The following is a 72,089-nucleotide window of genomic DNA, read 5'->3' as shown; positions in this document are numbered from 1 at the left end:
TAGGTAAATACTTGAGGGTATTTTTGCAAGTTATGGGGTGTGGTCGAAACCAACTCTAGGTATGCGAGGGATTATGCTATATGGTTCCAACTTGTATTTGTATAATTTATTGATCTAAAATTATAAGTGTATATAATGTCAGCGTATGCGGCCATTAAATACCTTATTTTACACTGTAGCTAATTACTGTAGAAGATTACTGTAGCACAAATCATCTAAACTATTTTTTGCACCATAATTTTGGTTGCAAGTAATAGCTGTGAATACATACCTTAAATATGCACGATATAAGTTAATTTGAATTATATTAGAATTAAATAGTATAAATTTGAAGAGAGAAGTTGGAATACTGTAGTTTCTCTAACTTTCCTTCTCGTGTTAGAGGAGCCGGTTCCAATAAGTTCATAGTGCTGCTCCGTAGGTGAAGCATATAATTATCATTTGCTTGCAGACACTATAAATTTCGAAAGTACGAAGAGCCACATGCTTCCGTAGGTGAAGCATATTATTTCGACCATTATTTGCAACTTCATGATCGCCATATATAGCTACCTAGGTTTCTCTTACACTCGAGACACCTATAGGTATATAGCTCCGATCTTTTGGCTAGCTAGGTAGCTGCGACGAGAGCGGAGAGGATACAGAGTGGTCGTCATAGTGCCGGCGAATGATACTCGACCAGCGACTTAGACAAAACTAGACATGGGATGCGTAAGGAATGCCTTTGATGGATATTCACGTGCCTGTTGGGTCGTTCCAAAGAACCATTGCCGAAGGACGAGCGTCGCTCTAGTCCACGGGGCATCAGCAGCACCTTCGGAAAAGAAAGTTCGCACGAGTATTAACTTGTGGAACTCGCACAAGTACCCCGCGGCGTGCGGCACAAGGAAAGGAAACGAACATGCATGGCCCGGTCGGTCTAGCTGTGACGGTGTACCTGAGGGCGACCGCCGTACCAACGTCGCCGACATCTACGTGTGGAGCCTCTGGCTAGCCGTACCAACGTCGCTGGAAAGTATATATGTATGCTTCGGATTGTGTACATCATCTTGTCTTTGTTGATCCTGAGCAATCAAAGAGAAGACTATATATATAGAAATTTCGTGTGTGGGGTAATGCCACTATGATCGACTAACCACAAGTACATGAAGGATAGTTTTATGCAGAAAAAATACTTAAAATAGGAACAATAATATAACATTTTAAGGTGTGGTTTATATAGTAAAAAAAGGATCAAAGTTATCCATTCTATATGCGGAAATGCACATTTGATCTTAGGTGTATATGTTCGCTACAAAAAAAATTTGAAAATATTCCAAACAAAAATTTAGCGTGTATATATCGACATTCTATATGCGCATGCCAAGTTTCGTGGAATACCAATATTTTTTGTGTCCTCTGTAAACAAAAGACAAGGAAATGCCTTGTGTGCACCAAATATTATGTTTTTTACACATAACCACAGAAAATATTGGTTTTTCTTGAAACTATTTTGCGAACACATAAAACATCAAGATGGTTGTCCCGTATTTTTACAGAAATTTTAACATTTTATAATACGTTCAAAATTAATTTAAAACAGCAAAAACGGCCTGTTTGAAATATGACATAATATAAACCAGAGTGCCAGCCACTAGCCACTTTGGCCCAGACTCCGGTGGCGGAGCTTGAAAAATATTCATGGGCGGGCCAAAGCTACAAAACACACTTTTTTTTTTGAAACCCAAGACTGTGAGGCTTATTACTCCAAATTAAATAAAGTTATGTACAAAAGCCCAAAGCCAAAGAAAAACAACCTATGTACGGGGGGATAAAGGCTCTAAGGCAGAGACCTAATCCAGTCAATCAACCTATCCTTATATTTCCCCTTGATCCTATATTGCAGCAAAGAGATGTCATGGATAAACTTCCCTTCCACCTAGTGAAAGAGCAGGCCTCAGTACTAAAGATCCTTCCATTTCTGAGCAACCAGATATTTCAACATGCCAGGATGAGCACTTCCATGAAAAAAGGCTTAGCAAAACTCTTCTTAGCTCCTGTCAGAACCTGCTGCATATCCTCAAAACACACATTTTGTACACTGGATCATCTCTTGACAGTATTATTTGCTGGCACTGCATCTTGGATTTTATTTGTGCAGTGAATTCTTGCATGAACCTTAGAAACAACACGCCATATAGCTCCAACGCGGGACTTGACAAAGCCCTACGTGGTAGAGCCACCCCTACCTCCTGTGAGAAACATATATCTTCTCTTTCTTAATAGATGATCATATTTTGTTGATCTCACAGCGAGCCACGTCACCTCTATTTCTCCCCACGTTGCTCTCTATCGTGTAGCTGGTCGGGTCGATCTGTCTGTCTCCCGTATTTTCTACGCATGGGCCTGGATGTCCCTACTTGGGCTGCACGAGAGCAACCGGTTGAGTCGCTCGCCCTTCCTCCCATCAAGAGAAAAAATCCGCCGTTCCTCTTCGCCGATGCTCTCCGCCGCCGCTTGACATGCCCCTCTTCGTCACAAATATAATGCTCCTGAAACTGTCCCATCATGATCAACATTCATGGGTATTAGAGCTCCCAGAGTTGAAGCCGGCGCTACCAGTAGTTATTCTTTTTGCCACATCTATGTAGCGATTCATTTTCTTGCTTGGGTGTATTTTGCTGAACTTGATGATAGCCTGATGGTGGCACTTCCATGGGTTGGTCCCCAGTTAAAAACATTCTGGTAAATATAAATATGTGTTCCGGCAGCCTTCTTCTGTGCTTGCTTTTGGATTCAGACTATTACTGATTTTATTCAGCTCCCAGAAATCTGTTCATTTATCAGTCCTATAATCTTCTTTTTTTGCGGGGGAACTTTTCCTGTCCTGTAATCCGTGCACATTTTCTATCTGAAATACACGAGCTGGAAATTATGCCTCAATTCTTTTTTTTCGAGGTTGACGGGAGGGAAAATCCCACCGCTTGTTGCACTCCACGAAAGTAGCCTGGTAGGCTCAAGTTCTTACAACCAGATTAGAGAATTTACAGGGGATTACAAAGGAGTAGAAGACAAAAAGAACAACAGAGGCAAACTAGAAGCAAGGGAACACAAAAAGGGAGAGGGAGGTTAGCATCACAAGCCAACCGAACCCCCCGGGAGGTTAGCACCTCAAGTGACAAGCACCACGACCTAGCAGGGTGAGCGACGGGCGGCGACGAAGGACCTGCAGAACCAAGACTAATAACAGTCGAAGGGCGTCGGATAGCCGAGACTGGGGCGACGACACCGGTGTGCCGACCCCGTGGCCGAAGGGCGATACAGAGTCGAGTCACGCCACAAGAACGAACCGGAGCAGAGTCATAACCAGCAAGCCACCTCGAGGACCTCAAGCCGGCCGCCAAGGAGGATCTCTGGTGAGAACCTCAACGCCGGAGGCAAGCAGCCCAACAAAACAGGTAGCTGAATACGCGGAGACCAGACATGAGCACGCCAAGAAGCGTCACTGGCACGGTCGAAGGGCGTCGGATAGCCGAGACGGTGCGACGACAATGGTGTGCCATCGGCGAAGCCGAAGGGCAATGTGCCGCTGAGACCAAGCGCAGACGGAGGGCGTCGGATAGCCGAGTCTGGGAGGATGTCACCGGTGTGCCACCCCCGTGGTCGAAGAGCAACGCAAGCCAAGGCCAGCCCAGGACGTCCAGGCAGCAAAGTCTGGGCCACCATGACAACAACCTAGCCCCGGAAGGATACGAGCCAAGGATCGGCGAGAAGACGAGAGGCATAGCTATCCGACACGTGCAAAGCTCCAGGGCGGTGCCTCCAAGGAGGAGAACGACGCAGAGAGCATCGCCACCGCCAGATCCGACGAGGCTATGATCGGAGATTTCTCTCGGAGCTTGACACGAAGTGTCGAGACAGGCTAACCTCCTCCACTCAGTGGAAACCACGACCGGAGGGTGGACACGGGCCACCGGAGCAGGGAGCCGCCGAAGAGCTGAGCGGTCCAACCTGGACTGGCAGCTGGCCGGTCTAGCCCTCGCGGAACGCTCCGAGGCCAGATCTGTCGGGCGAGATCTGCCCCCACGTGGAGCAGCACCAGCAGGGAAGGGGAGCAGCCGTCATCCACACCGCCAGGGGCATGGGCGTCGGACAGGCCGGCGACGGCGCGAGCAGCCGCCGCAGGGAGGAGGCCAGCGCTGCACGGAAGCAGCGCACGGAGGCGGAAGGACGAGACCGAGGCAGGGGAGGCCGAGCAGCTCCACGCCGGCACGGGCGAACTCCACACCGGCACGCGGACGAGCACCACGCCGGTGCGGGGGCACGCCGCGCCAAAGCCGCATCGGAGCAGCAGCTCACCAGCCGGGGGAGAGGCCCGCGAGAACGCCCTGCGCGGAGAGGTTGCAGGGGAGAGGCCGCCCCACCGCTGCCGACGCCGTGCAGGCTTTTGCCCGGCGGCGGCGGGGGAGGAGTGGTGTTGGGTGGCGGCAGCGCTGTTCGCCTAGGGTTATGCCTCAATTCGTTTCCACATTCTGAACTTGTGATCCCGAGTTTTATTATCATGCAAATCTAATATGTGAGAAATGAGAATACCACCCCAGGTAGCCGTCCGATCTTCATCCGGCGGCTGATCGGTGTCAATGCCTCTATGCCAATCAGCTCTTTGTGTGGCTGCAAACTGAATCGAGAGCTACTACAGGGAGCGGGAGCTGGGCGTCGGCAGCTCGCCGTGTTCCCTCGCGGAGTCACGGTGGCGCTCGGAATCATTGCACTTTAAGCAAAGTCGTGCAGAAATTACTACTCCAAGAGTACGTAGATAGTTCTCCATCAGTAGTACCTACTTCTCTTCGACTCGGAATCTGTTTCTCTTCCAAAATCCAAAGCATACGAACCGAGTCGGCCTCTGGCGCGGCGTGTTTTGCGTGTTTCATGCACCGACTCGGAACGGTAGATAGCTCTCGACCAGTACTATATATATAAGTGCAGCCACCCACCGTGTACTCTCCACAAATCATCGAGCTAGATAATCAGTCCACCACATACGAAAGAACCAAATACGAGCCAGCCAACGACGCCAAGCTGATCCATCCAAGAAGCAAGAAGCAAATATGGGTTGCGGGATGAGCCGCCTTGCCAAGGCCACGATCGCACTGGTGATCATGGTCATGCTCTTCATGCCCGTCGCCATGGCGGCCGCCAGCTTCGACGCCACCCGGAGCCAGCACCTGCCGCTGCCGCGCGGGATGGTCCGCGGGCCGGAGAGTGTCGCCTTCGATGGCAAGGGCCAGGGCCCCTACAGCGGCGTCTCCGACGGCCGTGTCCTTAAGTGGAACGGCGACAAGCTCGGCTGGACCACGTACACGCACGGCCCCGGCTACGACAGCAAGATGTGCACGGCCACCAAGTTCCGCCCGGAGACCGCGATGGAGAGCCAATGCGGCCGCCCGCTCGGCCTTCGGTTCGACCAGAAGACGGGAGACCTATACATCGCTGACGCATACAAGGGCCTCATGAGGGTTGGCCCGGGCGGCGGGGAGGCAACGGTGCTGGTCAATAGCGTTGATGGCATACCTCTAAGTTTCACCAACGGAGTTGACGTCGACCAAACTACCGGTCAGGTCTACTTCACGGACAGCTCTATGAACTACAACAGAGCGCAGCACGAGATGGTGACGAGAACGGGGGACTCGACTGGCCGCCTCATGAGGTACGATCCGCGGACTTCAGATGTTACGGTGCTCCAATCAGACATGACCTACCCTAATGGCGTCGCCGTTAGCACCGACCGTACTCACCTTGTGGTTGCGTCAACCGGTCCTTGTAAACTACTAAGGCACTGGATCAAAGGCCCCAACACAGGAAGATCCGAGCCTTTTGCCGACCTCCCAGGTTACCCCGATAATGTGAGACCTAGCAACAAGGGAGGTTATTGGGTGGCTTTACACCGTGAGAAAAACGAGCTTCCTTTTGGCCGGGATAGTCATCTCGCTTGCTGTGAGGGTCGGCTCCAACGGGAAGATACTAGAAGAGATGAGAGGTCCCAAGAGTGTGAGACCGACGGAGATAATGGAGAGGAACAACGGCAAAATCTACATGGGTTCCGTGGAGCTGCCTTATGTCAGTGTAGTTAAACGCAAATAGAGATAGTTTGATTGAACATAGATTTTCGTTACTTATAGTTTATCTCTTCGTGTAATTTTCCAGTTTATTTTCTGCCAGAATACCCAATGTAATCGACACATATATATTATCAGCAAAATATTATATGTTATTTCTTTCATTTTTATGTCCAAAAAAACTAATTTATGTCAAGCTCCTACTCTCCTATGGATGAATCTTTCAAAAGCAAAGCAAGAAATTACTCTCTGTTGTGGGTTCTCTAACTTTACGAGCAAATTCAGCGTTGCAGTGTTAGTTATTCAACTAAGATAACATACACTGACAATTTACTCATACTCAAGTTTTCAGGCTCTAAAGTAAACATTGTTTACTCTTCCAGCATATTGATCCCAAGAGTGTGAGACCGACGGAGATAATGGAGAGGAACAACGGCAAAATCTACATGGGTTCCGTGGAGCTGCCTTATGTCAGTGTAGTTAAACGCAAATAGAGATAGTTTGATTGAACATAGATTTTCGTTACTTATAGTTTATCTCTTCGTGTAATTTTCCAGTTTATTTTCTGCCAGAATACCCAATGTAATCGACACATATATATTATCAGCAAAATATTATATGTTATTTCTTTCATTTTCATGTCCAAAAAAACTAATTTATGTCAAGCTCCTACTCTCCTATGTATGAATCTTTCAAAAGCAAAGCAAGAAATTACTCTCTGTTGTGGGTTCTCTAACTTTACGAGCAAATTCAGCGTTGCAGTGTTAGTTATTCAACTAAGATAACATACACTGACAATTTACTCATACTCAAGTTTTCAGGCTCTAAAGTAAACATTGTTTACTCTTCCAGCATATTGATGCATGAGACTATAGTTTGAGAGATTCAATGATGGTGAATAAGTGACTGGATACTTTATCGCTCGTGCGGCAATATATATAGAGATCTTTCTTGTGACAAATATAACGCTAAGTGTCTGATTTGCATTTTCTTTGTACAATCAGTTCTAGCGAAGTCCAAACTGATTTAGCTCCATAATATCCTGAGACTTAAAATGCCAGGTTAACTTAACTGAAGCGAGACGGACATCATCCGGTGCAGCTAGGAGCGCAAAATAAATGAAGAAACCAGGAACAACCACAACACCTACCAGCTGGCGACATGGTTCATTGCAAGACTCAACATACCCTACCACCATATATAACAAGCGATTCTCTAGCTAATTAGACCCAAAATTTATGAAGAAAAATTATCCACCTCAAAAACTCCCACATATGAAGAAAATATGTAAAACAGATGGGCGGTGGCGGAGCTTGAAAAATATTCATGGGCGGGCCAAAGCTACACAACACACATTTTTTTCCAGACGGCATATCCTTAGACGTTAGTCATTGCTCAGATCTTTTTAAATTTGGTTCTCATTGGTTGCTGAAGGATATTTGATTTCATGTGTCTTGGCTCTTTTTTTTTCAAGGCAAAATTAATTCTTCTCCAAGTAGCATTTTTCATCGCTGCCTATTGATTGGCTGTTGCAATTCGCAAAATTGAAAAACATATTCCCAATTCAGCGAATGATACTATAAATTGCTAATAAACAATTTGGGGGAAGAAAGAAGATTCCGTAGGCAAGGGAGTGGAGAAGATAAGGGGATCGATTCCATGCACGACAATCATAGCGTCGGCTGCCGGGTCCGTGCCCGGAACATGCGGCCGTGGCGCCATGCCTACGGGATGATGGTGCGGCGACCGTCTGGCCGAGCCTCGATTGCTTACGGCGGCGCAATGCAGCTGTCCTCCTATGCTTCACCACCTCCTCCCGATTCTCCCTCCATTTTGTGCAAATTCCTATATCTAGCGAGGCAACTCCATGGTTTTTATCGAGAGAGCCTGAGAGGAACGAACAAGGAACCGATGACAAGAAGCAATGTAAACTAGGCCAATGCGCGTTGATGGACTGGGCCATACATGCATAGGAGTTAATAATTTTTTTAGCAAAAACCATGGGCGCGTCATGGCCCAGTTAGACCCTAAAGGAGCTCCACCAGTGACAGACTCCTCGTTACACTGTGCATAGTTTCTCAATTTCCAAAATTAAGGTTATTGTTGCTTCATATTCATGATCTCTCGGCAATTAAGTTGAGCTATGGATTCTTAGATTGTAAACTGTACTACTCCATCGTCCTGAATTAGATGTCACATATTTATCTAGATTTGAATATGTTCACATAGTAAATCGTGTTTAGATATATGTGTATCTAGATAAATCTACGACAAATAATTTGAGCTCTTTTACGGTGATTGGCACGGAACTTAGGTTCCGTCTAATTAAATCTAGGTTCTGTCTAATCTATTTTTTCGTGACCGTTGATTAAATCGATGCTAAATTTTATGTAACTTCTATAATGCTACGACAGTTCTAAATGAACGTTTAGAAACTAACTTATCAAATTAGAATCAAAGAAAAAAACAAAAGCTCATCAACCAAATCAGAATAGACTCCTCTGTACACGACTCGTCTAGGCCTTCTTTACACCAGCGGTCGACGCCGGCGCCGCCGCCCCTCCCCACGTCGCGGGGATCGCTGGAGGTCACAGTCCCGTCCTCTCCGTCGCAGTTACCGTCCCCTCCCTCCATCGCAGGGGTCGAGTGGAGAGTCACGGCCCCGTCATCTCTGTCGCAGCCCCCTCCCCTCCATCACGGGGATCGCCGGCAGAATCACTGACCCGTCCCCTCCGTCGCTGGGGGATCGGCCGGAGTGTCGCTGGGATCGCCGGGAGCATCCAGCCCCTACCCCTACCCCCTACCTGACGAGCGCCGCCCGAGGTCACGGCGGACGCGTCTCTGCCTCCTCGTCCACCTCGCGCCCTTCGATCGCCTCGAGATGGTTCTTCATCTGCAAGATCCCAACCCGAATTTTCTCCTCCTTGGCCCAGTCTGGTGTAACGCCCCCGCTCTCCTCAACGGCGGGATCAGACCTCCAGCCTCAACAGTGGGATCCGAGTGGGCGGCCACCGCCATGCTCGCCTGCGGGATTGGACACCGTCGCCTCAACACTGAAGGTCAGACTAGTGTGTGAACTTTGTTAGAGTCAAATTCAGTTTTTTTGTACGTCCGTATGCAACATGGATGAGTCAAATTCAGTGTTTCGAGTTTCTATCTCCTAGTGCCTAATCAAGGTGCCCCTGTCAAAAGAAGTAGAATAGAGCTGTATTTCTACATCGCAAATCACAAATGCATCTGTATCACTGTATGCACCTGCTAGCTTATGGTGTTCCCAAATCATACTGCTCTGAAATATCGCATTCAGTTTCAGATATATCATTAACCTGCATACCAGCGAAAATATGTTATTTGCAGTATGCACACTACAATGGCCTTGGGCAGTAAATATATAGGCACACCCATGAAATGGGTCAACTGTGAAGACCAGACATACAGCGGATCTGCAGTTCAGATGTATGGCAAATGTAATCTTCCAAAATTGCAGATCATGATTTGTGACCTGATACGGTACCTTCTATTCTCTTCCGTGTCAAAAGGAAAACCATGATGCATCAGATAGTATCAACTGTAATTCATCCTAGTTTGATAATTGGAGGAGTAATAGATATGCAGGAGAGAACCGAACTACAATCATTTTGTCAAAAGAAAAATTGACATTAGCAATGGCAAGTACCTACAAACAAATAAATTTGATCGTCGAGCTATTGTGTCTCAGATTTTTAATACTCGGCGCTATTATGTGATCACTGAGCTATTATGTCTTACATATGGGTTAGCATTTCAAGTGTGATCATCGAGCTATTATGTCTCACATTTTTAATACTCCAGAGTTTTTTTTGAACTTTAATACTCAGAGTTTTTGGTGCGTCATAAAAGAAATAAATTTGCTGGAGCATGTTCTTGCTCACACAGATTTCAATTGTTGGATCCTACATCTTAGACAAATATGCTTATGACTATGCATGTATTCTACTTTAGATATGTTGCAATGAAGATTTTCATCTTATACAGGCCAGCGATGGTGGGAACCAGGGACTCGTCTTCCAGATTCCAGCAGCAGCTGGCGGTCGTGACGGCCGGTGCTCGGATGCCCCATCATCAGGTTTGGCTCAGCTCCCACCTGAAACCGTACTGTTCATGCTAGTAGTTTGACCTGCTTGTTGCTATTTCTGCAGAGCCAGTTTGGATTCAATGGTCATGTCAGCCCGCAGCATTACGCTGCTATGGCACATGGGGTTGATTCCTACGACTTGGCGGCTCGTCATCTGGTACAAGGTGGATCCACTCACTAGATGTTGTTTCATTAAGCAAGATGACACTCACGATCTCAACTCAAGTAGCTGCGGATAGTGATGCTTATTGCTTTCTTCATGTTTTTCTTAAATTTTTTCCTTCCCCTATATAAGGTGGGTCTTGATGTTGTACAAATGAAATTAATGTACAGTGTGTGAATATAACTTTGGCATTTGCAGTGTTGTTCTCCTACTTGTGACATTTGGTTTCAGCAACTAAAACACGAACAGATCATCCAGTTTTGAGAACAAGCCAAATGAACGAGACTTATAATACTATGTGATAACTGAACTTTCAGGTCGTCAGAACGAATATCAGTTCCCAACATCGTGGAAATACCATGTTACAGGAGCTTCTTTTAGATAGTAGCATTCTGGACCAAGCCATGTAAGAGGATTAGAAAGATCAGAGAAATAGCATATCCTCAAAGGCTACCTTGTAAGGTGCAAAATCTGGGACAGTGAGTCTTGATGAGTATGCAATCTAGTCAGAGTAGTAGCTAGCTGTGTTATGCTTGCTCTTGTCCGAATCCTGTCTGGCAAAGGAATTTTTGTCATGCAAGAAGCCTTGATGGATCTACTCATCAATGAAACCTGATGGTTCTACTCATAGAAGAAGCCTGATTTTCTTTGCTTTAGTACTTGGTTGTGTTACAAGCTAGGCATCTTATACATGCATACCAGCACTTCCAAATCACCAGAAAACATGAATAATACAAGAGCAAATGTCACAAAGCAAACATTTTGTTCACATGCGTATTCGTTCACGGCGACAACCTATCTTCATCCAAGCCCTTCTAGCCAACATCGAGGTAGCCCAAAGTGCCAACAATACCGTTCCACAAAACGTCGTATGGTTCGAACATATCCTGGACAAACGCATAGAAAGGTATTAAGATTATATAAAAATAAGCGTTTACAATGCAAGGTAGGTATATAAGTTGCCAGAAACAATTCAAAGAACCATACTTGCCTGTACTGCTTGGCCCGTGACAAATGTGGCAATGGATGCAGCTACAAAAATCAGGGTGGCGCATGCCCAGAATGGCCTATGCCTATTAAAAAAGTTGAGATGAGAAGTTGAGAACTAGCAGGCATATATCGATGTCTACAATTCCAAAGTAACTAGACTGACGACAAATCAGTGCCTCTGTGAAATCTAAAAAACTATTCTGGAGTAGTATGAAGCTACCAAAAGGTACATCCGCGTTATTAAAAGTGCAAGCTTAGCGATCTGTATGATCTTGCTACATGGAAAATGCAGTACTTAGATCATTAGTGTGCAGTACAAATTCATAGATTCATATGATTTGTGGGCAAGACAAACTTAGGACATGGGGGAAATAAACAGAGTGAGCGGCGAACTGTTCGGTACAACCAAAGGAGCTATTCAGGTTTCGGTATGTTATATGCAGCCGTAGTTTCAGTGGCGGACAGAAAAAGCAGCTTAGCAAACATCCTGTAAAATCATTAGCATGCCAATGGCGAGTGGTGAATTATTCCGTTTGTTTGCATTTTGAGAAATAGTATCTCACAGACCACGATTTCAAGCTTTCTGGTGCCATCACTTGATGCAAACTAATGGATGGCAAAGGTTTTTGAGCAGCTCCTCAATGCCTAACTAAATTGACAAAGTGCACACTGAAAAAAACTTGTCAGAGCAATGACTAATTTGGGAATTGGAATCAAGAAAAGAGGAAAGAGCTAGAGGAGGAGGGCAACCTTACCGGAGATGAGAAGTTGCGCCGCCGCCGCCCTCTCTTTACTCGCCTAGCTCCGGCGGCCAATAGCTACCCAGGTCCCCCGTCGCCGAACAACCCCGTACCCAACGAGATCAAGGTTCGAAGCGAACGCCGCCGCCGCCGCTCCTACCCTCGCCAGCCAGGTGCCCTCCGTCACCGCCCATGCTGGCCACGCCACCGTTAGGCCGGATTCCCTCTTGGGCCGTGCGCCGCCGCATCAGTTCCCGTCCGCGCTTGCCTGCAGCCGAGAACAACATATCATGCACAGCAACAACAAACAACACCAACGCGACTAGCTCATACGTACTTGGCCCCTGCCGTCCCACCGCTCACCCCGACAGCAACATGAAGATCGCCTGTGAGAGATCACCCCGATCTGAGAGCCAGAGAGGATGAATGGTGAGAGACGGGAGAGATATGCTTAATTTGCTTGTTCCTTTAAGATTTGTGCATTTGTGTCAATTACTGCTTTAAGATTCGTGCAGTCTTATCCGATGTTTCGACCACTCGAAAGAACGCTTGTTTTTTATAATGTTTGTTAAATATATTAAAAATTACGGTCCCACTGGTTTTGGTTCCGGTCCTACATTTCTGGTTCCGTCAGTTTGGTTCCGTCTATTTATCACCGTTAGATCAGGGTGAATGAACGGTTATTAAAACTTGTAAAATAATTTAGAATAGAGAGAGAGTATTATTTGTTTACAGGTACTATAAATTCTGAGAGTACGAAGCCACATGCTTTCATAGGTGAAGCATATAATTTCCACCCTTTATTTGCAACTCCATGATCGCTGTTTATATAGCTACCTAATATTTCTCTTCCACTAGAGATTCAAAGCTCATTTAGCTAGGTTAGCTACGGCGGGAGCGGAGAGGATACACAGTGACCGACATAGGGCCGGCGAATGGCATTATCTACTCGACTAGCGACCTAGACAAAGAAAACCTAGACATGGGATGCACAAGGAAAGCCTTCGATAGAGTTTCAAGTGCCTGTTGGCTCGTTCGAAAGAACTGTTGCCAAAAACGAGGGTCGTTTTAGTCTACAGGGCATCAACAACACGTTCAGGAAAACAACCTGGCACAAGTGTATCAACTTGTGGAACTCGCGCAAGGACGGAATGCTCTCGAACTCGTGGCGTGCGACGGAAGGGAAGCAATAACATGCGGAAAAAGAACCCGCATGAACCAAACAGTCAAGCTGTGACAGTGTAGCCGGGGGCGTCCGCCGTAGCAACGTCGCCGACATGTATCCGTGGAGCCGCTGGCTAGCTATCTGCGCGGCCTGATACTGAAAGCGTACCACGTAGTTCTTCCATCGTATTTTGCTTTTTCTATGCTACTATCTCCCCTTTTTATGAGTTTTTTTTCCATTTTCTTGGGCATATCACGGTCAGCAGGTCTTCAGGAGGAAAGGATTTCTAACCCTAAAATGAGAAGTAGAAGCAGAATATGCGTTCCTGAATTTTGGCCCGATTTCTGATAGAAGATCATGCACAACCGATAATACAGAGATGCCGTCGTGTATTATTAGTTTATTACCAAACGATCAGTCCGCGTAGAGAAAATCACAAAACAAACATTAAACTTATAAGTAAAAGCTAAATCGAACCCTCGGCTCTTAATCCCCAAAAATGGCACTTTAAATTTATCAACCTTGTTATATTTTAATTATTGTTTAGGGCACGAGAAATGTTAGGATTCAAATCAAGATTACGGTTTACTCTCGTTGTCACGTGAACCCCTTTGTGAGAATCTTGTTCCCTAATCTCCACTTTCGTCCGCACCCCATTAACCTATATCCTCCCTTCCCAACCTGCGGCCTACGTCCTCTTCCTCTACTTCCAGACTGCCATCCCCTCATCCCCTAGTCCCTTGTGATTCCCAGCCGCTGACGTGGACCCCGGCCATGCAAGGCCATCGCCCCCAAACACGGATTCCAACACATATGTGTGTGGCCACAAAGATGAGCAGGGGGCGATGTTGCCGACGAAGGAAGAGGAGGAGCGACGATGTTGTTTTCGAGCGCGACAATGTACCTTATCGATGTACGACAAATAGCCCGACATCGAAACGGGAGTGGATGCCCTACTACTTCCTTGCTCGACCTCCTCTTGTCTCTCGCACACACACATGATCAAAGACGCCATCATCGGCCATCCTCGACATGTCCATGCTCCCGAACGATGCCGTCGGCGCCTGCTTTGTTTTGTGGAACCTTACCGCCAAGAATGGGCTACCCCGCTTTGACATCGTAGTTGTCCACCTTCCTACGGCGCGGTGTGGGCCAATGAGCCCCAACATGTGTGTTGCAATAGAGCGACGTGCACCACATTACGGGATGTCCACCGGAGGCCGAGTCAAACCACACATAGAAGGAATGATTAGAGATGTGACACGTGGATCTGTTAGTTAGTTAGAGAGAAGTGAATTATTGTCTCGGATCTTTTACTAGCGAAAAGATATCAAAGGTTTAAAATAGAAAAAAATTAATAAATTTTGGGTGCAAATTTCGAGAATCGGAAGTTGGGGTTCAATCTAGCCTTTGCGTGGCGAATCTCCAATGGCGTCCTCTAAACGGACTAATCCTATCCGATTCAGAGGGTAGCATCCAATGGGCACTCCAAACTGACAAGTAACGTCTTTTATTTTTGGTTCTCGTCGATGCATTCCAAGACCAAATTTGTTCTGAGTTTGCGGTATGACGAACATCGATCTTGTCTGTTTGTTGGGCCTAAGGGCATCTCTGGCGGCCCGACGAACGGATCAAAAGTGTCTGTTTGTGCATGAACAGTCAAAATTTGAGTAAGACCCTAACCTACGATGCAAACTGACTAGCTTGTCCACGCCGACGCATTCGTGGCCCAAATTCGAGGAGGCAATGCGTCGGTGTGGACATCGAGCAAGTTTGCACGCTGTTCATCCTCTTTACCTGTATGGCCAGGAGGCTAGTGGCACTTAAGCCACTCCCGCTCCCTCCACCCAAAAACTCATATTTCGCTGGCACCAAGCCCTAGGGTACGATGGACACCACCACCATGGACGTCAAGCAAGCCACCCCAAGTAGCACCCCAAACATCCTAGAGCCCGCCCCAAAGCCATACCCAAAGCGGGCCGCCGCAGTATGGCCGTGCCGCGAAGGCCAAGTTGCCGAAGAAAACAAAGGAGAGGGTAGTAGAGACCAAGAAACGCAAGGGCAAACGGGTCGTTGTGCGGGTGAACAGAGCGCAGAATGCTTCCGAAGCAGCCGCCAGGGTGGCCACTTGTTGGGTCTCGTAGCAGAAAACGAAAAATTTCTAACTATAAGCAAACCCTAATGCGCCCGAGATCTATCCATGTAGTAACGCAGTAACGGATGCGATATCGGAAATGTACCTTCGTAGACCGATAGCGGTTAACATCGGCTAGAACGTGGACTATGTAGTCGAACATGTGATGTCGACCTCAAGGTCATGAAGCATTCCTCTCCCCGACGTCAGGTATCGCAGATGCAACACCTCGTAGTTTCGCACATGTACGGTGGTCAATGACACTCCCGGCTCCATTCCAGCGAAGTTGTTGAATTAGATCTTCTCGATCCGGATCACGGCAACGCTCCCGCATACCGGGTGGAGTTGTTCCCGCCATGCGCAGTTCTTCGGGGAACCGCGCGGAGTCGGAAACGTGATAAAGGAAATATCCTAATTTATTGTGTATTTAATTGATCCCAATTGGCCTCTATATATAGGGGCAAGGGGTACTAGGTTTCATAAGGGGGTAAGGTGGGACTTTAAAAGAAGGCAAAAGGGAGGGACACATGCGGCGGCCGGCCCCTGCCCACTCGCAGACATGGCCTGCCGGGGTGGGCTAGCCCACTTTGGCCCGGGCCGGCCACCCCCTCCCCCTTTTTTTTATTGGGCTCCTTCCGGGGAGACTAATAAAATAGGAATACCCATTTAATTAAAATAAAAATCATATTTTTATATAATTAAATATATTTAAATATATTGATTCATCTAATCAAATATTAAACATATCCTTAATTACCTATTAGTCGAAGACACCTCCCGAACTATTCTAAACCTCTTCCGGAACTCACCAAAATACTATTCCTGATGTTTCTCTCAACTCCGATGAATCGAACAACATATGTAGTTTCGTTGAACCTTGAAGTGTGTTACCCTACGGTTCGGGAATAACAAAACTATGATTGGCGACCAGTTCAGTGACCATATGTAAATATAAATAAGTAAATGCTCTCAGTGAGAGAAATCCCAATCCTCTATGAAGCAAAAGGACAAGCTGAAGTGTGTGTGTGCTTATATGAGACAAAAGTTTCCGAGGGCGGCATGGATTCACTAGCATCTAAGTTCTAGACAACATGGTAAATATCTTGTGAAGTTTTATTCAATTAGGGGCGGACTTAGTTTGGGGACAGTCCCTTCGCCTGTGTGACCAAATGTATGAGGCCTCTTTTGCGTTGGCCAATGATTCAAATATGGCAGCATGGAAGGCTGGATGGTGGCCTCAAACTTTGTCACGTGTGCCACAGTCGTTGCACACTACACTTAGTTTGTGGCCACTCCCTATGCCTACCGTGTGAGCTAATGTATGAGGTCTTGTGTGCTTCTTGACTTCTGCATTGGCGTGTGATTCAACAAAGGCACAACGAAAGACAAGGTGTTGCCCCAAACTTAGTCGTGTGTGCTGATACGTCTCCGACGTATCGATAATTTCTTATGTTCCATGCCACATTATTGATGATATCTACATGTTTTATGCATACTTTATGTCATATTTATGCATTTTCCGGCACTAACCTATTAACGAGATGCCGAAGTGCCAGTTGATGTTTTCTGCTGTTTTTTATTTCAGAAATCCTAGTAAGGAAATATTCTCGGAATTGGACGAAATCAACGCCCAGGGTCCTATTCTGCCACGAAGATTCAGAAGACCGAGGGATAGACGAAGTGGGGCCACGAGGCGGCCACACACTAGGGCGGCACGGCCTGGGCCGCGCCGGCCTGTTGTGTGGGGCCCTCGTGTGGCCCCCTGACCTGCCCTTCCGCCTACATATAGTCTTTGTTGCGAAACCCCCGATGCGAAGAGCCACGATACGGAAAACCTTCCGAGACGCCGCCGCCGCCAATCCCATCTCGGGGAATTCGGAGATCGCCTCCGGCACCCCGCCGGAGAGGGGAATCATCTCCCGGAGGACTCTTCACCGCCATGGTCGCCTCCGGAGTGATGAGTGAGTAGTTCACCCCTGGATTATGGGTCCATAGCAGTAGCTAGATGGTTGTCTTCTCCTCATTGTGCTTCATTGTTGGATCTTGTGAGCTGCCTAACATGATCAAGATCATCTATCCGTAATGCTATATGTTGTGTTTGTCGGGATCCGATGGATAGAGAATACTATGTTATGTTGATTATCAAGTCTATTACCTATGTGTTGTTTATGATCTTGCATGCTCTCCGTTATTAGTAGAGGCTCGGCCAAGTTTTTGCTCTTAACTCCAAGAGGGAGTATTTATGCTCGATAGTGGGTTCATGCCTCCATTAACATCTAGGACGAGTGACGAAAGTTCTAAGGTTGTGGATGTGCTGTTGCCACTAGGGATAAAACATTGATGCTATGTCCAAGGATGTAGTTGTTGATTACATTACGCACCATACTTAATGCAATTGTCTCGTTGCTTTACAACTTAATACCGGAAGGGGTTCGGATGATAACCCGAAGGTGGACTTTTTAGGCATAGATGCATGCTTGGATAGCGGTCTATGTACTTTGTCGTAATGCCCAATTAAATCTCACAATACTCATTATGATCATGTATGTGCATTGTCATGCCCTCTCTATTTGTCAATTGCCCGACCGTAATTTGTTCACCCAACATGCTATTTATCTTATGGGAGAGACACCTCTAGTGAACTGTGGACCCCGGTCCATTCTTTTACATCGAAATACAATCTACTCGCAATACTTGTTTCTACTGTTTTCTCGCAAACAATCATCATCCACACTATACATCTAATCCTTTGTTACAGCAAGCCGATGAGATTGACAACCTCACTCGTTTCGTTGGGGCAAAGTACTTTGGTTGTGTTGTGCAGGTTCCACGTTGGCGCCGGAATCCCTGGTGTTGCGCCGCACTACATCCCGCCGCCATCAACCTTCAACGTGCTTCTTGGCTCCTCCTGGTTCGATAAACCTTGGTTTCTTTCTGAGGGAAAACTTGCTGCTGTGCGCATCATACCTTCCTCTTGGGGTTCCCAACGAACGTGTGAGTTACTCGCCATCACCAGGCAGTGCTGTCGACCAGGAGAGCTAGTAGAGGACCAAATATAAGCTTTTCACCAGCAAACCCTAGCCATTCCATCGACAGGCTTCAAAGGGTAAGAACACTAAGAACACATCAAGAACAGCAAGAACAGGTGAACAGCAAGAGCTGCTCAGCCTATTCCAGTAAACACTGAAATTAATCAAGCATCACCAGCAAGCCAGGAGGAGCAGGGAAAGCAAATCAACCAAACCAGAAGCAAATCCACTACATCAGCACTTAATCTAGGAGCTGGAGTGAGGTATACCCAAATTCATGAGCAAACATCAGTTTTGCTCATAACACAAGCATGTGCATAACACATACACAAGCCAGAGGGTATGATTACCCTGTGTGCATCATCATTTGGTGTTAAACCATTTGATGCAGGCAAAATGGGGAATAAGCCAGAAGAAATTAATCCTAGGGAAGAATTGGTCAAGCCAAGTGTATCATCATTAAGGCAAACCAAAGAACCCAGCAAGGATTGATCCACAGCTAGCCTAGCCCAACTCACCTAGCACTAAATGGTTCACTAAACCATCAGACATTAGACAAATTATTGTCTATTTGATTTTCAACGAAAAAAGCTACTCGGCAATCCAACAAAAGGATCACCCAGAGAGCATCTAGTGAGCCACAGCAAGCCAACAAGGGTGGGAGCTACCTAAACAGCAAAGAAATGTTGTCAGGGTCACCTCAACCACAAAACCATCAAGCCAAGCACTTGTATCATCACCCAGATGGGTTCAAAGAGGAGCTCGGGTCCCCAACAACTGTTGGCATCCCTCTAGCTCAATCAAATTAATTATAAGAGTCATCACTGCAAGCAGTTCATCTCATTTATCCAATAAACAAGGACAAGCTATATAGATAAATGAAATACATAAGTCATCAGTAACTGGAACACTTGCACATGATCCAGTGGATCATCACAAGCATCAGCAGATGCTTGAGCAAGCACCAGCACACACCAGCACAAGCCTGTGCGACACACACACCACAGGTTGAGCAGCAGTGAGGCACAGTAACAACACAACAGCTTTCACAAGCAACTGATGATCACAAGATCATCAGAAGCTTGCTGGAGCATGGTACAGCATGCTAGAACCAACTCTAGCATCAATACAATGACTATATTAATTAAACAGTCACATTTCTTAATGAATTGCAAACACGTATAAGCTAATGAGCTAAATACAATTGTATCCAGAAGCACACCATCACTGGAGGGTGTTGTTTAGCCAACAACAATGCCCAATGGGCAGTTCCAGGAATTATAGCACAGAGAATAGCACATCAGGAGCACTGGCTCTTGCAAATTGCAAGGATGACACACATTCATCAAGCCAGGGGCAAGGAAATGCACACACAGGAGAGGCATGGTACACAGAGCAACAGCAGGAGCAAAGGAATTAAGCATAGCACCACAGTATGCTCATGAGCAAGAGCTCATGAGTTACAACAGCAAGTTATAGAGAAGAACAACACATCACAGCAGCTAGGATCCATGGCAGCAGCACACAAAGAACAGCATACGCATTGCAGTAGCAAAGCACAGTAGCTAGATTTCGTGGTGCATGTAGGCAGCAGCAGCTAGCACATCAAGGCAGCACCAGGGCAACCATGGCGCAGAGCACATCGGCGTAGTAGCAGTAGCACAATGCTGGCGTGCAGTTGACGTGGGAGTTAGAAATCTTTGTGGTGTAACTTTTCTTTGTTCCCCGGCAACGGCGCCAGAAAATATGCTTGATAATGCGTGAAGCACACGTCCGTTGGGAACCCCAAGAGGAAGGTGTGATGCGTACAGCAGTGATGCGTGTAGTTGACACGTCCGTTGGGAACCCCAAGAGGAAGGTGTGATGCGCACAGTAGCAAGTTTCCCTCAGTAAGAAACCAAGGTTTAATCGAACCAGTAGGAGTCAAGAAGCACGTTGAAGGTTGATGGCGGAGGAGTGTAGTGCGGCGCAACACCGTGGATTCCGGCGCCAACGTGGAACCCGCACAACACAATCACAAAACTTTGCCCCAACGTAACGGTGAGGTTGTCAATCTCACCGAGCTTGCTGTAAACAAAGGATTAGATGTATAGTGTGGATGATGATGATTGTTTGCGAAGAACAGTAAAGAACAATTGCAGCAGATTGTATTTCAGATGTAAAGAATATGACCGGGATCCACAGATCACTAGTGGTGTCTCTCCCATAAGATAGCAGATGTTGGGTGAACAAATTACAGTTGGGCAATTGACAAATAAAGAAGGCATAACAATGCACATACATATATCATGATGAGTACTATGAGATTTAATCAGTGGCATTACGACAAAGTACATAGACCGCTATCCAAAGATGCATCTATGCCTAAAAAGTCCACCTTCAAAGTTATCATCCGAACCCCCTCCAGCATTAAGTTGTAAACAACGTGACAATTGCATTAAGTATGGTGCGTAATGTAATCAACACAAATATCCTTAGACAAAGCATCGATGTTTTATCCCTAGTAGCAACAGCACATCCACAACCTTAGAACTTTCTGTCACTGTCCCAGATTTAATGGAGGCATGAACCCACTATCGAGCATAAATACTCCCTCTTGGAGTCACAAGTATCAACCTTCGATTAGAGGCTTCACTTGGCACAACAAAACACAAAACTAAGATAAGGAGAGGTTGCTACAGTAGTAAACAACTTCCAAGACACAAATATAAAACAAAGTACTGTAGCAAAATAACACATGGGTTATCTCCCAAGAAGTTCTTTTCTTTATAGCCATTAAGATAGGCTCAAGCAGCTTTAATGATGCACTCGCAAGAAATAGTATTCGAAGCAAAAGAGAGCATCAAGAGGCAAATCCAAAACAAGTTTAAGTCTAACATGCTTCCTATGCATAGGAATCTTGTACACAAATAAATTCATGAAGAACAAAGTGACAAGCATAAGAAGATAAAACAAGAATAACTTTAAAATTTTAAGCACATAGAGAGGTGTTTTAGCACCATGAAAATTTCTACAACCATGTTTTCCTCTCTCATAATAATTTTCAGTAGCTTCATAAACAAACTCAACAATATAACTATCACATGCAGCATACTTTTCATGATTTCCAAACACATAATTTTTATCAAGTTCAAGAATAGTGGAATTAAAACTTTCAAACTTACTTTTATTAATAATATAACAAGGTAGTTGATCAATCTCAATAGATATGGGACTCATAGAATAAGTCAAGAACTCTCCAATCCCATTTTCACTAGTAGTACAATTAATATTATCAAGTAACATAGGACCATCATCTAGAGCTTTATCATAGACATTCGCTAAACAAAATTCTTTAGTACCATGCATTTTGACATCAAGCACAAACAAAGCATTATCATAAGATTTATCAAAGTAGCATGGATTATCATAAATAACAGTAGCATAATCATTCTCACAAGTATTACTCATAGATACTATTTCAAGAGAATCCACAGGAACATAACATTCAACCTCTTCCGTAAGCATGGAGGACAATCAAATAGTGTAAGAGATAAAGAGTTACTCTCATTAGAAGGTTGGCATGGGTAGCTAATCCATTCTTCCTCCTTTTGTTCGTCGCTCTCCTCTTCTTTTTCATCCAATGAGCTTTCGGGTTCATCAATTTCCTCCTCTTTTTCATCCAATGAGCTTTCGGGTTCATCAATTTCTTCTTCCGCAGGTTCCCGCAAATTGTGAGTGCATTCTTGTGCATTAATGTGTCTCTCTTTATAATCAAGGATATAAGGATTCCTACCGTAGCATTCTATGCAAGAATTAAGGATAGTAGAGACATAATCTTTAAGGCCCTTACAAACAACACAAGTTTCATAATTCTCAACCATGAAGGATTCTATCTCGGAGGCTCCCATAAATAAGACAAATTGTTCTACCTCCTCGAACCCATAATGAATATAGCAATTCCGATTATAGTTCTTTATTAAAAATTCCTCACTAAAGCCACATTGAAATTTAAGATGTTTAGTATCCTGTTGAGAGCAACAGTTTATATCATGGCGTTCAAGCAAGATTTTAGCAATTGTATTCAATTTTTCTATCATAGCACTCATTATTTTACCAGCTCTTGATTCTCTATAACAATTATAACATTCTATAAGCTCCAAGTAGGTTGTTGGTTCTCCCATAACAGCAGTTTTTAATTTTTTGGTTTTTCAAATTTTTATGGATTTTTGGGTATATGAGACAAATAAAACAAGACAAAAATAAACTAAGCAAAAGTAAACTAAGCAAACTAATACTAGACAGAAATAAACTAAGCACAAATAAACTAGACAAAAGTAAACTAAGCAAAACAAAACAAAATAAAACAGAGAGAGATGTAGAGTGTACTCCCCAGGTGAACTTATGAGTAGAGCTATGCCTCCCCGGCAACGGCGCCTAGAAAATAGTCTTGATGACCCACAAGTATAGGGGATCGCAACAGTCTTCGAGGGAAGTAAAACCCAAGTTTATTGATTCGACACAAGGGGAGGTAACGAATACTTATAAGCCTTAACAATGGAGTTGTGAATTCAGCCGCACCTGGAAAAGCACTAGTAATAGGGGTGATGTGAAAGCAGCAAGTGGTATGAGAGCAATAGTAACAAGAATACGACGAGCAAGTAATAGTAATATGAAAGCAATGGCACCAGTAAAACAGCTTGACATGTAGAACGAGTATATGATGATGAAAGATGGACCGGGGTTCCCAGCTATCTACACTAGTGGCAACTCTCCAATAACAAGTGTTGGGTGAACAAATTACAGTCGGGCAATTGATAGGATTGAAATAGCATTAAGACAGAATATCAAGATCATTAATCATGTAGGCATGTTTTCCAATAATAGTCGTACGTGCTCGCAATGAGAAACTTGCACAACATCTTTTGTCCTACCAGCCGGTGGCAGCCGGGCCTCAAGGGAAACTACTCGGATATTAAGGTACTCCTTTTAATAGAGCACCGGAGCAAAGCATTAACACTCCGTGAAAACATGTGTCCCTCACATCACCGCCATCCCCTCCGGTTGTCCCGATTTCGTCACTTCGGGGCCTTTGGTTCCGGACGATGACATGTGCATACAACTTGTAGATACAATCTAAGCAATAATTATAGAGCTCAAATCTAAGATCATGCCACTCGGGCCCTAGTGACAAGCATTAAACACAACAAGATTGCAGCAACAATAACTTCATAAACTTTGTATATAGACAATCATAATGTAACAATCCATCGGATCCCGACAAACACAACACCGATTACATCGGATGAATCTCAATCATGTAAGGCAGCTCATGAGATCATTGTATTGAAGTACATGGGGGAGAGAATACCAACTAGCTACAGCTAGAACCCGTAGTCCATGGGGGAACTACTCACGGAGCATGATGGAGGCGATGGCGTTGATGGAGATGGCTTCCGGGGGCACTTCCCCGTCCCGGCAGGGTGCCGGGACAGAGAATTCTGTCCCCCGAATTGGAGTTTCGCGATGGCGGCGGCGCCCCTGGAGTCTTTTTGGAGTTTCATCAAGAGTTACGGTGTTTTTAGGTCGAAAGGGATTTTATAGGCGAAGAGGCGGCGCAGGGGGGCACTCGGGGGCGCCACACCACAGCCGGCGCGAGCCCGAGCCAGGCCGCGCCGCCCTATGGTGTGGTGGCCCTCCGGCCCCTCTCCGACTCTTCTTCGGTGTTCGGACGCTTCCGGGAAAAATAGGAGGTTTGGTCTTCGTTTCGTCGAATTCGAGAATATTGCCCGAACAGACCTTTACGGAACCAAAAACAGCGAGAAACGTGAACCGGCACTGTGGCATCTTGTTAATAGGTTAGTTCCGGAAAATGCATGAAATCATCATAAAGTGCAAGCAAAACATGTAAGTATTGTCATAAAACAAGCATGGAACGACATAAATTATGGATACGTCGGGGACGTATCAGTGAACTACTCACACATCGATCCGGAGGCGATCATGGCGATGAAGAGACCTCCGAGAGATGATTCCCCTCTCCGGCAGGGTGCCGGAGGCGATCACCTGAATCCCCCGAGATGGGATTGGCGGCGGCGGCGTCTCTGGAAGGTTTCCCGTATCGTGGCTCTCGGTACTGGGGGTTTCGCGACGAAGGCTTTAAGTAGGCGAAAGGGCAGTTCAAGGGGCGTCACGGGGGCCCCACACAACAGGGCCGCGCGGCCAGGGCTTAGGCCGCGCCGCCCTGGCGTGTCGTCGCCTCGTGGCCCCACTTCGTTTACTCCTCGGACTTCTGGAGGCTTCGTGCAAAAATAGGACCCTGGGCGTTGATTTCGTCCAATTCCGAGAATATTTCCTTACTAGGATTTCTGAAACCAAAAACAGCAGTAAAACAAAGAATCGGCTCTTCGGCATCTCGTCAATAGGTTAGTGCCGGAAAATGCGTAATAATGACATATAATGTGTATAAAACATGTGAGTATCATCATAAAAGTAGCATGGAACATAAGAAATTATAGATACGTTTGAGACGTATCAAGCATCCCTAAGCTTAGTTCCTACTCGCCCTCGAGTAGGTAAACGATAACAAAGATACTTTTCGAAGTGACATGCTATCATAATCTTGATCATACTATTGTAAGGCATATGAGATGAATGCAGCGATTCGAAGCAATGATGAAGATAATGAGTAAACAAATGAATCATATAGCAAAGACTTTTCATGAATAATGCTTTGAAGACAAGCATCAATAAGACTTGCATAAGAGTTACTCATAAAGCAATAAATTCAAAGTAAAGGTATTGAAGCAACACAAAGGAAGATAAAAGTTTCAGCAGTTGCTTTGAACTTTAACATATATATCTCATGGATAATTGTCAACACAAAGCAATATAACAAGTGCAATAAGTAGACATGTAAGAATCAATGCACACAGTTGATACAAGTGTTTGCTTCTGGGATAGAAAGAATAGGCAAACTGACTCAACAATAAAGTAGAAGATAGGCCCTTCGCGGAGGGAAGCATTGATTACTATATTTGTGCTAGAGCTTTTCATTTTGAAAACAAGAAACAATTTTGTCAACGGTAGTAATAAAGCATATGTGTTATGTATAATACATCTTATAAGTTGCAAGCCTCATGCATAGTATACTAATAGTGCTCGCACCTTGTCCTAATTAGCTTGGATTAACACGGATTATCATTGCATAGCATATGTTTCAACCAAGTGTCACAAAGGGGTACCTCTATGCCGCTCTGTACAAAGGTCTAAGGAGAAAGCTCGCATTGGATTTCTCGCTTTTGATTATTCTCAACTTAGACATCCATACCGGGACAACATAGACAATAGATAATGGACTCCTCTTTAATGCATAAGCATTCAACAATAGTTAATATTCTCATAAGAGATTGAGGATTAGTTGTCCACACTGAAACTTCCACCATGAACCATGGCTTTAGTTAGCGGCCAATGTTCTTCTCTAACAGTATGCATACTCAAACCATATGATCATGAAAATCGCTCTTACTTCAGACAAGATGAACATGCATAGCAACTCACATGATATTCAACAAAGGTAAAGTTGATGGCGTCCCCAGAAACATGGTTACCGCTCAACAAGCAACTTATTAAGAAATAAGACACATAAGTACATATTCTTCACCACAATGGTTTTAAGCTATTTTTCCCATGAGCTATATATTGCAAAGGTAAAGAATGGAAATTTTAAAGGTAGCACTCAAGTAATTTACTTTGGAATGGCGGAGAAATACCATGTGGTAGGTAGGTATGGTGGACACAAATGGCATGGTTATTGGCTCAAGGATTTGGATGCACGAGAAGAATTCCTCTCAATACAAGGCTAGGCTAGCAAGGTTGTTTGAAGTAAACTCAAGTATAAAAGGTGCAGCAAAGCTCACATATGAACATATTGTAACTATTATAAGACTTTACATTGTCTCCTTGTTGTTCAAACACATCAATCAGAAAATATCTAGACTCTAGAGATCAATCATGCAAACCAAATATTAACAAGCTCTATGTAGTTCTTCATTAATGGGTACAAGGTACATGATGTAAGAGCTTAAACAAGATCTATATGAGCACAACAATTACCAAGTATCACATTATTCAAGACATTAAACCATTTACCACATGCGGCATTTTTCGTTTCCAACCATATAGCAATGAATGAAATAGTCCAAATTCCGCAATGGACATTAAAGATGAAGCTAAGAACATATGTGTTCATACGAAACAACGGAGCGTGTCTCTCTCCCAAACAAAGAATGCTAGGATCCGATTTATTCAAACAAAACAAAAATAAAAACAAACAGACGCTCCAAGTAAAGCACATAAGATGTGACGGAATAAAAATATAGTTTCACTAGAGGAACCTGATAAGTTGTCGATGAAGAAGGGATGCCTTGGACATCCCCAAGCTTAGACGCTTGAGTCTTCTTAAAATATGCAGGGATGAACCACGGGGGCATCCCCAAGCTTTGACTTTTCACTCTTCTTGATCATATTGTATCATCCTCCTCTCTTGACCCTTGAAAACTTCCTCCACACCAAACTCGAAACAAACTCATTAGAGGGTCGGTGCATAATTCATATATTCAGCATAAACATTCTTAACACTTCCGGACATTGCTCAAAGCTACCGAAAGTTAATGGAACAAAGAAATCCATCAAACATAGCAAAACAGGCAATGCAAAATAAAAGGCGAGAATCTGTCAAAACGAACAGTTCGTAAATACGAATTTTAAAGTGGCACCAGACTTGCTCGGATGAAAATGCCCAAATTGAATGAAAGTTGAGTACATATCCGAGGATCACGCACGTAAATTGGAAGATTTTTTGATTTTTCTACGGGGACTACTGCTCAAATTCGTGACGAGCAAGAAATCTGTTCTCGCGCTGAGTAATCCAAATCTAGTATTGGCTTTACTATCAAAGACTTTACTTGGCACAACAATGCAATAAAATAAATATAAGGAGAGGTTGCTACGAGTAGTAACAACTTCCAAGACTCAAATATAAAATAAAGTGCAGAAGTAAAATAATGGGTTGTCTCCCATAAGCGCTTTTCTTTAACGCCTTTCAGCTAGGCGCAGAAAGTGTGTATCAAGTATTGTCGAGAGGTGAAGCATCAACATTACCTCGGGCATTACGCCTACCTTTCTTATTATTTTTCTTACCCTTTGATTTAGGGAATACATGTCAACCTCCTGGTGTAGAGGTGAATTTTAGGATGCCTTCTCCCACATCTAAGACTGCTCCCAATAGTTTTAGCAGGGATCTTCCGAGTGTGATTTGTCCTGTTCCTACACATTCAATAACAAGATAATCAGTGGATATTGTTCTTCCAAGAATGGTTGTATGCACACCCTCGGCTATTCCCTTAGGAATTATAACAGAGTTATCAATAAGATTTATTCCTTCTCCCCTTTCAACGAGTCCCCAAAGTGTCAAAGATTCATAAATACTCTTAGGCATAAGGCAAAATTCAGACATAATATCACAATTGGCATGAAAAGTTTCACCACCTATAACAACTTTAATAGTAGGGTCCCATGTTGAAGGTTCAGAGTTCACCAAAACTTGATCAAGACGGTTACGAACATAACTATAATTTTCTTTCAAACAAGATGCACTTGTCTCAAGGGTGTTTAATCTATTATAAATGCTAATAAGAGCTGAATCAAAGTTATTAGCTGAACTATGTGATGCAACCAATTTTTTATTGCATTAAAAGCTTGATCCCCATCGCAATGAAGGAAATCTCCTCCCACTACAGCATCCATGGCATATCTATAGCGAATCATAAGCCCAAAATAAAAGTTACTAAGGAGCAAACTTAGAGTCATTTGAGGTTCAGCTTTACGATAAGAATCAAAAATTCTGGACCAAGCATCTTTAAAACTCTCCTCATCCCCTTGTTTAAAAGTGAAGACTAATTCCTCGGGTGAAGAAGTAACAGAGTGCAGAGCTAGACATGATAACAGAAGTAAAAATGCAAGTAACTAATTTTTTTGTGTTTTTGATATAGAGAACAAGACAGTAAATAAAGTAAAACTAGCAACTAATTTTTTTGTGTTTTTGATATAAGAGCAAACAAAGCAGTAAATAAAGTAAAGCAAGACAAAAACAAAGTAGAGAGATTGGAAGTGGAGACTCCCCTTGCAGCGTGTCTTGATCTCCCCGGCAACGGCGCCAGAAATTTGCTTGCTGGCAGTTGACGTGGGAGTTAGAAATCTTTGTGGAGTAACTTTTCTTCGTTTCCCGGCAACGGCGCCAGAAATTTGCTTGATGCGTGTAGTTGACACGTCCGTTGGGAACCCTAAGATGAAGGTATGATGCGCACAGTAGCAAGTTTCCCTCAGTAAGAAACCAAGGTTTAATCGAACCAGTAGGAGTCAAGAAGCACGTTGAAGGTTGATGGCGGAGGAGTGTAGTGCGGCGCAACACCAGGGATTACGGCGCCAACGTGGAACCCGCACAACACAATCACAGAACTTTGCCCAACGTAACAGTGAGGTTGTCAATCTCACCGGCTTGCTGTAAACAAAGGATTAGATGTATAGTGTGGATGATGATGATTGTTTGCGAAGAACAGTAAAGAACAATTGCAGCAGATTGTATTTCAGATGTAAAGAATATGACCGGGGTCCACAGATCACTAGTGGTGTCTCTCCCATAGGATAGCAGATGTTGGGTGAACAAATTACAGTTGGGAAATTGACAAATAAAGAAGGCATAACAATGCACATACATATATCATGATGAGTACTATGAGATTTAATCGAGGCATTACGACAAAGTACATAGACCGCTATCCAAGCATGCATCTATGCCTAAAAAGTCTACCTTCGAGGTTATCATCCGAACCCCTTCCAAGTATTAAGTTGTAAACAATAGACAATTGCATTAAGTATGGTGCGTAATGTAATCAACACAAATATCCTTAGACAAAGCATCGATGTTTTATCCCTAGTAGCAACAAGCACATCCACAACCTTAGAACTTTCTCGTCATCGTCCCGCATTTAATGGAGGCATCAACCCACTATCGAGCATAAATACTCCCTCTTGGAGTCACAAGTATCAACTTGGCCGAGCCTCTACTAGCAACGGAGAGCATGCAAGAACATAAATAACATATATGATAGATTGATAATCAACTTGACATAGTATTCAATATTCATCGGATCCCAACAAACACAACATGAAGGATTACAAATAGATGATCTTGATCATGATAGGCAGCTCACAAGATCTAACATGATAGAACAATGAGGAGAAGACGACCATCTAGCTACTGCTATGGACCCATAGTTCAGGGGTGAACTACTCACACATCGATCCGGAGGCGATCATGGCGATGAAGGGACCTCCGGGAGATGATTCCCCTTTTCGGCAGGGTGCCGGAGGCGATCTCCTGAATCCCCCGAGATGGGATTGGCGGCGGCGTCTCTGGAAGGTTTTCCGTATCGTGGCTCTCGGTACTGGGGGTTTCGCGACGAAGGCTTTAAGTAGGCGGAAGGGCAGTTCAAGGGGCATCACGGGGGCCCCACACAACAGGGCCGCGCGGCCAGGGCCTGGGTCGCGCCGCCCTAGCGTGTCGTCGCCTCGTGGCCCCACTTCGTTTACTCATCGGACTTCTGGAAGCTTCGTGCAAAAATAGGACCCTGGGCGTTGATTTCGTCCAATTCCGAGAATATTTCCTTACTAGGATTTCTGAAACCAAAAACAGCATAAAACGAAGCAATCGGCTCTTCGGCATCTCGTCAATAGGTTAGTGCCGGAAAATGCGTAATAATGACATATAATGTGTATAAAACATGTGAGTATCGTCATAAAAGTAGCATGGAACATAAGAAATTATAGATACGTTTGAGACGTATCAAGCAGCAAGTTTTCCCTCAGTAAGAAACCAAGGTTATCGAACCAGTAAGAGTCAAGGGCCACGTGAAGGTTGTTGGTGACGGAGTGTAGTGCGGCGCAACACCAGGGATTCTGGCGCCAACGTGGAACCTGCACAACACAATCAAAATACTTTGCCCCAACGTAACGGTGAGGTTGTCAATCTCACCGGCTTGCTGTAAACAAAGGATTAAACGTATGGTGTGGAAAATGATGCTTGTTTGCGAAGAACGAGTAAAGAACACGAGTTTGCGTAGATTGTATTTCAGATGTAAAAGAATGGACCGGGGTCCACAGTTCACTAGTGGTGTCTCTCCGATAAGAAATAGCATGTTGGGTGAACAAATTACGAGTTGGGCAATTGACAAATAGAGAGGGCATAACAATGCACATACATATCATGATGACTACTATGAGATTTAATCAGGGCATTACGACAAAGTACATAGACCGCTATCCAGCATGCATATATGCCTAAAAAGTCCACCTTCGGGTTAGCATCCGCACCCCTTCCGATATTAAGTTGCAAACAACGAGACAATTGCATTAAGTATTGTGCGTAATGTAATCAACACAAATATCCTTAGACAAAGCATTGATGTTTTATCCCTAGTGGCAACAACACATCCACAACCTTAGAACTTTCACGTCACTCGTCCCAGATTAAATGGAGGCATGAACCCACTATCGAGCATAAATACTCCCTCTTGGAGTTACAAGTATCAACTTGGCCAGAGCCTCTACTAGCAACGGAGAGCATGCAAGAACAGAAACAACACATATATGATAGATTAACTTGACATAGTATTCCATATTCATCGGATCCCAACAAACACAACATGTAGCATTACAAATAGATGATCTTGATCATGATAGGCAGCTCACAAGATCTAACATGATAGCACAAGAGGAGAAGACAACCATCTAGCTACTGCTATGGACCCATAGTCCAAGGGTGAACTACTCACACATCAGTCCGGAGGCGATCATGGTGATGAAGAGTCCTCCGGGAGATGATTCCCCTCTCCGGCGAGGGTGCCGGAGGCGATCTCCTGAATCCCCCGAGATGGGATTGGCGGCGGCGGCGTCTCTGGAACTATTTCCGTATCGTGGCTCTCGGTAATAGGGTTTTCGCGACGGAGAGTATATGTGGCGGAAGGGCAGAGTCGGAGGGCTGACGAGGGGCCCACACCACAGGGCGGCGCGGGCCCCTCCCTGGCCGCGCCGGCCTATGGTTTGGCCACCTTGTGGCCCCACTTCGTATGCTCTTCGGTCTTATGGAAGCTCCGTGGAAAAATAAGACCCTGGGCGTTGATTTCGTCCAATTCCGAGAATATTTCCTTTGTAGGATTTCTGAAACCAAAAACAGCAGAAAACATCAACTGACTCTTCGGCATCTCGTCAATAGGTTAGTGCCGGAAAATACATATAAATGATGTAAAAGTGTGCATAAAACATGTGAGTATTGTCATAAAAGTAGCATGGAACATAAGAAATTATAGATACGTTTGAGACGTATCACACAACAAGGTGGATGCCATGGCATCCAGAGGAGGAGAGGAGGTAGAGAAGACAGGAGAGAAGGAGGCGAACGTACCTGGAGCAGAGCACCGCGGCGTGCCCATGGCGGCACGGCGGCACGGCGGCACGGGCCGACCACGGCAGCGCCAGGCCGCAGCCAGGCCAGGCGTCACCGGGCGTAAGCGCCCCAGCATCACCACGGCGAGGCACACGGCCGCGCCACGGCGCCAGGATCGTCGGCGGGCGACGAATCGCCGCGGATCACCACGGCCAGGCGAGCAGAGGAGTTGGGGGCGAAACGAAGAGGTGACGAGGAACAGATCGACGCGGTGGATCTGAAGCGCCGTCGAACGGCGGTTCAGATGCGTCCCATCTCACCGTCGGTGATGGCCGGAGTTGGCCGGAGAAAATCGGCGAAGACGGCGGCGACTCGGGAGTCGCCAGAGCTCATAGGAGTTAGGGTTAGCGCGTGCGCGAGAGGAAGGGGACGGGTGCGTCCGACCGAGCCGGACAGGCGGCTCGGGTTAGGGTTAACCGCTGGGCCACCCTGACAGGTGGGCCCAGGGACAATTTGGTAATTTCACAATTTCATTTAACCCTGAAACTTTGAAAATGCATAGAAAATAATAAATAGCTCTAAAAAATAATTAAAAATATAAAAACTACTCAGGATAAAATTCTCTATCATAATAAAATATGAAAAGGAATTTTTGGAGACAAACAAGATGTTGGAGATATGCCCAAGAGGCAATAATAAAGTGGTTATTATAATATCTTTATGTTTATGATAAATGTTTGCATACCATGCTATAATTGTATTAACCGAAACATTGATACATGTGTGTTGTGTGAACAACAAGGAGTCCCTAGTAAGCCTCTTGTATAACTAGCTTGTTGATTAATGGATGATCATGGTTTCGTGATCATGAACATTGGATGTTATTAATAACAAGGTTATGTCATTAGTTGAATGATATAATGGACACACACCCAAATGAGCGTAGCATAAGATCAAGTCATTAAGTTCAATTTGCTATAAGCTTTCGATACATAGTTGTCTTAATACTTCGACCATGAGATCATGTAAATCACTTGCATCGGAAGGGTACTTTAATTACATCAAACGCCATTGCGTAAATGGGTGGTTATAAAGATGGGATTAAGTATTCGGAAAGTGTGAGTTGAGGCATATGGATCAATAGTGGGATTTGTCCATCCTGATGACGGATAGATATACTCTGGGCCCTCTCGGTGGAATGTCGTCTGATTAGATTGCAAGCATATGATTGGATCATAAGAGATGACATACCGCAGTACGAGTAAAGAGTGCTTGTCAGTAACGAGGTTGAACAAGGTATGGAGATACCGATGATCAAATCTCGGACAAGTAGAATATCGTGTGACAAAGGGAATTGGCATCGTATGTAAATGGTTCAATCGATCACTAAAGTCATCGTTGAATATGTGGGAGCCATTATGGATCTCCAGATCCCGCTATTGGTTATTGCTCGGAGAGGAGTCTCGACCATGTACGCATAGTTCGCGAACCGTAGGGTGACGCGCTTAAGGTTCGATGTCGCATATAGTAGATTCGGAATATGAGTTGGAGTCCGAAGTTTTTGTTCGGAGTCTCGGATGGGATCCAGGACATCACGAGGAGGTCCGGAATTTGTCCGGAGAATAAGATTCATATATGGGAAGTCAATTTCCGGAACTCGGGAAAAAGTCCGGTGTTTTGACCGGAGCTTCTAGAAGGTTCTAGAGGGCCACCAGTGGGCCCACCACCCCGGGAGAGGCCACATAGGCGCCACATGGCATAGTGGGTCCTGCCCACCATGACATGTGGGCCCGAGCCGCCCCCTTAGAGATAAGATCTATCTCTAAATTAAATGGTTTAAATTTAGAGATAAGATCTATCTCCTAAAATAAAGTGTTTAAATTAGGAGATAAGGGGGAAGACTTGGGGGAGGAGTTGGCCCCTCCCCATGCGCCGGCCAAGGGGGTAGGTGGGCCCTAGGGGAAACCCTAGGCCGACCCCCCACCTATATAAAGAGGGGAGGGGGTGGTCGGCCAAGGCCCCCCATCCACAACCCTAGCCGCCCCCCTCTCTCTTCCACCTCCATACGCTGTGCAGGCTTAGGCGAAGCCCTGCAGCATCTCTTCTCCACCACCACCACCACGCCGTCGTGCTGCTGGGATTCCGTGGAGATCTACCACACCTCCGCTGCCCGCTGGAACGGGAGAGGAAGGAGCTTCATCGACACCGTACGCGCGACCGAAGTACGGAAGTGCTGCCGGATTGCGGCACGGGGACGATCGTCTACACCAACAACGAGATTAATCTCGTAGGCTTTGGAATCTTCGAGGGTTAGTCTCATCTCAATCTCGTTGCGTCGATCTTGTAGATTAGATCTTGGGTGTTCCATAGATTAGATCTGTTGGTTTTATTCGTCTTGCGGTAGGAAATTTTTTGTTTTCTATGCAACGAACCCCTTCACAAGATTGAGTCCAAATTTGATGATTAAAATAATCATTTAAATCACACCTTATATTTTCAATAATGAAAATAAGTCCATAAATGCTTTTGGACTGTAAAAACACCTTGACCACATTTCAAGGTAGTATTTTACCCTAAACAAAGTATCCCTAATTTGTTCTTAGTATTTACCTCTCACATAAAATGATAAAAACACCGGAAGGGGGGAACAACCCTAAAAGCTGAATCATGCATAATTTCTTCTTTAACCATTGCCCTTATCGGACAATGATGCTATTTTTCAGCAACAGAGGACAAGGGTCAGTCCACACCATCCAACTGCAACACTTTGCAGTGTTCAGGCAAGTTCATCACTTGCTCATGTCATTTGAGTATTTTTACCAAATTACTTACAAAGTACTATGTTTAGCACTATTGGATAAAAAGCAAAACCACTATTTTCATAACTATGAATATGACTAAGTGGTGGGCAATGGAACCATGGATTGTGTTGATATGGTGGAGGGTCCGTTGCAAGGGTTTATATCCATCTAGGATTAAACAACAAATGTCGTCCAATGATTCTTGTGCCGTAATACCCGTGTTAACCATAAGATCTGGAGTGGGACGGAACAGTCAATCGTATTTCCACCTCTTGTACATCAACGGACGCGTTTTACCGTAGACACTTGTACTCCTAGGGGGCAAGCGGTAGGCTGGGGAAGCCATAAGTTCCCCATGGCATAGTCCGTAGACACTTGTCGCCCGAAGAGCAAGCGGTAGGCTGGGGAAGCCATAAGTTCCCCACGGTATTGCGGTCTATGATGGGTTGCAGCTGCCGGCGAAGGAGTTTGGTTCGATCCCAGACTGTCGTCGTGGTCGGGGTCCATCCTTAATTGGTATAAGAGGACCGGCGAGGACCCAGGGTCGGGGTATGCAACAAAGGGCGGGTGTGCGAGGTAGCGGAGGAATATGATTGGCTATGACCTTATACCGGGCCTCACACCGAAGGAAGTGTGGACGGGAAAGCTGCCCGGTTGGCACCAAGGTTAAGATCTCTTATGGGTAAAGCAACACACCTCTACAGATTGTAATGAATCGTGACCTGTCACTCCCTGTTCCCGGATTTGGAACTGCGAACGCTGCCGGAAAGGAACTCCATGAAGTTCTAGTAAACCGGTGAAGGCTGACGGACATAGTTCTTCTGAATAAAAGCAACCTCTTGAAGAAATGATTATCAAAACCTGTATTGGTATTAGACTTTCTGGTCTGATATCGTAGCTAGTGCATTAAACACCTCTTTTCTATAATGAACTTGTTGAGTATGCTCGTACTCATACCACTCTTAAATCCCCTGCTTAGATTGTCTGAATCGACTGGAGGAGGACAACGACGACTACGAAGGAGCCGAAGTCATCGGCTATGAAGAACCAGACCTCTCAGGAGGTATCGAAGGAGTATACTACCTCATCGTCTACGGAACCGGGGAGGGTTCCGGAGGAGAGCAAGCATAGACCTATCAAGTAGTAGTAGTATCCGAGCAGTACAAACTCTTAGTACTTAACTGCTCGAGGAGAATAAAATATATAACTTAGTAAGACTCTTATATTGTAAGTTAAGTCGGGTTCGCCTCGAACCCAGGAGTATTCCTCTTAGGACCCAAGAGGAACTCCGAGATGATATGTAAATGTTGCTTGTAATAATAAATGAATGAGTTATGGACCTCCTATGTTCTGTTGTACTACTCTGACGGATGTAATATTTGCGGATTGGTACTTCGTGAATGTTATATCAACGACTGACATAGTACAACATGCAGTGGTATGCAGGGTCACCACACGTGTGAGCCAATGTATGAGACCTTATGTGCTTCTTAACTTCTGCATTGGCGTGTGATTTAACAAAGGCACAACGAAAGGCAAGATGCTGCCCCAAACTTAGTCGTGTGTGCCACATTACTTGCACACTAGACTTTATTTGAGGGTAATCCCTTGAGCTGCCATGTGAGCCAATGTATGAGGCCTCACAAATGTTTTCAGTGTCCATTTTCATCTATACTTGTGAGCAAACACACCTTTAATGTCATGTGTTCTTCTAGCAGCCTAAGAAGCTCATTCTTGGGTGACCTGCTGAGACCACCGACGAGGGACCGTCGAAGAAGCGAAGGGCTGCTAACGTCGGCCACTTCTAGGACGAGGGAGGGCCGGACCAGTTCCTGCACATCGTCTTCAGACCCACCTTCGACCGGCTCCCGATCCCTCAAGATTTCGTCAAGTGGTTCGGAGAAATCCCTTCCAACATCATCGTCCGCAGCAACACTGGCTGCAACTGGAGGACGAGTACGATGAGACAAGGCGATGACGCATACATCGATCAGGGGTGGGCGGGCTTCGCCATCGCCCATTAGCTCAAGGTAGGCCAGTTCCTCACCTTCAACAAGGTGCCCTCCTTCGAGTACAGTGTGGTCAATTTCGACCACACCTGCACCGAGGCGATGAGCAGGTGCCCATACTATGGCGATGCCACCAGGTGTGTTGTCTTCGAAAATAATGTCTAAAGCTTACCTGGTACTGTGTCGATGGTACCATGTCGTGTCTACTTGCTAACCGTGTCATGTCCTGAACTATGATTGTGTCTGGTGTGTCCTGAACTATGATCGTGTCTACTGTCGTCTATGATCACCGCTAGGTTTGCTTGTGCTTGCATTGTGTTCGTGCTTGAGCGGTTGATCACTGGTAACCTCACAATTGAAGGGAAGAGGTAACCAGAAGCGGATTTTAGGTTGCAGGGCAAATAACAGGAACGTCATTCAAGATTGCAACTAGATCTAAAAATCAACCTACCAAACGGACATAACCCAAATCTCTACGGGAAAAAGAAACTCTACACAAACTACCAAATAATACGACTTTTCTAGCCCGTGGCCCATCTCAAACAAGCACGGGTTTCTTTTCACCACGCCAGTTGTTAAAAAATTGCTGCAGGCTAGCAAACGGACCCTTGGTGCTCAAGTTCACCCAAGCTGATAGCGGTCCATTTTATATCCTCGCTACTACTAGTACAAACGAACCTAGCCGATTGCCGACTGAAACGCACCGCTTGGCCGTGCGCGGGTGTCCGCGTGTCCCCGCGCGCCTCAACTTCGACCAAGACCGCAACAGGTGCCGCGCCGCGGAGCTTCGAGGTGGCAGCACGGACAAGTCAAAGCAGCGCCTCACGTGATGTGGCCACCTAGCAGGCCGGGCGTCTCGTGAGTCGCGATTCCTGCTTCCTGGCCTCGTGGCCGCATGCCGCGCCGCCCTTTGCGTGCCCGCGGATAAAGCGCACGCCGCCGTACGCCCGCCCACCCTCGCCCCGCCGGCCGGTACCGGAACGTCGACGCCGCTCGATCCCCGGCGGCCCACGACGGCGACAGCGCCGGTTTCTTCCTTCCGATACCAGCTCCGGCCTCGAATTAGCAAACGCTCCACCCGTGCGGCCGTGCACGACGGGGAATTTTTTATCCGAACCTAACCGGATCTGGTCGACTAACAGCGTCGCAAATCTCTATACGCAGCTGACACAGCTGTGCGAGATGTAGAATCCTCCATCGGAATAAACAAGCATCTTGTCGATGCGCTGGCCACCCACCTGTGCGACCGGACGCCTAATTGCGTTTCCCTTTGCTTGGGCGTGGCTATTCTCGAGCCTACCACTGGACCTGCCAGCCACGAGAAAACTCAACGTGGACCTGGCTCTCTATATTGTTTGTTGAAAAAAGAAAAAAAAGGCAGGTTGTTTATAATTTGATTTATGTGTTTTTAAAACTGATATTGCTTTTACAGATGACAACGGTAAATGTGGCGAATGTAGAAAGAGTATTTTCTACGTATTTTCTACGATGAGTCCAGTAAAAAACAAGTTGAGAAATAATATAGGTGACAAGCTTTTGAACCATTGCTAGTGACATTTATGGAGCCAAAGGTGTTCTTAAAAGTAAGTAAAGATGACATATTTTAAACTTTCATGAAAATGTGAGGGCGTAAATCGATGAAATCCTAGTGATATATTTCTTTATTTTATACTATCCATCATGTAAGATTTTTTTAAAAGTTTTGAAATATTTGTATTGAAATCTAGCACATTTAGTATATATATAGTATATACATATGTAATGAATTCAATTTGACAATCTATTGGCTATATATATTAATTATTTAGCAAAAAAAATCACAATTGAAGGAGTGCAATCTTTTTTCGAGGCGTGTCCGTCTTATAATTTTTTTGTTTGTCCACCACTGGGTCGGCCCTGTTGTTTGAAGGTAATAAAATGCATTATTATTCTCTTTAAACAAGACATATTAATGTACTTTCTCCGTTTCTATACATCCACATATAAAAAAGTTAAGCAGATTTTTAGGCACAGAGAGAATAGCAAATGATTGTTGTGTAAACATGTTATCTACTCCCTCCAATCCGAAAATAATGTCGGAAGACATAGTATAATCATCTTTTACAGTAAACCCCTTCTAATTTTAAATCAATAAAAAGAAGAACAACCAAAACAACTTTGATCTCCTTGGAGCTAGTCGCCAGCGTCGGCTTTTCCTACCACCGCCCGTTGGCTCGCCCGCTCGCTGAAACGAAACCATGGCGCCGCCCGCCATGGTTCCGCAATGCTACTTTATATATTCAGTAAAATTTTCTCAAAAGTGGGCACGATTTTTGCAAATAAAAAATAACGCAGGATACATGATTACCCTCAATTTTGCAGATTTAACACAAAAGGTCATCCATCATAGTCGACAGAAACGGAGCCCACGCAGGATATTTTATTTCGCAGCTGGGCGCCATTCGTAAATAAACTCAGATTCTAGGGCAAATCCGTCATATCCAGCAGCACCTCTCCTTCCAGCGATCTCTCTTCTTCCCCTCGAAGACAAAAAGAGCCCCGAACGAGGAAAAAAAAAATACTAGAGGACTCCACGGCTGTGGTGGGCTTGTTCTACTAGCAGTCCGGCAGTTTCTTCTCCCCCACGCGAAGGCGGAATCGCTCGCACGTTCCCGAGGCGAGCCCCGAGCCGGAGCACGCTCCCATCGCGGTGGCGGCGCCGTCGGCAGTCGCCGACGATCGGCGGCGGCGGCGGAGATGTTGGAGGACCAGGTCGCCTTCCTGCTGCAGAAGTACCTCGGCAACTACGTCCGGGGGCTCAGCAAGGAGGCGCTCAAGATCAGCGTCTGGAGAGGTGAGCAGGCTGCTCCTCCCCCTTCCCTCCCTCTTCCCTTTACCCGCCCTCACGCACTCGTCGTTCAGTCCGATTGATTCCTCGCGTGTTCAGGGAAGCGCTCGCGGCTGATTTTGGTTCGTTTTTTTAGTTCGTCGCAGCGGCCTTGCTTGTTTGGGTATTTGTCTCAGTAACAAGTCGCTTTGGAACGGCTATTGGGAGGTTGAGTCTGAGCATACTTTGGTGCTTATGCTTCGGTTTGGGTGTCGCGATTCAGTTCGGCGTGATTAGGATTTAGGAGTAGGCGGCGTTCTGGGCACTGTCTGATGTTTTCTGTTACATTGTGTTTGTCGTGACTCGTGAGCGGTAGCAATGGGGATGGCACTGATAGCGAGTTTTGAGATATTTACTGTAGCTGTAGGTGGAAATTGTTTTTGGATGCTATCGGGCAGTCATTCTGTTCCCTCCGTGATAAAACAGACTTTTATGCTTCATTTGTTTTGGCGCGGCCGTAATTTGGTTGCTGAGAGCTGTTACATGCCAAAGCTGATTTGAGTATGTTATGATTTGATGGACGCGATGGCTGGGCATTGGTATGTATGCTGTGAATTGGTGTCTAATTACATGTCATGGTTGAGAGAGGAACCAGCAAAATTTCGTATTCGAAGTATTTGTACTGGTAGCTGCGTTGTTGAGTATTTGCGCTTTGTAAAGCTTGATTTGTGATAATTTATTGCCTGCATCAGCTCGAGGGCTAGTGTGCGTTGCTGCCTTGTTGGTACATAGTGTCAATATGCCACTGATGCTCCTGTGCAATATATACCCATGTTACCTGGTCATCAGTTAGTCAGTCAAAGAGAGGCCTTGAACTTCCAGTTTTGCTGAGAACATTGCGTGTGGCCGAACTATTGTACCGTTGAAACCCTGGATAAAATATTATACTTCCTCTGTTCACTAGTGTAAGACCTTTTGGCAAGCTAATTACGTTAGTGAACGGAGGGAGTACATGAGATGCTTCTGTGCAACAAAATAGTGTAGGAATTGTAATCTTCATATCGAACTTCTCTCTACACCATGAAACAAATTGCGTATGGAAGGTGGATTTTATTTGGAATCCGTGTTTGTTCTAAGCTAGGGTGCTATATTTGGACCATGCCTGTCCTGTTCCGTTGATCCTGAAATTTGATGAACACAGTGATGGGCTAAACTCATCTAGACTCTGGCTGAAAAAAAGGACAAATATGCTGTTATGGTGTGTCATCTATCAGTAGCAGAATCATTTTGTACACATCCGGCTTCTACCCTGGACCTTGCATTGCTGTCTGCTGACACTGACGAGGCCCTGGATCCATCCTTCAGCCCACCATGGTTATGCGCTATTTTCCTTTTCCACAAGCCCATGTCAAGATGATCTTTGGGAGGAGAGTGTGATATATGCCTTTCTTAGCCCCCACTAACGGCTCTTACTCTCTCAACCAACAAAATAGTGAGTCAAGAAGAAAAAACATGAGTTGTGTGTGGTTCACTTAACTCCTGTAGGTTTTTTTTTTTTTTAACATTGAACAGTAGGAAAGGCTTCTACTGCTTCTTCATTAAATAGAAAAAAACTGTTACATATTTAGAGTCTCTGGAGAGGCCATGGCCAACTTTCAAGAAAGCTAAACGCTATCTAATAATCCAGAAATAAAATTATGCAGGGACTCTTTGGTCCTATGAACCACAAGGGCGAAGTCAGCTTTGAATCTAGCCTTTCAAGACAAAACCTGAGGAGTTACACCATTAAAATGTAGGTTATTTCTTTCCTTCCATATACTTCAAGCTGCCACAGTGAAGACTTCCATAAACATAGGTTCGGACCAGGCACGTTTAACTCCTGTAGGTTGTAGTGCATAACGTCCGTGCGGTTGATCCTTCTCTATTGGCAGTTTTTCTGAAATAACAAAGTTGTGAGATGGAATATACAATATCAAGTCAAGTCACATAAAGGACTTAATGCCAACTAACAAACATATCTAGTGATGGTTGGCAGCAAATTTTTTTTTTTGAGAAAAACAAAAGCTATGCATCTCAATGAATTGATAGAAAAGAGAGTTATGTACAAGCCCAAGAAAGGGCTACACCTGAGATTACAACATGATGCCCCTAAGAACTAGGTACCATGGGGGGCAAGCCTGGAAGCCCCTTCGCTCCCGCTGTTGCAAAATCCCGGGCCTCCGCCCGGATAGTGAAAAACAATTGGTAGACGTCGGGCTACGCAGCGATAGAAATAAATGATGTTGTGGAATTCGGAATGGTCATCTCATGGGCAGCTTATGTGTGTGCTGGGCCCATGTTGAGATGATTGTAAGTGAATACACATTATACGCACACGCGCGTGCACATTTGTTTTCCTTCTGCTAGGTATGGTTCCCTGTTTTGTGAATGATATTGACTATCTGCAACTTACTGTTATTATGTTTTATGCAATATTATTTCAGGTGATGTAGAACTCACAAACATGCAGTTGAAGCCAGAGGCGCTCAATTCCTTGAAGTTACCTGTTAAAGTCAAAGCTGGTTTCCTTGGTTCAGTGAAGCTCAAGGTCTGTAGTAGTTGCTTTGGTAACAAAAATATTTTGCCTGAATCTACCATGTTGTGATTTTCTGTGACAAGGTTAAATATGCTAACGGATGAGTGCATCAATGATTATTAGGTCCCATGGAGCAGACTTGGCCAAGAGCCGGTCTTGGTTTATCTTGATCGGATTTTTATATTAGCTGAACCAGCAACAAATGTTGAAGGTTGCAGTGAGGATACTGTCCAAGAAGTCAAACGAAGTAGAGTTAGGGTGAGGAATTTCTGATGGTAGTTAAGTTATTTTGACAATTGTTTGTTGAACCGTGTATTGATGATATTTTGTTTATTGAAACAGGAAATGGAAATGAAATTATTGGAGAGCCAGCAACAACTGAACTCCGAACTGGTACATATTGATGCTTAACCTTCTTACAATTGTGTGTGTATTTGTGTGTTGTGATGATTATCTACTGAATGGCTTGGATAGTCGATCATGTTTTGCCTCCTGTTGAGTGGTTTGGGAACTTACCATCTTAGCTTGCTTATGCTCATTAATTTCTGACTTAAACCTTTCATCCCTGAAGAATTCGTCATGGCTTGGGTCTTTTATTGGCACTGTAATTGGAAATATCAAGTTGTCCATTGGCAACATTCATATCAGATACGAAGACATAGAGAGGTACTTAAATTTCTGTTCAGTCAATGTATCTTTCAGAGTGCATATAAGAATACCTTGTATTTTTTTCTGTAGCAATCCAGGCCACCCTTTCGCAGCAGGTTTGGTACTTTCAAAGCTGTCAGCAGTTACCGTGGATGACCATGGGAAGGAAACTTTCGCCACTGGTGGAGATTTGGAGCGAGTGAAGAAGGTATATTCTCCTAATTTCACGACGTTTTTGCTCCATCGTAATTTGATATAATATGCAATGGCTGCTAGTTACTTCTGGGAATGCAGACATCCCTTTTGCAACCCATGGATTATTCTTTTCTTAGATGGAAATGAGGACGGAAAGTCACTTCCTATGGCTTTTGGATCACAAAATATAATGCTACTGTGAGCAACACTAGTTGTATTTTTCTTTTTATATATCTCGAGATACTCTATGCACTTCCTCCATCCAAAAATTACTATGGAGTACGTACACCTTCCTCTGTTAGACTACTCATAGTGGGAATAAGAAAGGTAGTAACATCACACACCTCGAGAAGTTTTGGTGACATGGCAAGACAATAAATGAAGAAATACAGTGAGGTGTGGTAACTAGGTGTTGAAGACAAAGCAATTCATCTTCTCTTATTTTCTCATATTGTTTTTGTTTGTTGATTTCTTTACACTAATCAATCTGCATGTCTAGTATAATATGTTGATGTCAACAGAAAATACATCATTTTTAAGTTACGAAAAATCTTCCCTAAGATCATTTATTGAGCCTTCTTTCTTTTGCTTCTGACAATTGTATTTATTATTCTTGCATTTGATAGCTTATTATGATGGTTTTGCAGTCTGTTGAACTTGAGAGTCTGGCGCTTTATTTTGATTCTGATAGCAGTCCTTGGACCGTGGATAAACCTTGGGAAGATTTACTGCCTTCAGAATGGAGTCAGGTAGCTTACAGTTGTATTTGCAATAAATATTTATGGGGTTTGAGGGTATAAATCTGCATGTAGACAGTTGTCTATTTTACATAATCGAACTGAACTGCTACACGGTGAACCTGGATGGCCTGATACTGGACTACGCCGAGGCTTTGGAGGATGGGTCTTGTGCAATTTCATTGGTTTTGTCTAATAATTTTATATTCACTGGATAATTGTTTACCTTTTTTAGCTGAGAATTCTAGGGGTGGCCCAATAGTATTTTTTTATTTAAACAAGGAAATATATAAAGCAGAACTGTACAAGTGGGGCTATACAGAGTATAAATATTTACTGGTTCACCAAACCTTTTTTCAGGTTTTTGAGTTCAGAAAACAGGATATTTCTAGTACTGCTTCAAAAGCTCACACTTACATATTAAGACCTATATCTGGCAAAGCAAAATATACAAAGGTACACGTTGATGAAGCAAAGAGGAGTGGACAAGCGTTGCAAAATGCTGCTGTTGATTTGGATGACGTTACTTTATCTTTGTCAAAGGTTTTGTACTCTCAACCAGCCCCCGTTTTTGTTTAAGTAATGAAGCAGTAATGTTGATGGTAGTCTGTTTTCTTCAAATCAGGATGGTTACAGGGACATCTTGAAGATGGCTGATAATTTTTCTTCTTTTAATCAACGGCTGAGATATGCTCATTACCGGCCATCTTTACCAGTGAAGTCTGATCCAAAATCTTGGTGGAAGTATGCATACAAAGTAGTGACTCACGAAACGAAGAAGGCAAGGTATATAGATTCTACATGCCTTTCTGGGTGTCTGTTCCTCTTTGTGTGTGTATTATGTATTATTAGCGTGTATAGTTATTTAGTTTATCAGTTTGTAATTATGATATTGAACGTAGCTCAAGATAGTGTCTGTATTCTGGAGGCATGGCCGTTATGTTTGGGTTTACTCCACAGGGAGTCCTACATACCTTCTGACATTTGTTTTAATCATGATAAGACTAGCCCTCTGTCTGAGCTGATGAACCGGTCTTAATAAAATTGCGCTGCCATGCGCACAGCTGCAACATATATGTGAGAATAAAAGAAGTTGAGCACTAACGGTGCAATCAAGCCACACCAGTCATAGTCGTGCCAAATTGCCAATTTATTCTTTTAGAAAATCAGGCATCTCTCCCTGGCTCCATTTTATTCGAGTGAAAGTCTCGGCATGGCATTTGGTTTTAGGCATGACACCATTATGCTATTGTCCTTTGGAAAATTCATTGCATTTTTTCTGTTCCGTGAAGGACACCTATATGATGTAATGTTACGTGGAGTACTTTTTTGTGCACCTGATTTTCTCATTGAGTTCGTGTTGACATGTCATTAATGCAGTGGAACTCTATCTTGGGAACAACTACTGAGAAATGCAAGACTTCGGAAGGCATATGTATCTTTATACGCGTCCCTTCTGAAATCTGACATGAGCCGTCTGGTTGTTGAAGATAATGAGGAGATCAATAGCATGGATCGTGAACTAGATATGGAAGTTATTCTACAATGGAGGTAGTATTTTTGTTCTTTGCTCTTTGAGACATCATCTATGAAGTCTATCTTGTAGATAATTGGCTGAAATATAATAATTGATAATCTTATAACTGTGTTCCTTGATGATTACATTTCATAATAATGTGGAAGGAAGTATATCTGAATACTGATATGTTCCATTGGCTCTTCTCAGAATTACGTTATTCTGACATGTAAATATTATGTCATGCTATTACTATCTTGGATACAACTTCTGCGTAATATCAATGTTGTTGAGTGGGCTGATCATTCCTTCCGAAGTTTCTATTCTTTTTTAAATACATTATACGATAACCTTTTGAAATCTTGAGCAAGACTTCTAGGATTCTTCACGCTTCTGATGCACAGTGAATAGGCGGGCCGCAAGCATGCTGTGCAACTTTGTCCTTGATTGTTTGAGCCACTCATGAAAACAAACCATAGAATTCGCCGAATGAGCATTGCAGCAATATGGATGCTCTTTCTTTTTCCAATAAAATTGAACTACACTATCGCTCCCATTGTTTCATCTGCATGATCTCCTATGAGTTGTCCATTGCTTAAAATTTATCTTTTTTCCTTTGTGAAGGATGCTGGCCCACAAGTTTGTTGAACAGTCAGCAGAAACGTATCAGCGTGCTCAACAAAACAAGCAATCCTGGTGGTCATTTGGATGGTCTGTCTAATCTATACAAACTCACATTCTCTGTATTGCCAACGTGTATCATTTAATTCTTCTTGTGCATACAGGAGCGGCTCTTCAAAGGATGATGGAGACTCAAAGAGTTTTAGTGATGAAGATTGGGAAAGACTAAATAGGATAATTGGGTACAAAGAAAATACAGAGTATATTCCTGCTCAGCAAGATATGAAATTGATGCAGTTTTATTTTGAAATACGCATGAAGCATAATGCATCAAGGCTTATCATTGATGGTTCAGAGTGCCTTGCTGATCTTTCATGTGAAGATTTCAGCTGTAACTTGAAAATGTATCCAGAGGCAAAAGTTTTTGATCTGAAGCTTGGTTCCTACAAACTTCTATCTCCATATGGCCTGCTTGCTGAGGTTTTACCACCTTGTTCTTCTAATTTTACCTTTTAAACTTGCAAATTCATTAATGACTTAACAATACCATTATCCATATGACTTATTAGAGTGCAAGTGTTGTTGATTCTCTTGTTGGTGTCTTTTCGTACAAACCATTCAATGAGCAACTGGACTGGAGTTTCACAGCTAGGGCTTCTCCTTGTTATATAACTGTAAGTTATCCTTAATAGACCTCTGGTGTGCACATATTTGATTTACCCTTGTATGATTGTTGTTGCTGTTCTGGCAGTATTTGAAAGACTCCATTGACCAAATCGTTGCCTTCTTCAAGAGTAGCCCTACCATTAGCCAGACCCTTGCACTAGAGACTGCTGCTGCTGTACAGGTATATATTCATAATTCATTTGAAGCAAGATTTGTTTCTGTGGTAATATTATTGATTCTTCTGCATTTTTTCTTTGAGTAACATATCTTTTGATTTATGAAGATGACATTAGATGAAGTGAAACGCACCGCTCAACAGCAAATGACACGGGTCCTAAAAGATCAGTCCAGGTTGGTGTGAATTATTTTACTACTGAAAGAACTATATTGTGGTGAACACCTGAATGACAATGTAGTCAACTTGTAAGGGATTTATGGTTAGGCAAGGTCCCAGCATCCTTCTCTGTAGGTCTCTCAGAATCCTGTTTTTCATAGTTCCGCATTAATGGTTATACCAATAATGGTTGATGTGAGTCACGTGGCAAACAATATTTAGTAACCATAGTTTAGTACTTAAATTTGGAGCTATGGCCTATGGGAGCATATGCAATTGCAATAGAAGGGATAGTGTCTTACTACGATGCTTCAGCCTGAAGACAAGAATAATCAAGATGAGATTATTTTAAATTTGTCTGTACATCAGCTATAAGTCAATTTTGATTATCAAGACTTGAAATACATTTCAATTACCCCTCATATTCATATCATTCTTTTTCTTATATAATTTTTTTGCTTCAATGTTAAGAATTATTCTAAAAATCAGCCATACGTTCTTTCTTCTTTTGGTTGGTTTTTCTGAATGGCCATTGATGTACATATAATCTCTGTTAGGTTTTCACTGAATCTGGATATCGCTGCTCCTAAAATTACTGTTCCTACCAAGTTCCGTCCAGACGATATACATGAGACAAAGCTTTTGCTTGACCTTGGACATTTGATTCTTCGGACAGAGGTCTTGTTTACTCTCTAAGTAATACTTTCATATCTATGAGTGGTTGAGTTTATCTGTCACTGATGTTTCTTGTCACTTCAGGAGATTTGGGATTCATATACTTCAGAAGAGCAAAATATATATCTGAATTTCAATTTGGTGCTCAGTGATGTATCTGCATTTCTAGTTGATGGTGATTACCATTGGAATGATACATCTAAAGAAGTCAATTTGTTGCCAGTTATTGACAAGTGTGGAATTGCCTTGAAGCTTCAGCAGGTGCACACTAATTTTCTCTCCTTCCCCAGGAAAGAATAAACGAAAGTGGGAATGACTCATCCTACTGTTTTGCAGATCCAGGTAGAAAGTTCACTATATCCTTCCACAAGAATGGCAGTACGGGTGCCTTCCTTGGGATTTCATTTCTCTCCGGCACGCTATCATCGATTGATGGAGATTGTAAAGATTTTTCAAGACACTGATAGTGAGAGTAACAGTTCAAATCTTGCACATTTGTGGGATCAGGCTGACTTTGAAGGATGGTCTTCCCTTCTTACATGGAAGGTTTGCCTTTTATTCTATATAATTGTATACTCCTGTATCTCTTAAGAAATTAAAATAAAATACATTTGTAACTACTCCCTCTGTTCCATAATTCTTGTCGCTGATTTGGATGTATCTAGACACATTCTGTACATAGATACATCCAAATCAGTGACAATAATAATTATGGACAAGAGGGAGTAATTGATAGCTTTCTATATTTAATTGAGAATTATGACTGCATCTTCAGCGCACATTGTACTCCGATATCGGTAGGCCTGTGTTAACTTTCTTAACATCATAACTAAACTGCAAATGCTCGTTGACCAAGTTATTTTTGCTCAGAATTTCGACCCGGTGTAATCTCAAATTTAAATGATGGTGCCGAAGGGCAATTTTAGAGTAGATAGCAGAATGTACTAAACTGTCTGTTGTCCCGCTTATAATAAATATGATACTACTATCTCTAATAGTTCTTTACGACCTGTTATTAGGGTGTTGGAAACCGAGAAGCTGCTTGGCAGCGAAGATACTTGCGCCTAGTGGGGCCATTTATTTATTTATTTGAAAATCCAGAGTCTACAACATATAAGCAATGGTCCAGGTAATTCCCTTTCCGGTTCTTACTTATTATGCAAAATTCTAGATTTAGAGCTACCATTAAATTTGAGTCCTATAGCGCCAAGTGATGTGTTAGCTGAGATTCTTCAATATTAAGTACCTTGACTCTTAGATTTTCTTATATCACATGGCTTAATGTCTTCAATGTTTCATAAACAATGGAATAGCTCAATACATTTTTGTGTCTGCCTATGGTAGTAATAGTGATGTAAGCATGTCAAGGGCTTTTATTTTTGTTATGTGCCTGGATTTTTGTTTGAACTTTAATTTTTCATCTGTTTGTGCTGCGTTGCAGTTTAAGTGGGAAACAAATTCATCAGGTCCCTACTGAGCTAACGAATGGTGTACAGAATATTGTGGCACTGCACGACTCTGGTCAAGTCAACCCCAAGGTACGGTCTATTAGCTTATTATATCCAGTTATTTAGTTTTTTAAAGATTATAATTGGGCATATTACCTAATGATTTATACAATTGATACAATTAACTACTCGCAATGTAGAGTTGCCAATAGCCTCTCCTTGTAATCTCCGTTACATAATTGATGATTTCTATTTGATTTTGTTGTACAGATTCTGGAAGATACTGGTGCTTTGATATTGTTGTTTGATAGTGAGGAAACAAGAAAAGTATGGCAGAACCGCTTGCAGGGTGCTATATATCGTGCATCGGTACTTTTCCTTTTCTATGTATGTTTCAGTTTTTGTCTTCTAATGTTGCCCAGATAATAACCGGCATACTCCCAGGGTTCTGCCACAGTTTCAAACTTTCCTGAAGCTGCTTTCCCATCAGAGTCTCACTCCTTCAAAGGCAGTCTTCCAGATGTTGTCAACATAGAAAAATTGTTTGTTGCTGGTATTCTTGATGAACTAAAGATCTGTTTTTCATGTGGCTATGAGGTATGTCTTTCTTGCTGGTATGTCTTTTACGAATTTTCCTGTAATCGTGAATCTAATACTATTGATGTAACTTCTACTGTTTGTAGGGTAATCACAGACTAAAAAAAGTACTACTAGCTAAGGAGAGCAGCTTGTTTGAATTTCGGGCAGTTGGTGGTCAGGTACACCTATCTACATTTAGTCCTTGCTGTGTGATTCATTTTACTTACCCACTTTATGTGTGGAAACAAATAGGTTGAGCTTTCAATGAAGGGTGGCGACTTACTGATTGGAACTATTTTGCGATCACTGGAAATTGAAGATCAGTATTTTTACCCAGGTAGTCCTGAACCAAGGTACTTGGCGAGGTCCTTCATTAACAGTATGCAAACCGTCCCCACTCCTGCTCGAAAGAATATTTCAGGACCTAAAGGCACCCCACTGAAGAAAAGTGACAGTGAGGAAAGTTTTTTTGAAGCATCAGATGATTTTGATGAATTTGAAACACCCATGCTAAAAGAGAGGAGTATATCAGATTATTTTAGTGCCCAAGATTTTTTACCTAGTGGCCTCCCCTCTTTGCAACCCCCTGCATTTAGTCGTATTCCTGGTTTGCTACCAGACAGTGAAATTAAAACAGTTGGATTCACTTCGGAAGGTAGTGGTACTTCTGATAGTTTTGTGAAAGCTCAGATTGTTATATATGATCAGCAGTCTCTCCAGTATAACAACTTGGACACCAGGGTAAATATCTCAATATCTAAAGATCATTTATTACAAGGCTTCAGTTATTTATATAAACTGAGCCCTTTCCCCTAGAGCCTAGAACTGTACTCGTGATATTTGACTTTTTCCCTTTATTTACCAGGTAGTTGTAAGTGTTGCTACTCTAACCTTCTTTTGTCATCGGCCAACTGTCCTTGCAATCATGGAATTTATGAATGCTATCAACCTTGCAAGTGCGCCTGATAGCGACAAAGATAAAAACGCAGATGATAATACTAAGTCTGATAATGTGGTCGAGGAGCCTATATCTGATCTGGAATCAGAACCTAACATAAAAAGATTACTGTCTAAAGGTAAAAACAGAGTAGTTTTTCATCTCACATCAAGCATGGCAGAGGCACAAGTATTACTAATGAATGAAAAGGGTGATCTACTTGTTACTTTGTCACAGAATAACCTCTCAACTGATATCAAGGTATGATCATGTCTAGTGTATATGATAGTTTTTGACTTAGTTGACCTTGCTTATGTGACTATCTTTGGCATTACTTAAGGTGTTCACGTCGTCATTCAGTATAAAGGCTGCACTTGGAAACCTCAAAATAAGCGATGATAGTCTTCGTAGAAACCATCCTTACTTTTGGGTCTGTGACATGAGAAATCCGGGAGGATCTTTTGTGGAGGTACTACCATGTTACTTGCTATATTAATTGACTCATTGCTTGGCTAGTTGCAGGTCTTAACTTCTGTACTTCAGTTTTTTCAATTCTTGAATAATCATTCTTTCTGGCTTGAGGAAGTAAGGAAATTCTTTAAAACCTCGTGCAGATCGACTTTACTTCATACAGTATTGGCGACGAAGACTACCGTGGGTATGACTACAGTCTTATAGGGAAGCTATCTGAAGTTAGGATTGTTTATCTTAACCGTTTTGTTCAAGAGGTATGCTATTTACAGCCCATCTATTTAATCCTTTCTATCAATGGCTTAAGGGCTTTTTCTTTTCTCTTTTAAATTTGCAGATTACTGGCTATTTCCTAGGTCTCGTCCCTAAAAGTTCTGATGGTGTTGTAAAGCTAAAAGACAACGTGACCAACTCAGAGAAGTGGGTTAGCAAAACTGATATGGAAGGATCGCCTGCCCTCAAGTTGGATGTTTCATTCAGTAGACCTATAATTGTTATGCCTCGTGATACCAATAGTCATGAGTAAGGACGTCTCTCTGTATATGATTTTTTTATTCACCTATCTTTGTTGCATTTTACAGATACTTATTTATGGCTGCAGCTTCTTGGAGCTTGATGTCCTGTACATTACAATCCAAAATGAATTCCAATGGATAGGTGGCGACAAGAATGAGATGAGTGCTGTTCACATGGAAATTTTGACAGTTACAGTAAGTTTACTTCATGCACATGTTTTATTGGGCGACAACAGTAGAGGACAGACCTGCTGAAATATTTTATTTGTTTTCGAAAAAAGCATATGCAAAGAACAAGAGGAGCATGCGGAAGAAACAGGGATTTGCCTAGCCATTTAGAATCTTGATAGCAGAAATATTTACGTGTATACTAATTATGGGTCACTACATCAAATACATGAATTGTTCAATGTTTACTTGTGCCTTCAAGTTAAAAGGAAATAGAGGATAATAGAGAGGAATGGTGAAAATGAGAAACCACATGTTAAAGGTTATTCTGTCTTCTCTTTAGATCTATGTGGAATATCTTTCATAATTTTGGGTCAGATGCAGAGTATTAGGTGAACCACACTTCTTTGCACTTGATCTTATAATTGTTCTTATAGCTGTCTTTGCACAATTCTTTTGTAGGTAAAGGACATAAACTTAACTATTGGTATGGATATGGTGAGGGGTGAAACTATAATACAAGATGTGGAAGGTCTCTCCGTTGAGATTCGTAGATCATTACGTGATCTGATGCACCAGTTGCCAGTGGTGGAGGCAGCAATTAAGGTAGTTCACTTTCTCAGAATGATTATTTATGCAAAACCTGCCTCCTAGGAGGATGTAAACCAAACACTATCTTTTCAATGAAATGAAACCTTTGCGTTTTCTCGAAAAAAAAATTACGGTAAATTCCTTGGTCATAAGAAAATTGCATTTTGTTTTGTAATATGGGTACCGTTGTAACACTCATTTTTCATCTGGCTGTCTCAGGTGGACGTTTTGAAAGCAGCATTATCCAATCGAGAATATGAAGTTATATCTGAATGTGCATCATCAAACTTTGCTGAGGCACCACATGTTGTGCCTGCTCTGGATGGTCCTCCAGATGAAACTTCAACATCTGAATCTCATATTTCAGCATCTTCTATTTCTTCTGAAAGTATTCAGGACCTGTCCCAAGATACAGAAACGTGGATAGCAAACAAATTTTCGGTTTCAATAAATCTAGTCGAGCTCTCTCTGCATTCGGGATCAACAAGGGATTCTCCTCTTGCTAGCGTGCAGGTACTCTTTCTAAAGGAATATGCTTTGGAACTGTATTGATTGTTGCACATGTTTGCCGCTTATTTCCATGTTTCCCTTGCTTTTTTTTTTCGAGAAAACGCAATGACATTGATTGTTTCCCTTGCTTTGACTTGTCTTATAGGCATATTGAGTCCTGGTCCCATGTTTTCCTTGCTTTGATTTGTCTTATAACCATATTGAGTCCTGGTCCAAACGGATTTGTGTACTAAGTACCACCGGTTACAGTACTGCTGAAACTGCAATGTCCATTTGGTCTTCTAGTGAAACCTGTAGCAGTACTTCATTTGTAGTAGTAATGTGTTACCTTACCTGGCGCCAACATCAGTAGTCAATATTGGTTGCCTGCCGCAGTATGATTATTCAAGAGACAAACATTTACCAATATGTTCAGTTGTAGGAGTGATGTGTCACCTGACCTGACACCAGTGTGAGTGATCAATGTTAGTTGCTTGGTGCAGTATGTTTATTCAAGACAATCGAGTTGCATGTGAGAGTTTGATAAGAGTACAATTCTAAGTTCTAAATAAAAAAATATATTTAACCAACTTTGTTTTATTGAGGAAAGGATCATTAGCTGATACCAATCTGCCCAAAAGCCAAGAAGAAGGTTGCTAGATTTTAATTGCAATTTTCACAAATTGGAACCAGTCCTCACGAGTTACTAGTAGTGAGCACTCCGCAGAGACATGTGCAGACCGATCATATTCCAGTTTTCAAGCGAAGAAATACATTGGTTTTAGCTTTGCACAGTTCCCTGCCCTAACAGACAAGGATCAAACTTCATTTGGTACACTTGTATGAGTTTGCGTATTTAATTGGATTTGCAGACTTAAAGAAAATATTCAACATTTTCTACAACTTTTTATTAGCTCCTGCACCTCTACCAAAATGATAAATGCTTCCCAAATGGCAGCCTTGGAAGGAATAAAATGAAATCACACTCTAAATTCTAGAAGCAGGTATTCTTTGACATGACGTTAATCTGGACTGTATTTTAACATGATCTGAACTCAAATGTTACCAGATATTGCTACTTTGCTAGCTATATTTTTCCAAGAATCCTTTTGAAGACGTTGTATGTTTCTCTTTTTCGTTTCAGGCTGGCAGCACTCTGCTGGTGTTTTCCTCCTTTGCTGAGATCTTCTGTTAGTTAGCTTAGACGTAGAGTATTTTTTATTCTTTCATGATTTTTTGCATGTTTTTTGTGTGTGTGCTGGACAAAGCTGGTTCTGTCAGTGACTCTTTATGATGCACTTAGCTTCCTTTGGCTCAAGGTTTTAACATTCATATATTCGTGTGTTCCACACTGTTTTGGTATTTTTATTTGAAATGCTGGCAGGAGCACTGCCCATTCAGATAGAAGAATAGAATTGATCCTGTTGATAAGGGAAACCGAACCCAAAAACCTCACAAACACTGATAATTAAGGAAAACTGAGCAAAAACCCCAACAACAGGCGAGAAAACCTAGCTAAACTAGGCCTAAGCACCACCAAGAAAAAACAAACCTGCTGGCAAAGCTGATCCGGCACAATACACAAACAAGGAATACCGTAAACACCACAGACTGCATCATCATCCTCCATCGCACTCACGACCCGAGGACTTCTGACTTGTTTTGTATTTGCATCTTTTTTTTGTGTGTGTCTGAGAAGAATCCTGGACATTGCTGTAGACCGTATCAACTCATTTTGCAATACTCTTCCTCCATGTGTCTATAATCTTAAGACATCTCTACTACTCTATAATTGAAAAGGTTAAGATGCTGACCTGATCTGCATGTTCCTTGTATTCTCCAACATGATACCAAGACCCATGGTGTTGGCATATGAAAAACAAAAATTCTTGCATTTCTTGCTTCATTAAACTAGTGGGGATGACAATGTAATCTTCCGTTCTCAGGCGAGTGGTGCTTGGCTACTCTATAAATCAAACACACAGGAGGAGACTTTCCTTTTCGCTACACTCAAAGGCTTTTCTGTTTTCGATGACCGTGAAGGAACAAAAGATGAGTTACGGCTTGCCATTGGGAAATCATCAACAGTCAGAGACACATCATCTTCTGATGGCTATGATAATCCTAATGAACTTGATTCACGTGAACGAAGGATACAAAAGGATCTAGGCCTCGAGCCAATCCCCTCGATGCTCATTTTCGATGCCATATTACGAAAATCCTCGTCTTCTGTCTCCTTGTGCGTTCAGCGGCCGAAGTTTCTTGTGGCACTTGACTTCTTACTGGCAATAGTTGAGTTCTTTGTGCCATCCACTCGCAGTCTGTTATCCAATGATGAAGACAAGGACCTTCTGCACATGATATCTCCAGTTGTGTTCACTGATAAACTTTATTACCAGGAGAATTCAACATTTAGTCTTTCACCCCAGAAACCTCTGATTGTTGATAATGAAAAGTTTGACCACTTTATATATGACGGAAATGGTGGCAAATTATATTTGCGCGATAGAGAGGGGAAAATTCTTTCAAGCCCTAGTACTGAAAGTTTCATCCATGTGCTTGGTGGTAAGACATTGCAGTTCCGAAATGTCAATATAGTGGTAATGTTCTATTCTTCCAATCTTTGTTGTTTCTACTTTCTTCTTTGCAATATAAATTTTCTTTGCATTATAATGCAATATGTTGCTGCAGAATGGGGAGTATCTGGACTCGTGTATATCTCTTGGAAGTGATTGCTGGTATTCAGCATCAGAAGATGACCATGTCTACCTAGTAAGAGAAAATGTGCCCGAAAATGATGGTCTCCAGCCGACTCTTAATGGGGAAATTCCGGAAGACATTGTTGAAAATGAAAGTTCTGATACATCAACAGAATTCATTATTGAACTACAGGTATTGCTTTTCATGTCTAGCTATAGTTGATATAAACTTGGATTATGTGTTGTAGGCTTGAATCAGATACTTTTTAACTCTTGAATAAATACCACTATTTTTCTTTTCTATCATCTTCAAGACCCTTTCTGGTAATTCAGTACTGGTTCCAGATGCTTACTGTTGATAATCAGAAAGTGCAGCTCGAACCAGATAGTTGGAGTGTTGACTTAGTTTAGAGTTCAAACCAATAACGTGCCAGTTACTATCTTGCTTATTTTTTGTTTAAGGTCGAACCTCTATATCCCATTGGAGCACATAGTTTTTCTCTTGTTTTGCCATGGATTGCCAGGTGTTCAATGAGACCTGGCAAGCCCATTTTTGTCTGATTGAAGCAATCTCACATTCTTGGCATGGAAATTTCTCTTAAGCTGTAATACCGCTCTTCACAAACATGTTTATGTATGTGGATAACTTAAAAACTAATTTTGGATTCAAGTATAGTCATTGCTGAATCTGGAAGTTTTATAACCTCGTGTCTGGTGGTATGCAGTTTGTTACAACTAGGTGTGAATCTTGAAGCGTTCATACATAATTCTTTTTGTTGATTGTGTGCTTCCTTAAACTTCATTTTCTCAGGCTATTGGACCAGAGCTTACATTCTACAGCACATCAAGGAATGCTGGTGAAAATGTGGCACTATCAACGAAGGTCATTCATGCCCGTACAGATGCATTTTGCAGGTTAAGTATTCGAGTACCCCTAGGATGAATGTAGTTCTCTCAGTTTTTTATCGTAGAATTGATCTAAACTATTCAGAAAAAAAGACTAATGTTGTTTTAGTGCCCATGGGGGACCCGTCATTGCTCGCAGGGAGTGCATAATGCATTTCTAATATCTAAATGCAGGAAAGGAATAGTCATGGATACTAATGTGATATTATTTACAGCTGCAAACTTTCAGCATATTTTTTTTTTCGTGATGATGAGAACCAGTGAAACTAGTACACAGGCTTAATGCAGATGCTCTATTCCTTTTGGGGCACTGTTTAGTACGGATTAGTTGGATACTGAAAGTAATTCTGCCGCTGGGTACCCATCACCTGCATCCAAACCTATACTTACAAAACTAGTCATCTTCCTCCCGTTCAAAACTCTCTCTCTCTCTCTCTCTCTCTCTCTCTCTCTCTGTACACCGGTGATGCTGCATGTGCATGCAATCGCCCCGCAAGCCACCACAGGGCAGAGGTTTGGGTCCCTTGCTTCCGCAAGCAACCTTGTCATTGCCTGCAGCAGCTAAGCAAGCTCATATCCTAGTCTCCTGGGCATCAATGAGGTACTCATGAGCTTGACGGAATCATTTCCCCTAGCTCCTCCTTGCCCGTTGGTTTGCCCACATGGATTGGATAATACCCAATTGTTTTGGGTTTGGGCAATCTGAAATCTGATGGGTATGAGTAATTTTGGGTTTGGGTAACCAATCCTCTCCCCAATGGCAGCTTTAACTGATATCTTGTTTATACAATTCTCATCAAGTAGCAATGAATGTTCGTTCTCACAGCTGTTGCCTCCTTTCTTTTATAAATGGCATTTCAGTACACAGCTGCTAATTGTATACGACTGCCGGTTGGATGGAATGGATCACGCTGTTGCCCATAGCCAGATAATGCACTTCATACAAATATCATGTTCCCATCCTACCAGTAAATATTGGAAACGTAATTCCATAAATTTACCAAAGCTCACCCTTTTTATAGAGGATTTTTTGTTGTTCATGTTCCAACATATACCAGGGACATCAACCAATATTGCTGCCTTACTCCAAAACACACATCTATCTTAACTGTTTGTTATGTGGCAGGCTTATAATGAAGGGTGACAGCATGGATATGAGTGGAAACATACTTGGTTTAAAGATGGAGAGTAATGGCATCAGAGTTTTAGAACCCTTTGACATGTCCATGAAATACTCAAATGCATCTGGAAAGACAAATTTGCATCTGCTGGTTTCTGAAATATATATGAACTTTTCCTTCAGTATTCTGAGACTTGTTTTAGATGTTGAGGAAGAAATTTCAGCATTTCTCCAGATGTCGTCAAAGAAAATGTCACTGATGTGCTCTCAGTTTGATAAAGTTACAACTATGCATGGTATGTGAGAAGTTGATAATTTTGTTATTGGATGCTCCTACTTTCTAGTCCACTTGAATAAAGTCTTATGGAGTTTGTCTTTGTTTTTAGGGGATGCAAAGGATGAAGTTTATTCTTTTTGGCGACCACGTGCTCCATCTGGATATGCCATTTTTGGCGATTACCTCACCCCAATGTCTCTGATTACTCTTAATACTATTGCTTCTTATTCTTATATTTGTCTTTTGATGGGACAATTTTGTTGACATTGATCATTTATTTCGTTTTTTAGGAATGACCCCCCAACTAAAGGAGTCCTTGCTTTGAACACAAATGTTGCAAGAGTGAAAAGGCCTTTGTCATACAAACTAATCTGGCAATCTGGTCCTCCAACAAATGAACTCCATCGTGATGACAACGACTCAGAGAATAATGTCTCCAATGTTGACAAACTATGCTCTGTTTGGTTACCTGTAGCGCCTGCCGGCTATGTTGCCATGGGTTGTGTGGCTTCAGCTGGAACTGCTGAACCACCTTTATCTTCAGTTTTTTGTTTAACTTCATCCTTGATTTCTTCATGTGGTCTAAGGGATTGCATTGCACTGAGGTGAGTTGAAGATTATCTCTGTCTTTGTATTTGTTGTGTGGGTATAGAAGATGCTCATCACACAATATATTTTTGTAGGGCCAATGCTAATACGTCATTTTGGCGTGTTGATAATGCTTTTGGTACCTTTTTACCGGGAGACCCTGCAAATGTCAGTCTGCATGTAAATGCTTATGATCTTCGCCATATGTTGTTCAGTAGTGCGGATGCATCTTCCAAGAATAGTTCTGGAGGGAAAGATAGTCGTCGGAATGATGCCCCTCAGGTCGAGAGATCAGCGTTGACTTCAGGTCGGCTGTTTGAAGCGGTAGCAAGCTTCAAACTAGTTTGGTCGAATGATGGGATGTCTGCGCCAAAAAAGCTCTCAATATGGCGTCCAATGATGTCTGAAGGAATGTTTTACTTTGGGGACATCGCTCTTAGCGGGTATAATTGATTTGATCTACTATTTTGATCTTCTAATGAAACTTTTGTTGTGATATGCAACTTAAACTTAACTTCTGATTTAGGTATGAACCACCAAACTCAGCTGTTATCCTCCGTGATACTGGTGAAGATACCTTTCTAAGGGCCCCAGAACGTTATAAGCTTGTTGGTCAAATTAAGAAGCACAGGGGTAGAGATGGTATATCATTTTATTATCCTCAAGCTCCACCAGGTTTTGTTGCTTTAGGGTGTGTTGCATCTAAAGGTTCACCAACAAAAGAGGACTTCAGTATGCTAAGATGTATTAGAAGTGACATGGTGACGGGAGGTCAATTATCTGAGGAAAGTGTATGGGATTCATCTGGTGCTAGAACATCTGAAAATTTTAGTTTATGGACTGTTGATGAGGATGCTGGTACATTTCTTGTTAGAAGTGAATTCCGTAAACCTCCAAGAAGACTTGCGCTGAAGCTTGCTGGTCCACCAACATCTAGCAGCTCAGATAATATAATTATTGATGCTGAAATAAAAACATTCTCTGCTGTTTCCTTTGATGATTATGGAGGAATGGTGAGTCTCAACTGCATGCTATCAAATTTTGAGTAGCTTTGTTGAATGTTTTAGCTAGCTGTTCTTAACTGCGTGCAATGATCGGTGGCTCTGTGACTTTGTTGAATGTTTTAGCTAGCTGTTTGTATCATGTTGATCTCTCACCAATTGTATTTTACTCTTTGCTCTCATATTCATTATAAACTTTTGCTTGCAGATGGTGCCCTTATTCGGCATGTCCTTTGATGGTGTTGGGTTTAGTTATCATGGGGGTCCTCACCATCTAAATGCAACTGTGAGTTTGTCGTTTGTGGCCAGATCTTATAATGACAAGTGTAATTCGTGGGAGCCTTTCATTGAACCAACAGATGCATTTCTTAGGTAACTCCATGATTAAATCATGCAAGATGCACATATCTTGCTATTTACAACATACTTTGTTTTTACACTACTTTTTCAGAGGTTCAAGTTCAGGGGTAAACTGTAGAACTTATTTTGTTCCTAAGTTTTGTTATTCAATAATGGCTTCAGCCTGACTAGAAAAGGTTTGGCCTGACTTACCTTCCCATCAGGCCATATGTCATGTACCGATATATATAGTAGACACAGAATCACAAGACTAAACGTAGAACTACTATATTGTAAGATGGCCCACACAACCTGCAGGTGGCAAGGAAAGATAAAATTAGTTTCATTTTGGTTACATGAGTCCAATTAGTTTCGATTAGATTAGATTAAGTTGCATTATATCTTCAGTTCGAGTTGTTAGGGCCTCTGTCCCCTATAGAAGGGGGCGCCAAGCATTTAAATGAATTAAATGAGAAAAGAGTTTCCCCTTCTAGCTGCCGTACTGCAGGGGCGAGTGGGCCTCCCCTTCCTCTCTATTGAAAACCCTAGCTCATAACAAGAACTGATTTCTTCCATTGAAGTGTTCTTATTTTGTAATAATTTGGTACTTCATTTTTGTTACTGTTCTTAGGTACCAGCATGATCTGAATACACCAGGTTCTCCTAGCCAACTCCGTATCACCTCAACACGAGATCTGAATTTGAATGTGTCAGCTTCAAATACAAACATGTTATCACAAGCTTATCTTAGCTGGAGCAATATTACCCTTGGTGATGAATTATACAGGAAGGTAAACCGTTTATGTTTTCTTTTGAATATGTAGCTAATTCTCTTTTTTGTTATAAGAACTTAACTCATTTCTTTTGGCATCCATCTACTGAATAAGGGTTCTTTCATTCAATGACCAGGAAACATCTTCCCCTCCCGAGAGTTCAATTCTTGATGTGCATCAAAGAAGAAGTTATTATGTTATCCCACAAAACAAACTTGGTCAAGACATATATGTAAGAACAACTGAACATAGGAGTTCAGATATTACTCTACTGCCATCTGGAGATGATCGATCTATAAAAGTTCCAGCTTCAAGGGATCTACTGGATTCTCATTTGAAAGGGAAATCTATTAGGTCATATCTTCTGATGATCACTGCTATTATTGCAGATGCTGAGGCAAGTCTTCTCTTCTTTCAAGCATTTCTGTCACATTTTCATGTTTGCATGATGCTTGTCTGTTGGAAAATATGTAGTTGTAAACTCCCTATCTGCTTATTCTCTTCTCATTGCATTTTTCATTACCGTCTGAATATATGACGCTAATATTTCGTAACAAGAGGGAGAGCCCTACTAGAGTATATTGCTAATAAATGTACTGTAATGTTTAGTCTGTAGGAACCAAGGTACATCCAATTAAACTGAAAGCTGAAGCAAACACAAACAAAACTTGCAACCCACAACTAAAGCTCCAAACAAAATGAGAATTTGGTATGGTAGGTAGGTAGGTAGGTAGGAGAATGTCTATGCTGTACTCTCCTAATTAGCAATAGAATATTACACAAGAGTTATGACCCTCATGGGCCAATCCCAGACCAGATGGGCCACATGGGTCAAGTGCTCCTATGCACATGTGGTAGGCCTGTCGAAACACTGGTATGTACCTGAAAAAAATCGTCTTTGGAAGGCTAGAATCAAGCCTGGCCTCCCTGAAAATGTTCAGTATTGAGTGCCTCTTGTGCTTCTTTGTTCTTTATATACCTATTTTGTGATTAAAAGTATCTAACTTATTGAAATCATTCATTTCCTGTGTCCAATGATGAATTTTAAATAACTTATTTGCTAAATAAATTCACAAAAGAGACAAGTTTCTGCTCTAAACTTGTTTTTTTTCCTTCACAGATCCATGATGGTAAAGGATTAGCAACTGGTGAGTATATGACCGCAGTGCGACTCCATTCCGGAGGTAGTTCTGTATCTGGTATTCAGCAACAAAGTGCCCGTACTTGTGCTGCTCCTGGAGAAAGTTCTTCACAAATCACCAGTAACGTGATATGGAATGAAATGTTCTTTTTCAAAGTCGAATCCGAGGTATGTAAATTGAGCACTTACTTTGAGTATCCATGTCATTTGTTTCTCTTACTGTGGTAATTGGTCTAACATCCATATTTTCTGTTAACTAACATCTCAGGAGAATTATGTTCTGGAACTACTTGTCCTTGATGCTGGTAGAGGTTTGTGATTTTGTTAACTGCTACCTTTTTTCGTGTTCCCTACACTTATTTATATTCTACCTGTCTTACTGACAGGTCAACCGGTTGGTATTTACTCTGCTCCACTGAAGGAAGTAGTGCAAAAGCTCCCTTTTACCTCAAGTTATGACTCTGCAAAGTTTGAACTGACTTTAGGAGACCTTATGTCAACCAAGACGGTGGTGAGAACTGATGTTCAAGGCTGTAGAGTAGTCATTTAGTTTTTTAATAGAATGCATGATGTGCTTTTGGGAAATATATATCTGAATAGGATTGCTTGACGTTAAATATACTTATGCAGGAAGGTGAAACTGTTAAACCTAGTGGAAAAATAAGATTTGCGGTGCTTGTTTCTGGTAGAGCTAGTGTTCAACAAGGAAACAGAGCTGGTCCTAGCAGAAGCAGGACCGGATATATTCAAATTAGTCCTTCCAAAGATGGTCCTTGGACAGATATGAAGTTGAACTATGCTGTGCCAGCAGCATGTTGGAGGTTTGGTGATTGTGTGATTGCTAGTGAAGCAACTGTCAAGGAGGGCAACAGATATGTTGGCATACGTTCCCTGGTTTCAATCACCAATTCAACTGATTTTGCTATTGATTTGCGTCTAAAAGGAAGAAATTCCCAAAGTGAGGGAGTACGTGGCCAGGGAGAGAATACTGATAAGGATGATCAAATAGCAATAGGAGTGTTGGAGCCTGGTTCCTCCATTCCAGTCCCATTGTCAGGCCTCTCACATCCTGTTGTGGCTTATACATTGCAACTAAGACCAGACATTCATCATGAACGCGTGCAGCACTCCTGGAGTGATGTCCAGGAGAGGCGCAGTCAGACCGAGTTCCGGAATGAGCAGATCCTAGATATATGTGTATCAGATATGTATGAATCCGAAAACTTACTGTTCTGCTCACAGATAGATGGATCTTCCAGTACTTGTCAAGGATTATGGTTTTGCCTGAGTATAGAAGCGAAGGAGATTGGCAAAGATGTTCGAACTGATCCAATATACGATTGGAGTATAGTTATCAAATCCCCGTTATCATTAACATATTATCTTCCCATTCCTGCACATTACACTGTTAGTGCCAGCCGCCTTGATGAGGAAGAGACAAGCTGCTCCCGGGGTACATTAAACCCTGGTAGCCTTATGAAGGTTCAAAATGTTGATCCAAGAAATCCTCTGTACTTGTCCCTTGTTCCGCATGGGGGATGGGAATCAGTACATGTATGTGTAAATTCTTTTCTTTCATATCTGACGCCTTAGCTTTTTATTAGCGTGAGTGCTCACATGTGTTTTTCCCATTCCAAGGAGCCTGTCCCAATATCACATCCCACCGAAGTTCCATCAAAATTCATTAATCTAAGAAGTTCTCTATCGGGAAGGTGAGAATTCAAACTTGGAAATGTTTTGTTGATAATGTTGTAGAATACTTTACAGCTTTTGTTCTTTTGTAGAACTGTACAGATTATGCTGGAACAAAGCAGTGATAAGGACTATCTGATGGCAAGGGTTATCAGAATATATGTTCCCTATTGGATATCATTTGGAAGATTGCCTCCACTTACCTTGCAATTTATTGATATCACTGGAAGAAGAGACAAGAGACGCTATCTTGTGCGTCCACGTGCGGAAAGAAGTGATAAAGTTCTCTATGATATAGAACATGAAGAATTGGTCGATGGATACACCATAGCATCTGGGTTAAACTTTAAGGATTTAGGTCTCTCAGCATCTGTCTGCAGACATGGAGGAGGACAGTTTGGAGCTCTCAAAGAACTATCACCTCTTGGTGACATGGTTAGCTTGGATCCTTGGAGTTTTTTTTTCTGTGAAACACTTTAGTTCTTAAGATGTTTTTTTTTGTTTCTTCAGGATGGTTCAGTTGATCTTTCTGCCCATGATAATGATGGGAATTGCACACATATACTTCTTTGCTCAAAGCCATGCTCATATCAGGCTGTTCCAACAAAGGTAACTGAACGTTAATCTTTAACTTCATAAAATAATTGTTGAATCAGTTAACCTCATGTCATAGTACAACAGGTTATATATGTACGCCCATACACAACGTTTACAAACAGGGTTGGACAAGATTTGTTCTTAAAACTTAGTTCTGGAGATGAGCCGAAGGTCCTACATGCATATGACAGGAGAGTGTCCTTTTTGTACTCTGATGATGTGGGATCTGACAAACTGCAGGTAATACTTATCATCCGTAACTCTAGCTCCAGATAGAGTAATCTATGCATGAATTGCTCATGAAGCCATTATGCGGAACTAACAAAATCTTTTGTGACTCTTTATATACGTTATCTGGTTGTTCATGCAACATTTGTATTAACAGATGCTTTTTAAGTTATGTACATTGAACCTTTCATTGATCCATTTGCATTTCAGTGTATTATATGTAGATATGTACTTATTATTCATTTGCATTTCAGCATAGTATATATGGCTATGAACTTATAAAATATTGTATGGAAGGTAGAGAGTCTCTTGTACAAGAATAAATAGTAGAGAGTATGCATGATTTAATGGTTTTGCTTATCTAAGAGGGCTGATGAAATTACACTGGACCTACTGGCCTTGTGCCGCCTATTCTCATTAAGTCTTAAATGTCCATTCTTTGGATTTTCCTTGCTTTGCTTCCGTGAACATCTATTTGTACTAAAAATTGCAAATAGCATGATTTATGGCTGCATTGCCTCGGAAACGAGAATTATTGTAAATCATGTTTGGATGTTCTTTACAGCTCTACTTTCCTTCCATATATCTCAAGTCCCTTCATTTTATACACTCTTGGTAGAATTGTTATAAGGCATATTTACAGTTACGAACTATCTTATCTGAAGGTCCGATTGATGGATACTGATTGGTGTCAGCCTCTGGATATAGTAAAAGAAGATACCATTGTAATAGCAATGAGAAAGCAGGATGATACACAGAAATTCGTAAAAGCTGAAATACGTGGTTATGAGGAAGGTTCAAGATTCTTGGTTGTATTCCGTTTGGGCCCTGCAGATGGGCCGATCAGGTATTAAATGATCTTATAACAGCTTGTGGAAGTGTAGCCTCATTTCTCTAATTATGACTGTCATATGACTGCTTTCAGGATCGAGAACCGGACAAGCAATACAACTATTGGAACTCGCCAGTCTGGTTTAGGTGAAGATACTTGGATCCAAGTGAAACCACTTTCAACCAGAAAATTTTCTTGGGATGATCCATATGGACAGAAAGCTGTTGATGTTAGCATACAAAAAGGAGATGTTACTAGTTTCCACTGTGTTGACCTGGAAAACCCCGTTGCAAGTTCCAGCAGTTTTGGGGAGCATGGCGTCAAGTTCAATATAGTTGAGACTGCCGATATCACAATATTGAAATTTGCCGATTGCCCAAGAAGACAGGAGGGGTCACCTGAACCTGAATCTGAACTGATTGCATCTACGTTAAAGCAAAATGAGACTGAGACGGGAGCTGGACCCTTAGAGCTTATTATTGAACTAGGAGTTGTTGGAGTCTCTTTGATTGATCATAAGCCGAGAGAGCTTTTGTACTTAAATCTGCAGAAGGTTTTCATCTCATACATGACTGGTTATGACTCTGGGACCACTAGCAGGTAAGCTGCACATACATGTTTGATCAAAATTATGTTCGTGCATACACATGTTTGCGGAGAACCACATTTCTTTTCTGAGCAAGAGTGAGCGTTTTCATTTTTGGGGTTTCACCTTGTCCATCATTTAAGTCTGGTAGTTCTTGAAGCGGCTCTTTTGACAAAAAATATGACAAATAGAGTTACACCATGCTGAACCTGAAGTGATATGTTTACAGTCTGGTTAAAAAGGTGCATGTGTTGCTTCATAGAAATGTTTGGCCTAGGATGTCCCTTCAGTTTGTTGTTACTTTCATATTTGTACTACACCAGCTGCTTAGTTTAGGCAAAATCGCTGCCCCTTTCAGGATTTGCAATGGTTGAGTGGTTGAGGTAGCATTTGTTTCAAATAAAAAAGGAGTGCCCCATAGATTTCTTCTCTTATCCTAATATTGCTTGCACCATTGAATTTTTGTGCTGATGTATAACGTTTTTCAGGTTTAAGTTGATCATAGGCCAGTTGCAACTAGATAATCAATTGCCATTGTCCATAATGCCTGTTGTTTTCGCAACTGAGAGCATGCCCGATTCGAATCATCCCGTTTTCAAAGCGAACATTGCTGTAAGCAATGTAGCTTCAAACGGTATTCAAGTCTATCCACATGTCTATATACGGGTAATATTTGTTGGTTTGCAGTTTTTTGACAAACAAATCTATACAGGATCAGCAGTACTAAGTGGACAATTTTCTTCATTTTAGGTGACCGACCAAACATGGAGGTTGAATATTCATGAACCTATTATTTGGGCACTGGTTGATTTCTACAACAATCTTCGCTTTGTTGGCACCTCCAGCAGCTCAACTGTCACTGAAGTTGATCCCGAGATACGAATAGAGTAAGTACCTATGTTGACGTCAATTTGCCTCATAAGTTCTGCAGCTTTTAGATTTTTCAATTATTTGTGAGTTTCTCTTTCCCCTTTGTGGGCTTTGGGAGGGTGTGGTGCCCTAGGTGTTTGTGTGGTTTGCTTCTAGGCCGATGATAGTATGGTGGTGTCGGTTGTAATGTGCGCCATAGTTGGTGTTCGTCTTCTTGTTTTGAGTGGTCATGTGTTCGCCAACTACTCCCATAGGCTAGCTTCTTTGGGTCGAGCTGTGTGGTGGGGTGTTCGCCCTCTCTTGGGCTTGTAAAAAACTTCTTTCTATCAAATGAATCGAAACACATACTTTTTGCGTTTTTGCGAAAAAGGCCTTGGCCTGAACTGTGTCGAGAAGGGTAGAGATGTGGGGTTGTGCGTGGTCGAAGTTGACTGTGTTGTGTTGTTAGTATGAGTGAGGAAGTATCTTCATGGACTATGTTGTGTTAGCATGTGCGAGGATTTTAAAACTTCTTTATTCTGAGTAAGACGTGTAAATATCATCACTTCCTAGTATCAAACTAATGCAGGGTAAGCATCATGGGCCAATTTATGTGCAAGACTTCTGCAGTGACACCATTCAATCTAGAGAGAATCTAGATCTGTCACATCATGTTTCTCTCAGTAGAAAGTGTGCTGGAATTTGGTAATTTTGTTGCTGGACCAAGTAAACAATCCTTATGTCTTCATTCAGGTTTTCACTAGGTTCTACCTAATAGTGTTACGGGAACCACAAAGTCAAAACACGCATGATAACAATTTATGTTCAGATAATATACTCTAGTTAAGTTGAGTATTTGTTAATTTTGAGTGATAAATTTGCGAAAGCATTGACTTTTGTTTCTATTATTTTTTAACAGAATTTACTAGAGTATGACATTATTTTATAATTTGCAGGCTTATTGATATTTCAGAAGTAAGGCTGAAAATATCTCTAGAAACTGCACCTACTCAAAGGCCACATGGTGTCCTTGGTATATGGAGCCCTGTCCTATCTGCTGTGGGCAATGCATTCAAGATCCAGGTAGCTTAACATTATTTACTGGCAAATCATTCCGGAAGCAAATCAAAATTGACTTACTTACCGAAGATCATGTTTCTTGTCCAATGCCCGCTTAGCGCAGTTAGATTATGATGTGAACCTCTTGCACAAGTCATATTTGTTAATTATATGACTTTAATTCTATCTCTTGTTTGCTTTAGGTGCATCTGAGGAAGGTCATGCACAAAAGCCGGTTTATGCGGAAGAGCGCCATTGTCCCAGCTATTGTGAACCGAATCAAAAGAGACCTCATACACAATCCTCTGCATCTAATATTTTCTGTAGATTTTCTTGGGGTGACAAAATCAACTTTGTCATCACTCAGTAAAGGATTTGCGGAGCTCTCTACTGACGGGCAATTCCTTCAACTTCGATCAAAGCAGGTAAAATTTCTGGTCTTATTATATCCTTGTTTATTAATCCCAACAGACCTTTCAAGTTGACTATGATTCAGGGTTGGTCAAGGAGAATCACTGGCGTTGGTGATGGACTAGTTCAAGGGACTGAAGCATTTGCTCAGGGTTTGGCTTTCGGGGTTTCTGGTGTTTTAAGAAAGCCAGTTGAGAGTGCCAGGCAGTATGGTGTTATTGGCATTGCACATGGTCTTGGTCGTGCTTTTGTGGGGTGTATTGTTCAACCTTTGAGCGGTGCCCTGGATTTTTTCTCCTTGACAGTTGATGGAGTTAGTGCTAGCTTTGTCAAATGTGTGAATATTCTGAATAACAAATTTGTTCCTCAGCGGATCAGAGATCCTCGTGCTTTTCACAGAGATGGTGTCATAAGAGAGTATGACAGTGAAGAAGCTGCTGGCCAGGTGCAATGTTTTTTCATGTTTGTTTGTCTGTTTGCTTCAGTGATTCTTTTAGTAGAAGAAGCTTGAGTATTTAAGTCAATTGACTAATATAGTTAATTAGCAAATAATCATCTGGAAGCTGATAATTTTGCTAAAATATACTACTCCGTAGATACTACTACTACCTCCAGTAAAAAAATTGATAGATACTACTAATACTTACCTCCAGTAAAAAAATGGTATCATGTAATGCGTTAATAGACTACTACTACCTCCATCCCAAGGCTTAAGGCCTATATTTTTTTCAGAAAGTCAAACTATGTTAAGTTTGACTAAGTTTTTATAAAAAATCATTAACATGTCAAATACAAAATTAATATTATTAGATAGATAATGGAATATATTTTCATGTGCTATCTACAAAATATCATATTTATTGATAGATTATTCTAAAATTTTGGTCAAACTTTACTTGCTTTGACTTTTCCAAAAAAATATAAGCTTTAAGCCTTGGGATGGAGGTAGTATAACTTTGACGATCAATATCCTTTTTTTTAGAGAGAGACGATCAATATCTTTGTGAATACTATTCAATCACAGAATTAATTTCATAATAATAGCAATTGGTAACCAGTAAGATATCAATTCAATATAGATCTTGTTTCACCGCGATAAAATTCATCCTTCTCTTTGATTGAGCGCCCAGATTGAGTTTCTAATCTGATCAAGCAGCATGCATGGCTTAGTGAGAAAGCTACTGATATGTTGTACACTAATGTTTTATTGCTCCATTCTATAGATGGCCCTTTACCTGGCAGAAGCTAGCAGATATTTTGCATGCACAGATTTATTTCGAGAACCTTCTAAGTATGCATGGTCTGATTACTATGAAGATCATTTTATTGTGGAAAACAAGAGGATTGCTTTAGTAACCAACAAGCGGGTGATACTGCTTCAGGTGAGACTTCCACTTTTCTGGTTCTCTTGGTGCATTACATTAATGTGACTAAACTAGTCCTTTTATTTAGTGCTTGGATCTAGATAAAATGGACAAGAAACCTTCCAAAATACTCTGGGATGTCCCTTGGGAAGAAGTGCTTGCATTAGAGCTTGCAAAAGCTGGGTATGAGAGGCCTTCACATGTAATCATACATCTGAAGAATTTCAGGAGGACTGAAAACTTCGTAAGGCTTATAAAGTGCAGTGTTGATGAAGAACGCGAACCTCAGGCTATTCTACTATGTTCTTCAATACGAAAAATGTGGAGATCTCACCAGACAGGCATGAAAGTTGTGCCCTTGAAGGTTCCTTCTGGCCAGCGCCCTGTATATTTTGCATCAGATGATGACAGAAGGGAACCTCAGAATCATGCCAGGCCTTTGCTAAGCTCAAGAGGAGCGTCCAGTAACGTTGAGCATCGACTTATAAATCATACAGTTAACTTCCAGAAAATGTGGAGCAGTGAACAAGAAATTCGGAGCCGGTGTAAACTACTTGGGAAGCAAGTAAGTTGGCTCAATCCTTCATAGAGATCAAAAGACAAATTTCCTGAAATATGCTATTTTAACCACAATCATGAGTTCACGATTCCAGGTTGCAGACGATGGAAGGATGTTTAGCATCTGGAGGCCCCTATGCCCTAGTGGGTATGAAACTAGACTTGTATCCATTTAGACATCCAGTGTACCTATTTCTACAAAGATGCTGAAAGTATGGAAAACTTATTTGTAGGTATGTCTCAGTTGGAGATGTTGCTCATGCTGGCATCCATCCGCCGCATTTTGCTGCTATCTACAAAAATGTCAACGGGAATTTTGTGCTTCCTCTTGGCTATGACCTGGTCAGTGTTCTTTCTTGTTACATTCTCCGAGGTCACTTCTAGTCAGTGTTCAGTTGTACTGAAGTATACCATATTTTGCTTATGCAAAACTTGAATTCACGTTTTGTTCTGTTGGCATGCATTTAGGTTTGGAGAAATTGTGCTGAGGATTACAGGAGCCCTGTATCATTATGGCAACCAAGGCCACCTGAAGGATACGTGGCTCTGGGATGTGTGGCTGTATCTGCTTTTGAGGAGCCCCCTCTTGATTGCGCCTTCTGCGTGAATGAGAGACTTGTGGAAGATGCAGTATTTGAGGAGCAGATTGTATGGGCTTCCTCAGATGCTTACCCATGGGGATGCTATGTTTACCAAGTTCAGAGCAGTTCGCTGCAATTCATGGCACTCCGTCTGCCAAAAGAGCAGTCTCAACAGAAGCCTAAAAAGATAGCGGAGTGGTATCTACAACAAGCATCAGAAACTCTATGATCCTGTGAGGATAGAAGCAGACAGCGCTGTGCATGGGAGACATGAAGAGCGATGTATATAATATACGGAGAGTAGGAAATTACACGAGTCTAGGAAAACTTTACTAGGCAAAAGGGAAGATCCAGCAATCTCGTGCAAGATGGTTGGTCTTGGATATGTGACATTTTTGTACAGTTTTTCCCAGCATTATGTGACAGAGCATGGCACTTTTGCGGGGAAAAGTAATGTGATGGCCTGGCTTTGTTTTTTCTGCTGTTGCTGGGATTTGTATTTGTGCTTGATGTTGGGCAATATCGGCTTGAGTGTAAACTAGTAGGTGGGATGGTGGTTGTACATTCTGTAACATGTTTTGACGGATTTTCCTGCCATCATGTGATTGAGCATTACATTTTTTAGGAGGGACATTAACACAGATGCTTGTTCTTGCTGCTGCTGTGGGGCTCTGCATTTCTGCTTCATGCTTGGCAAAACAGGGCAGTTCTGCATTTTTGCTGCCGTAGGGCTTTGTGGACCATGCACAATGTCGTGCAGGTTCAACAAGATTGACAGAATGTTGCACACAACGTTAGTCAAAACACATCCAGCTAAACTACTCGCTACATGTCTACTCCCTCCCATTCCTGCAGCTTTCCAGCTATCCCACTTCATGATATGCTGTACCAAAGCCGCGTCGATCTTTGCCTAGCAATAGGGTGTGTTTGGTAGCCTGAGCTTCTCTTTGCATCGGGTGGTACAAATAATGGGCTGTTTGGTATGCTGGACCCAAAGGGGGAACTTTCCCACTGAGGAAATCATGATCGCCAGATAAGGGGCTTGGCCGGGAATGGGTTATTGCAATAAGAAGTTAGTGAAGAAAGCTAGCCCGGGTGGGTAGAGTGTAGTCATCTCACAGTTACACGCGTGGGGAAGAGTCGAATAGAGAGGGAAATATCGCGTCCCTTTGGGAACATATGGCATAAATCGCCTCACCGCCCCCTCTCCTTCCTTCCACTCTTTTCCACTCTCACCCCCTCTGCCCAAAACTATCACATCACCAGGGCGGTTGCTCTACCGCCGACCAATGCGCCGCACCACCGCAAGGAGGAGGAGTGGGACTAGAGGACACGCCGGCGAAAATGACCGCGACCTCGGCCGCAACCTGCACTGCACGTGGGGCCTACTACTCGAGTTCGGGCGCGACCTCGAGCTCATCCTTGACGTGAACAATGGCGGTATGCACCTTCTTCCCCTTGTCTTCGTCGTCATTCTGCGAAAACACGACCTGCTGAAGCCATTAGGATTGGGTTCAAATAGATGATTTCTTATTGTTCGTGTCTATTTAGAAGTTAGGTTGAGCTATTTCGTGCTTCACGGTTACGATTTGCTTAGATCTGTTCGTTTACTTTGCAACCGCGGTAGATCCATTCTAGATCGGAATCATATTTTTTCACTGTAGATGCAAAGAGGAGCAGGTGTTTTTGTGCTGCAATCACTAGGATGATTCCAATTTAGCTTATGCTCTGTACAAACGATGATGTTGTACACTGGATGAACACTTCCCGAGGATCATCTTCCAGCCGACCTTG

General features: G+C 42.6%; 2 protein-coding genes, 1 long non-coding RNA gene and 1 pseudogene across 4 annotated transcripts; 3 read left to right on the top strand and 1 right to left on the bottom strand.

Annotated features, from left to right (window-relative positions):
- Positions 1–5,087: 5,087 nt before the first annotated feature.
- On the top strand, positions 5,088–6,120 carry LOC124707374 (annotated as a pseudogene).
- Positions 6,121–8,106: 1,986 nt separating this feature from the next.
- Positions 8,107–10,571, top strand: LOC124647778. The gene is made up of 5 exons (XM_047187656.1): positions 8,107–8,114; positions 8,710–9,154; positions 9,433–9,605; positions 10,110–10,200; positions 10,274–10,571. Exons 1-5 carry the CDS (start codon positions 8,107–8,109, stop codon positions 10,388–10,390), a joined length of 834 nt encoding a protein of 277 aa, XP_047043612.1. The 3' UTR covers positions 10,391–10,571.
- A 252-nt stretch (positions 10,572–10,823) lies between these two features.
- On the bottom strand, positions 10,824–12,225 carry LOC124705493. Of its 2 annotated transcripts, none has more exons than XR_007004038.1 (3): positions 12,118–12,225; positions 11,360–11,445; positions 10,824–11,259 (listed from the first exon to the last, which is right to left on the bottom strand). It is a non-coding gene; the product is annotated as an uncharacterized LOC124705493 (long non-coding RNA). The 2 variants fall into 2 exon arrangements; XR_007004039.1 differs by having other exon boundaries at positions 12,113–12,184.
- A 27,191-nt stretch (positions 12,226–39,416) lies between these two features.
- On the top strand, positions 39,417–70,956 carry LOC124706285. The gene is made up of 62 exons (XM_047237939.1): positions 39,417–39,556; positions 42,013–42,116; positions 42,228–42,362; positions 42,447–42,497; positions 42,676–42,770; positions 42,843–42,960; positions 43,595–43,696; positions 44,045–44,227; positions 44,310–44,470; positions 45,065–45,235; positions 45,825–45,911; positions 45,986–46,301; positions 46,391–46,495; positions 46,573–46,668; positions 46,771–46,838; positions 47,379–47,499; positions 47,581–47,757; positions 47,833–48,042; positions 48,516–48,625; positions 48,938–49,034; positions 49,215–49,313; positions 49,389–49,541; positions 49,628–49,702; positions 49,776–50,264; positions 50,389–50,721; positions 50,801–50,929; positions 51,075–51,188; positions 51,269–51,453; positions 51,533–51,641; positions 52,077–52,220; positions 52,425–52,718; positions 54,641–55,294; positions 55,386–55,586; positions 56,205–56,308; positions 57,426–57,715; positions 57,806–57,890; positions 57,987–58,301; positions 58,380–58,727; positions 58,811–59,297; positions 59,494–59,657; positions 60,256–60,415; positions 60,534–60,794; positions 61,518–61,706; positions 61,807–61,849; positions 61,925–62,049; positions 62,169–63,092; positions 63,177–63,250; positions 63,323–63,665; positions 63,741–63,839; positions 63,912–64,067; positions 64,721–64,902; positions 64,981–65,487; positions 65,962–66,139; positions 66,224–66,360; positions 67,279–67,405; positions 67,585–67,806; positions 67,878–68,237; positions 69,016–69,174; positions 69,245–69,721; positions 69,810–69,862; positions 69,948–70,056; positions 70,183–70,956. The coding sequence occupies exons 1-62, from the start codon at positions 39,460–39,462 to the stop codon at positions 70,522–70,524; spliced, it is 12,603 nt and encodes a 4,200-aa protein (XP_047093895.1). The 5' UTR covers positions 39,417–39,459; the 3' UTR covers positions 70,525–70,956.
- The last annotated feature ends 1,133 nt before the right edge of the window (positions 70,957–72,089 follow it).

Source organism: Lolium rigidum, chromosome 4 (assembly GCF_022539505.1).
Source record: "Lolium rigidum isolate FL_2022 chromosome 4, APGP_CSIRO_Lrig_0.1, whole genome shotgun sequence".
NCBI lineage: Eukaryota > Viridiplantae > Streptophyta > Magnoliopsida > Poales > Poaceae > Lolium > Lolium rigidum.
This window is presented reverse-complemented; position numbering and strand designations above follow the sequence as displayed.

What these genes read in the sequence shown, in the direction of transcription:
- LOC124647778 (XM_047187656.1), top strand. An exon ending in CCGTCGCCTCAACACTGAAG is followed by an intron (nt 9,155 to 9,432) that starts GTCAGACTAGTG and finishes CCTGCATACCAG; the next exon opens with CGAAAATATGTTATTTGCAG. An exon ending in CTCGGATGCCCCATCATCAG is followed by an intron (nt 10,201 to 10,273) that starts GTTTGGCTCAGC and finishes CTATTTCTGCAG; the next exon opens with AGCCAGTTTGGATTCAATGG.
- LOC124706285 (XM_047237939.1), top strand. Translation starts at nt 39,460, where the DNA reads ATGTTGGAGGACCAGGTCGCCTTCCTGCTGCAGAAGTACCTCGGCAAC. An exon ending in TCCGAAATGTCAATATAGTG is followed by an intron (nt 55,295 to 55,385) that starts GTAATGTTCTAT and finishes ATGTTGCTGCAG; the next exon opens with AATGGGGAGTATCTGGACTC. An exon ending in TGGGATCTGACAAACTGCAG is followed by an intron (nt 64,068 to 64,720) that starts GTAATACTTATC and finishes TCTTATCTGAAG; the next exon opens with GTCCGATTGATGGATACTGA.